Raw genomic sequence first — 55,009 nt, 5'->3', positions numbered from 1 at the left:
GGCGTTGAGAAACACAGGCTTCTCCCAATTGAGAACATTAAGTTTAATTTTTTCTTCTTATATTACTACATTCAATTTCAGTCTTCCTTTGCAGCACATGCTCCAGATGCTCTTGGCATGACATACGTGCTCAATGCTCATTGCCACTGGCTGAGCAACTTGTATTTGCCTTGCAGAGCTTTTAGTCTAGTGTGGGCAGGCATTTAGGAAGTGATTTCCTTGTCTGTCCTGGTAGTAGCATTATTTTTGTTGGGCGCATCCCGTGTCCATTCAAAGTCCACCTACAGTGCTGAGTGGTCTGTGTTTTTTGTCCTTAGCTGATCTTGAATGCTTGGAGCCTACTGGCGCCCACCTCCAGGAGTATCTCTTTGATGACTAATCCTTGCAATCTGCGCTCTGGTGAAGCAAAGTGAGACATTTTGTTTAGCCAGCCTTAGCATATGGAGAGCTCCAACAGTTGGCGCTTTTAGATAGGGCATCACAAGTTGCCTACTGATGAGACTCTCCTCCCTGGTACCTACAAGCTCCTGGAGTCCGCACGTCAGTGATGTCGTTGTGACTGTCACCCTGTGACAGGCATCTTTGGGCAGGCCACAGATTCTCATATCCTCCTCCATACCGATACCAGTTAACTCACACATTGGCAGATCGTAAGTACTTAAGGGTTTGGTCTCTTGTTGAGTGTCAGGCTGAAATGCAGATTGGCATGACACCAGATCTTACATAATGAGCAAAGTGATTCTGGTAGTGCCGGATCCAGGGTGGAAGAAGACCCAGTTGCAACTGCAACAACAGACCTATATTGATTGGGTGTTGACCTCTCTATCTCAACAGGAGGCTGACTACCTATTGGGTAATGGGGACCTTGATGGCCTGATTTTCGCAGCTACATCCAAGCAGTCGTGTGGCAAAGAGGTTCCTAAAGGACACAAGATGGTGTATATCAATGAAGTGGTAAGTCAGCGGCAATGGTATCTATGACAGGCATCACGACCCTCACTCCAATTATGATGTGTAGTTATTGATGTGGCACACAATTGATATGTCGCCTAAGAACTGCCTGCAGGCGTGCTACATGAATTTCAAAACATTCACTGAAGTCATTCACATGCACCTGGATAAGCTCGAGCTGGTCATGAAAAAATTTGCCGCTGTATGAGGAGGTTTGGATTTGACCAAAAATTACAGGTGAATCCATCACTTAAAATGGAGTTGGACAGGCTGATCCCAGACCTTGGTGTAAGACAGAGAGGCTCCAGTTTTGTTTCGCCTTTCCAGTTCCTCAAGGGATCGGGGGGATTCAACTTTATGCTGCACATGTGAGAAATACATGTGGGCATTGCGCAGGTTGGAAGGTGTGCTTCCGTTGTGGCCAGGCATATTGGAGTGCTGGGCTGCATCCCATGATCACAATGCCATTAGCTTGTTGGATTCCATCGCCTGGGACGGCACCCAAACTCATCACCCCACGACACAGCTAATCGTTCCAGAGACAAAGTTTGATCCACATGTTACTGAACTTGTGGTTGTGAAGCGTGAAGCCAGCGCCTCAAGACTGTTCATCAAATATCCTGGGAAGCAACGGATGCTCAATGAAGCGGAGAAGCATGGGGAGTATCAATTGTTCAAGCAACCGTATGTCCCAGAGTGGGACAAGGTAGGCCAGTGGCATCGCCTCATAGTTAACCAGGCCCTTTTCTGTATCTTCATTCACCCCGGATCTTCCACGCTAGCCAACTGCAATTCCCATGTCTTGGACCACAGCCTGCAGGAGGATGGATGGAGTTTGGAGGAACTTGGCCTGTAGGGAGTTTGTGCCCCCATCTTTGTCTATCGCATTGACTCCGTCATTCAGGCTCAGCAAATCCAATCCGGATCAATGCAATTTCATGATTCATGAGGGCAGAACACAGGCAGAAATTTCCAAGGCTCAGGCAGAAAATCTGGGAGTTCTTGCTGACCACGCTTGCAGTCTACATCCAAGGAGAAGAAGAAATGTTGGGCCGTTGAGGCCTTGAGAACAGGTTGCAGCCATCATCCTTGAGGGTTTCGGCACGGGTAGATCTCTCCATCATCACCGATCCTGAAAGCCAGAAGCTCCATTACTTCGTAACCGGCATCTCGCAAGGCCCAGGTATGGTGTTGTATGGCTCAGTCGATGCCAACACCATCCGAAGATATGCCTTAGAGTTTGCATGCCCTTTTGAATGCTGGATTGGTCCACGCAATCCACATCTCCAGATCACGTTATCGATATGATTGCAGATAGTGTGCATTGTCTAGTTTATTCTATTTTACTTGTCCACACCTCTCTGGAGCACATCACAATGCCCTGACTTCCAGGCATATGTATTTAATGACTGTTGGCCTTGATATTTTATTTTATTTGTGGCAAGGCTGTTGAAAGTATCAAATGCCCTGCCACAACAATATCCCTGACACTCACCCCCTGCCAACCCTTTCAAGTACCATATTTATCCTACTACTGTGGACCCGCCTATGGTTGACTGTCCTGCATAATCCTTCTGACAACTCCGGCAGTTTGACTCCTCAGGTGGTGGCTTGCACAGAATTTTGCACTGTGTATTGTGGTTTTAGTCAAGGCAGAATTGCCAGATACCTTACTCCTGTCTACACGATTACCCGACAACTCATTGTATTGAGGCTGTCTTCACCTGGCGATTTGTGTTCCTTACTTGCATCACTTCCTGGAGAATGCAGTTCAGAAAAGGTGACTAACGATCAGGCCTAGGCCTTGTTCTTGGGGGATAACAATAGAAAAGTGCTCTGGAGATCCCACATATATCTGCTTTATTTCAAAGTAAAAACTGTCTAGTCAAATGTATAATGAGGGCGACATGACGTGTGCAAGATTATCTAAAGCTTGGAAATATGTCATAATGGCACTCTACATGAACGTTGACCATGTGGTATGTTGAGGCACAGACGGACATAATCCTCCTCCTCTGCAGTAAGCGAAAAGTGGTGAACAGAGAAACAATCCAGGGCGAGAACTGAAAAAGCCAGCTGGGTTTGGGTTTGTAACCGTCAGAACTCCAGTCGCAGTGGTTGCACCGGAACTTCAAGAAGTTGGCGGCTTGGCAATTGGAGTGTTTGGCTAGGATGTCCCCAGGCTAAGGGTTGTATAGGGGATTGCCACATCAGGGGGGGAGGCCCCACACATTGCCAGAGATAGTGGGGCTAATCAGATGCTTGTCTTTATTCCAACAAATCAACACCACAGGGGTATGGGACAGCAGACTCCAGTGAGCGATCTCCTGCTCAAGGGCCTGCTCAACAGGCAAATGGTGAATGTAGACCTGTATGATCACCCATAGGATGAAGGGCATGACCACAGAAGGTTGAACTGAGTGAGCAGTGAATCCAGTGATGAACTGCAGGCGCTTGCTGGATCCACAAATGTCATTAAAAAAGACTCCGGGGATGGGGGGTATCATACCTGGAGACCAGTGACTTGATTTTTCAAAATGCAAAGGCTTTGTGAATGTTGAACCACAAGCCAGTAGTATCATCCCTTTGGTGCCTGCCATGTCCAGGGACCGCTTCCACAATTCCGGGCCCAAGTGATGACATAACACCTGAGATCCAGGTCAAGGAAAGAAATCAAGAAGAGTCGGCCACGGCTCACCTCTGAGGCATCCTGAGTCCAGGCATTTCCATGTTTGTCAACACTGTGGACCAGCTCGCCATTATCATAATCACTGTGCGTGTCCATCAGGACCAGAAAATCAGCTTCTGGTTTGGCCTTCACAAAGGCCAGTGCATCGCGGACACATGCGCAGACATGGGGCAGGCAAGCAGCTCCGGTGAACAGTTCAATGCTGGTGCGACACAACTGCCACATACTTGACATTAATCCCACACCATGTTTTTCCAAGGCACAAATTCTTCCTCCAACTGAGTTTGTAACAAACATTCAGCGTATGCGTCATGTTTTAAGGCAATGGTGTGAAACGCCAGCAGGCAGCGGGTGAAATTTTGGCCAGTAAGGTAGGTGCCTTCTGCAACCACCGAGTACTATCAACATATCAGAGTCGCAGACAAGTCCAGGATTAGGCTATGACTGGCTTACAGGTAATGGAGTGGATTGGCTGCGTCCCCAACATGGAGGACACCAAAATTCACCCAGGCCTACATTGCTGATACAGGTATGCATATTTGACTTCTGGAAGCACAGTGCGAAAGGACAACCTGGTCGAGCACATTTCTTCAACTGGCCAACATTGGAGCAACCGCTGCATTTAGTCATGGCGCCATCACCTTGCACCAGTGAAAACGCCTCCAGGGCCAATGCCTCAGATCTGGAATCGGCTGACCATGTGCTGGGGGTCAGAATGTGGCTGGCCAGATCATGTCAGGTAAACTGGACACCCACCAGGTAATCCTTCTATCCATAGTTGAGTTAGCATACAGGGGAACAACCAGAATATGACCGACATCAAGACCTACCTCTGGTTTTAATGACCTGGCTTTGACCACGAACAACACGTGGATCTCCAGGAGGTACAACAACATTGCTGTCAACATCTGATAAGAGAGACATCGGTCACAGGTGCAGTCTGATGACATCATTCTATACAGCCTACCCATTGCGTCATCGGCATCTGAGAGAAATGAGTTGAGGAGTTTTCCCAGAATTCACTACATGCCGGACTGACCATGTAATATTGGGTGTGACCTGCCCCTCAATGCCAGGCCCTGGGACATAGGTAGCTGTTCTGGGCTCCCCCCCCCTAGCAAGTCCTCTCCCACCACTCCTACCTCTTGCACCTCTTGCACCTCTTGCACCTCTCCCGCCTCTTGCACCTCTTGCACCTTGTACAGCAGTGGATGTTGTAGCTGCAGCCCCACCACTGTGCCCTCCTCCTGCTCTCGCACCATTGTTGTTGTTGTTGTTGTTGTTGTTGTTGTTGTTGTTGTTGTTGTTGTTGTTGTTGTCATCATCATCATCATCATCATCATCATCATCATTATTTTGTTGTTCATTACCATTGTCATCTTCACCGTCGCCATCACCATCACTATCGCTATCTTCTTCTTCTTCCTGCTACTGCTGGTCTTGGGCTGAGCAGTTGTTATTGGCACTGGGACCCATGTTGTTATTAGGAGTATGAGCCCCAAGTTGTGCGCCCACATCGATCATATGTCCATCACCAGCATTGGTGCCAGGTGCGCCCTGCCATTGCATCAGATCTGCCATTGTTCTGAGATCTGGGTCAGTACTCAACTGCACTGAATGATGTATAGAGTACTTATACCACCGTAAAACCCGTTGTCAGTAAATTGTAATGTCACGTGATAAACGCACAGTAGCGGCCACGAGCCACCAATCCCCAACTCCTAGGACCAGTCAATTGCTTTATTTGATTCCTTCCGCCAAAGGCTTGTACACAAATGTTTCATGGCATGTGCAATACATTTCTCTACGCGTTTCTGCAGGGATATGGCCAGCTCCTTCCTAAATTTGTGTTCAAATCTCAATCTGAGCATTACCAATTGTTTGTCCGGCGAAGAGGAGCACCTCATGTCTAAGCCATCTCAATTATCCGACTCATTTGCCTGCTTAGATAGGATACCATTGTTCCGAGTCAGTGGTCACATTTATATGAGCTAATGTGAGCACGAAGTACGATCAGATTGTGAGTGTGACATCTTTCCTGACTGGAAAAACATCCCAAACGCACTGATGTAGCACATTTGCAACACCATTACACGACTTTCGGCGAGAATGTGTGTCCACCAAAGCACGTACAGAGACTGGCAGCTGATGAATGCAAGATGAGATGTCAGTGTTATCCAGGGCACAGAGCCCACTGCAGAGTTCATCCAAGGTACATCCAATGCACAGGGCAGTGTCAAAGGAGAACCGCCAATCGACAACAGGTGATAAGTGGAGGGATGCGTAAGGTGTAGGTAATATCTTCACAATACAAGTCACAGAAATGAGCAGAAATAATGGAGCAGCGTGTTCTGGGACTGCCATAGGGCAAAGTTATCTGCAAAGATAACTCAGCACATCTCGACGAGAAGTGAGAGAGTATCGCGGAGATTGCGGCTCCCTTGGTACAAACACCTGTGATCTTGCGAACATCCTTGTGTGCAGTAGTAGTCAGAACTGAAGCTGACAGACCGTGCAAATTTTCTTCATAGAATTCATGAGCATGATGGAACCATGGAGGATCGTCGTGTGAGTGCAAAACCACACAAGAGGCTGTATTGGGGGGCTTTGGGAGGAGGAATACAAAATACTCGAGAGACAGTGCAGTGAGATTCAAAATGTCGACATCCAAAAATCCTGTGCTTGCCCTCAATTTCAACACAAAATGAGACATTGTCCAATGTAACAGACACATCAGAGCGGAACCGAGGGCAAGTGTGACAAAGGGTAGGGTGAGAACTCAGGGCACTCTGTAACCACGAGCAGAATAAGCATGAGGAGGCATAAACAGACAGCTGTAATTCAGGAAAGTATAATGCATCATAGTAGAGTAGGTAGTTTTCAACAGCATGAAAAACATCATGAAGTGGACAATTATGCTGTTCTAAGACACGTCCAGTAACACAAGGTTGTTTGGATGGAAAGGCGCACATGGACCTCTGGAAGCGCAGGCATGGAAGTCAGCAGAGAAAAACTCACTTTCGAGAACAGCGGAATCGGTAGATAAAGAAGAAGCCGAAGTTCTCAATTTGAACACAAAGGACAATGTTATGAATTCGAAGTCAGTCCACAGGGTCAGTCCAAAGTTCACACAAGAAAGTTCACACAAGTCAGTCCAAAGGGTCAGTCCAAAGTTGGCACAAGTCAGTCTCTTTATGTCTCTAATCAAGGTCAATCCCAAGTTCACATGAGTCAATCTGACATCTATATGTCGTCAATTTTATCACAGTTATCCGTGGGTGGATCGATTGGTCAAATTCAAATGTAGCCCAAGCCAGAGTCAGAAAAATATATACATTCATCAGTATCCTTGATGTTACATAAAATTAAGGTCACAACTAGAATCCTGTAAACGGTGTAGAGACTCGATCCTGGGTAGCCTCACAATGGCACATATTGCAACATAGGTCGAGTCTACAGTATCATGCATGTAACACGACACTTGCGCGATAAACGCGACGTTCGCGCGACGTGCGCAACTTAGGCGACACTTCCGCGACATAGGCGACACTTCCGCAACTTGCGCGCGCTTTAGGCGAACTTTCCCGCGCCTAAGCGCTATAGGGCGCCTGACTTCCCACTGTGTTTTCCCATGTCCAACCAAGTTCCCAGGTATGCATTTCTCCATTTATCATTTATTTCAACATCGTACCATGTTTATTTTCACTTGGTACACATTTTTCATTACACATTTTTTACTGGAGACAACACACATTACCACGGACCACCATCATCATAGACAGTCACCATCTCCGAGTTTTTATTATGTTTTGAATAAATCATCGCAAGCCCTAGTAGCAGTTAGCTCTAGTGGCCATATCCGCATCAGTTGTCTTATCAGCATCTCAGTACACGTCTTAACATCTCACTATCGCTCGCATACCGCTTTCACCCAGTTCCGCTTTTCGACGCGCGACTTTCCCGCGCTTCGCGCGCCTATAGCGCCTTTGTTCCCGCGCTTTGCGGATTCCCCCTAGAGTTGACCAGTGGATATTTGCTTTCTCCGCTTCCCCTAAGGGACGAACATATCGCACTCATATTTTCCTCCCTTCAACAATTATATCAGCTGCACCCTCAGCTGAGTTGAAGATCCTTCAACGGTTTTCAAGCAAATCGCCAGCTCTTTTCTGTCAATAAGCTCTCCCAGGTGCATTAGACTCTGAGAGCTGCGGCGTTTATCAGAGCCAAACCGATAGACTGAATTTGCTGTCTCCAAGTCCTTCCAGAAATATTTCATGATCACCCTGGAAATCGCAAGTGCCAGTTTGGTGGTGCTCCTTAGCGTTTTTTTCTTGTTGGCACCAACAGCCACATATTTATGAGAATCTATGACCATAGTGCATAGAGCGATGAGAGGCCTTGTGAATAATCCTTGTGATAATGATAAGAGGATTGACACAGGAAATATCATGGTGCATCACTTACTGGTGCGGCAAGACGCCCATGGAAGATAAATGACCATTCGCTCCAGTGTTTCCAGGGAGTGTTTGTGAACTTGATTGGTGAGGAAATGTCCCTTCTTCGCGTCAACAAACCGGGATAGCTCACTGCGATGCAAGAATTCTAGGTTTAAACAGTGGGCTCCCTTGGCAAACGACTCAGTGGGTGTATAGGCTGCATGGTATTGTCCGGGTGGTTGTATACTGGTAGGGGTGGGCCATTAATGCTGATAGGATAGATGTATGGTTTGATCAAACTCACAATAAATCCCCCTCCTGAAGAGTGACCACCTCCATGTACCAGTTGGCCTCAATCTCTGCATGGTTGGTGAGAAGGTTTGTCATTAGTAAGGAAAGCTCAGTGAATTTAGTGCGCGAAATGTTTGGATTTCTGAGGAAGGCCGGAATCCATTTCTTTTTTGCCCAGTACTGACTGTACAAAGGTGACTCCTCCATCCGAGTTGTTGTCATATACCATATATCCAGTTACAGATCCGATGATCTGGATCTCAGATCCGATCCAGATCCGATGAACATATCCGTCGTCCGGTCCACAGATCCGCTTTGATTCTTATTTCATTTCCTGTTCATATAACTCTAACTATCGTTCATCTCCTTTCGGTATTCCTGTACACCGGTATACCGGTTATCCTTTACTTCCGCTATGCTTACTGATCCGCTATGCTTACTGATCCGCTACACTTACGAATCCGCTTTTACTTGTACTTCATTCCCGGTTCATGATTCGTGATCCATCCAACTTACCAATACACTCCACTTAGACTTTGCTTATTGATCATTCCGTTAGCTATCCGTAGTATATAAACCTTTGTATATGCGCTGTAGTAGATCAGTTCGAATATCATCTTAGATTGCACTCATTCCGTCTGGACTCTGAGTCCCTCCGTTATCCATCCGGACTTGAGTACGCTACTCTTGTCTACTCCGAGACTTAGGATAGATTCCTATAAGTCTACATATCCGCCTCTGTCTTCGGACAGTCCTCACCCGTTAGTTTCTAGTCCGGATCTGATCCGGATTGGCCGTTACTCTATACGTTCGATATCCGGAAGTCTTAACGGATCCATTGCAATACTTATCCGTTTCACTAGACGCGATACTTTAGCTCTCTGAAATAAGGGGCAAGACTCGGGAAAGGGGCACAGCGCACGAGCTGAGGCCGAAGCCCTTCGGATCCGATACTACTTGAGTACGGTCTTAACAGTTGTGGTGGAAATTTGTCAGGACTCCGGTGTGAAAAACACAACCTGACTAGGCACTTGTCAAGGTACTAAGCCAGTATATGTCTAAGCTCTGCCTATGCTGCTATACTTGCAAACAATAAAGCAAGAACGTTCAACCCGAGGGAAAAGCTGCTAAGGACAACTCAAGATCGAAAGACCCGAAAGAGCGCGGGAATAGCGCGTCACAAGATAGAGCGCTAATGCGTGGGAAAGAGCGGAAGTCAAGAAAGCGGACACTGAGTCAAAGGAAGGTAATGGATAGCGAGTGAGATCAAGGGTATTGATTGCAAGGGTAAGGAAAGTCAAATAGGGGCCATAGAGCGCAACTAAAGGGGTGACTACTTCTAAGTAAAACCTAAGGGAAGGAAATACAGTCGAAGGGAAGTAATGTCGAAGTAGTCACCATAGGCTTCTTATACTAGTAAACTATACCATCTTGGACTCGGAAGGGATAGGATATACATGTAATAAGACTGTAGCACTTTTTACAAACTCGAGGCAGGGCAAATTACATACCAATGAGGTAGGATGGACCATGGATAGATTCCGACATTTTGAGTGATTCCTAGAGCATGAGAACAGTGCGCTGGACTAGCGCTAGGCGCGGGAACAAGTGCTAGGTAGAGCGGACATGCACTAATGCTCCTATAGACACATTGCTGGTAGTTCTGATAGTGCTATAAGCGCGGGAATAGCGTCGGATAAGTCGCGGGAGCATGAATAGCGCTGCGGGAATGTGCGCGCATAGTGCGGGAAAGTGCGGAATAGCGTCGGACAAGGGTTATGGCTGAGACAAGTGAAGACTGCTGATAGGGGAGTAGTGAATAATGCGAGGGATAACTTTGGTCCACCTATTGAAGGCTTATGCAGGTATACATGCCTAGCGCCAATATGATTGTCACACCGGGTTGATGGAGCAAGGACCACCCATTAAGGAGGAAATTGTCAGGATGGACCTTGTCCTGGATAGGGTAATCGGTTGTGGTCTGATTCCATCTATGCGCTATCCCATGATCAAGTTGCCTGAAGGAAACAGAGGTTTAGAGAGTTTATGAAGAGAAAAAACAATTACCCACCGCAAATGATCTGGGATGCCTCACCCTGTATATGGAAGGTCCAGGATGAACTGTATGCAGTTTGGGTCACATAAGTTGCACAGGAAGTTTTCGATCGTTCCTTCAAGTTGTGGATGCGTATAATCCCTAGTACGCTCTTCTACGTCTATCACCATAGATAAGTTCAAATGTGAAGCTATGAAACAATGAAAAAGACCGACCATGTATAGATACACGCATAAACTGCGAGAAACCTCAATCTTCCAGGTAGTCTAAATCCAGACGTGCTGCCTGAGGTTTTTCCAATGCTCGAAGGATGATGCATTTGCCCTCACGAAGCGTCTGTGAGATGAGATGAGATCGTGCAATTCCACCGGTTTGGATATCCAATCAGAGTGATGTATGTGAACCACATGTGACGACGACTCTGGATTGGATTCTGGAAGCTTAGAAAGATATCGAACAGTATCAGCATTGTCTTGGCATATATTTACCCCATCCTTCCATATGCATGGCAGTACAGTGGTGAATCCACTGGACCATTTCACAGTCTCCAAATGTGCAGACACTTTTACTCCAATGATATTGGTTGCAAGGTCCTTGGCATCAACCAGTGGGATCAAAGAGGTTGAGGGGACTGTGGGGTCGTTTTCAGAGTGGGGTGGGTCAGCATAGGGAAGCTCTGTCATGACCTCCACATCACGGGTTATGGGGGAAGGTTCAGTGGCCACAGAGATGTGACTGAAAAGACGGGATGGCACCGAAGGATTAACCAGGGTGGCTGCGTGATCGGGGATAAGGTCGGATGGACCTGCAACAGTTTGATCATCAGGAATGTCAGAGGGACCATTGGTGTCAGGCATGACATTAGTGGATGAAGACCCTGGCGCCAGGTGTGATGGGCCCATGTTGCATATTGTGGCCTGGTGTCACTTGGCAGGAGGTTCTTCACTGCCAGCGGTATTTCCAGACAAAGACCCTGGTGCAGAGTGTGAAGTGTCTGCATCAGGTGTTACAGCCCGGCAGCGCTTGGCAGAGGGCTGTTGGAGCCCCTGTTGTGCAAGCTTCTGCCTTGCACGCGATATTTGTTTGTGCTCGTTCTGCTGTAACCTCAGTTGCTCAGCTTCAGTAGGGTCTTGTTTCTTGGCATGGCACCAAGTTCTTTTGGCTTTTGCAACCTTGGTTTGGGACGGTTCAGAGGGTTGGTTCGGCATTAAGTATGGGATGCAGGTTGACTAGTTTGTTCAGATGATGGATGGAGTATGATGGTTCCGGAGTTGAAGCAAAGCTGACTGTTGGTGGTGAATTGAAGTGTGGACAACCACAAGTTATATAACCACAAATCGGCAGGAGTGGGCTCTGATTCAATGATTGTGTGGTTGGATCCACATCTTTTATTAATCTCCACACAGCCAGTTGCTACATAAGTTGTATACTATAGGGACATTCAATTCTAAGATGTCGCTGTTAATGTCGACTTGACCTTATGGCTGCCCTCTCGTAAATTACACATTTCTGCATGATCATCACCCACTGACACAGGTGCTCCACAATTGACAAAAGTCTGGTAGGTTGCTGATGCGCCTGGATGTCAGATATGGTTGAAAACACGTGCCAGGCAGTCAAGTCTGCGGTTGAACTACTGAGTTGGACAATGTTGATCACAGTGTTTGAAGCAAGCCTGATGATATCAACAAGTGCACCTACAACTGTTGTCACCTGTCCGGTTAAAAACAACAGCAGGAAATGGCCATAATTTGGAATATTCAAACCCGCAATACACATGAAAAAATCAGTTGGTGACTGTGCAACCTCACAAATGGGTACTGCATAGAATCATTGGTGTATAGACATGGAAGGAGATCGGCCCAACTGCACTTGGTTAAAGGGGTTAGACATAAATACATGAAACAAAAAAGTAGATCCACTTGTCAACAAAGGGACTACAAAACACTGGTGCGATATTGTATGCACCAGCCATGGTACTTGGATTTCAGCCTCCAAGGTGCCAAACTTGCAACAATCACAAAGCTGTCTTCTGGTGCCCTGTGGCCCAACATATTTTAGACCACTCAGGACCAAAAGATCCAGACACGAAAGTTAGAATGAAAGACATCAGAGTCAACACACCTTGTCAGGGTTTGGAGATGCTAAAACATCATTGGGGAAAGAACCCTTCTGGAGTGGTGGAAGTCAGCCAGGACTGGTGTCCATGACAGTGATGCAAACATTTGTGCGGGGCCAGACATTGTCAGCCCCATGGAATGTATTTGCACACCCAAAAAAATCACATACCCGACACCCACAGTCAACCCTGAAGGGAGAAGAGAAAGCAAAAACAATGGAGGCGTCTAAAATCTGCCAGGTGTCTAGCTTTGGTGACAGTCCTAAAGACCACCCCATATCAGAAATATCAGATACTCCGGGCTACCCCACTGAAGATTTACACAATCACCAACCTGTGGGGGCTGTGCAACCTGGCAGCGTTATCGCCCAAGGGAGTGTCTGACGATAGGCCTGTGGTTGGATAGACCATCCCACATCAGAAACATCGGATACTCTGGGCTACCCCACTGGAGATTCACAAAATCGCCAACCTGTGGGGACCGTGTAGCTCGACAGTGTTATCACCCAAGGGAGTGTCCATCTGTGTGTGTATGGTTGAAATTGGAACTTAGAGAACCTCCTGCCCATGTTGAGACTCCGCCTGAAATTTTGAGTTGATGTTCAATCAGGCACGTCATGTAAGCTGAGCGCTCCGTAATATTTGTGATGACCACATGGCCTGCACAGGGGAGAGGCAGTGGCGAGTTTCTCTCGTCTGAAATGGCAGAATGGGGATTTTTTGGCCGCATAGTCAAGGGACTTGTGTGAACTTCAGACTGACCTTTGGACTGACTTGTGTGAACTTCAGACTGACCTTTGGACTGACTTCATCAGGAAAACCTTCCCATGCTAACTTAGAGCTATTTAGACAGATTTTAGAAAGCTGTCAAAATTAATGCTAGTTAGCTCTAGGAACTATAGTCTAGCACAAGTTAATGACAATTGTCCACAACTAACACAATGTTACAAAGTTATGTCTATGTAAGTACAGATTACAAAGAATATTTGATACTAGTCATTGGGGTGCACTATAGGTACATATGAGCAAGCGAGAGCAGACAAGAATGAGAACAAGTAAGCAAGAACACCAGTTATCGGAACACGGCTATGGCACCATCAGCATCAGGTAAGCAACTCAAAAAAACAAGATCATGCACTGGCTGAGAGTGGGACGCAGCCATGGCACCATCAGCGTAAATAAGTGGGCCAAAAACGGGGTCACACACTGGCTGAGAGCATAACACAGCTGCGGCACTGTCAGTATCAGGTAAGCAGTTCCAAAGACAAGATCACGCACAGGCTGAGAGCAAGACATGGTTGCGGCACCATCAGCTTCAGGTAAGCAGGCCAAAAGACGAGATCACACACTATCTGAGAGCGGGACAATGGCACAGCAGCATCCGGCCCAATGAGGACGCAGTGACATGGACAAAGGAAAGAGAGGAAGTAGTCAAAACCCTCAGGAAAGGCCCCTGAGAGGTGCTCCCCCAAGGCTAGTCCCACCGGCCCAATGAGGGCGCAGTGACATGGACAAAAGAAAGAAAGGAAGATTTCAAAACCCTCAGGAGAGGCCTCTGAGAGGTGCTCCCCCTAAACTTACATTGTGACATAGCTTGTGCATGGTAAATAATGTTATGGATATGGTCGATAGCAGATGATTGTGTACAAGTTGACAATTATTATAAATGTTGTTCAAACTCAGATTCAATCTGGTTACTTTTGAAGTTCTGGTCGTGGTGATCGACTTTACATAAGCAGTTAAACTTTAATGCGCCTTCACTTGAAATTTCAATCCATAATTCTGAGCTTCTCAACATCGCCGTCAGATCACCATATAAATTTGTGTGTTGAATACAGAACAGGTGGTATCTTTGCTACTTTAGAACATGTCTAGGTAGTCATCCTGATACAAGGTGCCCGTGGAAGGGCGCCACCCATGAAATGAAATGTTCTAAGTCAACATGCGACTATATGATCCATACGAGTGATTATCAATAGTGACTCACAGGATGCATCTACAATACCAGCTATCACTTGCAGAATGCAAGGATTCTTCCATCCCGCTACCTGTACAGCCATTCAATATTAATGCCCATCACCTCATCACAGCTGAGCAGATACAAGTACAAGACCATTCATGCTGGTAGTACTTTGCAGGAAGCATTTTTACCACAAATATTTTCCACAAGGTTTGCATATTGCTAGAGACCAGTTTCGGTAGTACCGACCAAACCACAGCCTTGCGGAGCAATTTTTATTAATGAACATAATGATCATCAGATGCGTGACATGATGGTATAAGCATGCAAGCCCAAAGCTCTTCAGCTCCATAGATACAGTCCTTATTAATTGGGAGAATGGCAGCACGGTTGTTACAAGACTGATGGATGGTGACAGCTTGACCGTGGCTTACAGTTTGTGAAGGATTGTGATAGGCTGGATATAGATGTATCTGTAAGAGGTTGCCTCCAGATGGGAAGCAATTAATCAAGCATGCTAGCTTGGTAGTGAATGAGTTTGATATCACATAAACTTGGGATACTGTCTTACATGGGAAGCCAGGATGAGGCTCCAGCCGCGGATGGAGGTGGGGCTGAGGCTCCCAACTGGCCACGGGCCCATGAAACCACACGGCCAACATCCACGAAGTCTACTTCCTGACGAACTTGCCGAATTTCATGCAAAATAGTTGAACCAACCCTGTGCCACCGGTCAGAAGAATTCCTACACGACAATGGTATCAAGTGGGACTTGAGATCACCTGGATCAAAGTTTCTAATGATCCCATATAGGTCCACAGGCGTAGGACCTCAACTCCTCATCCTGAGGCTCCCCATATTCAGCAGCAGCATCACGAAACTCCCTTGCAATTCCTTCCATCAAGAACACCACAGCATCCTGGGTCTGCCTCAAATATGTAGATGAAAGGGCAATTTCCTGGAACCGAAGACTTTGTCTGACAGATCAGACATGTATCAAAGCCTCGGTACAAGGCTGATTGCAGCAAGCAATATGCACAGACTGCATGCCCCTCTGGGCAGTAAGTCACCGGAGCCACACTAAGCTAGGATTAGCTGGCTGCAATGATTATATCAGGACCTTGACGCTGACAGGACTTCCCAACATCTGACTGTAACATGAATAGGTCAATCCCTTGAGATCCGTTAAATTGCTCACATGGGGCACATGAAGTGTGCTCAGATCGATCAAAGAAAGCTTTCAGTGAGTGCATTGGGTTCCATGTCCCATTTCATCGCTGGGGCAGATTCAGTCTGTACTTCTTGTTGAGCCTGAAATTCTGGCTGGGTGTCTAGTATGGGCAACTGGAACTCACGCAAGACCCTGGCTCCTGCAATCCAGGTGTGTTAGCAGTATTGTCAGAGGTTCCCAGCCAAACCTACCATGATACAGCACAGGGGTAGAAACCATGGCTAGTTGATACGATCCAGATGATGTGTGGTGGGTAGTGTTTTAAAGTCCAGTTGCAGGACCGCAAAAAGACCGGCAACCGGACTGGACCGCAACTGGTCCTAAGCAGGACCGGTTGCAGTCTTTTCCAGTTGCAAGATCAGTCCGGTCCAGTTGCCCAAAGTTTGTAAAAAATCAAAGGACCGGTCTTTTGGGAAACCGGTTGCTATGTACATGTAGCACTCAGTCAGCGCAATTTTAATGGTGGTTTGATCATGTAAAACGGTTAAGATTTGATAAAGTTATGAGACTTACAAGAAAAAGCTGCAAATTAATGGGATGATTTATATCTTAGCTTTTAACTAGATCAAATCATAATCAATTGACAAGGCAAGACCAGCTATATACTCGTCTATACTAGGGCTACAGTTAGCATCGAGACACCTAAGCCTTCTAACAACTTTTATTTTTTGACATTTCATATTTGACTCACTTGTGGGGCGGAGTTTGGTAATTTTTTTTAAAATGCTCATATCTCGTTCAAATCTTAACCGTTTAATACAAATAAAGCACCGTTGGAATTGCAGGAGTAAGTGGTACACTGCCACCGGACCGGTTGTAGGACCAATAAAGACCAAAAATATCGGTCTTTATCAGTCCAGTCCAGTTTTTTTGATATCATGGGAATAAAAAGACCGGTCTGGTCCGGTTGCCTCCCAAATATGGTAAAACGACCAGACCGGACCGGACTTTAAATCACTAGTGGTGGGTGTTAGAAGCACACCCTGAATTGATGGATCTTCCATCTCTCACAGAGTCTGCTGGATTTATGTGACGAGCAGTCTCTGTATATTTTTGGGTGATAGTAAGAATATCCACCATCTCAGAAAAATACTTGCATCCCGTGGGGTACAAATTGAAATCATATCAGCGGCAGACACCAGTTCCTTACTCCTTCTGCCCCCAAAATTCCTTGACATGATTTCTGCTTCATTCCGGTGCTGAGGCTCAAGATATCTGGCAGGTGACAGAATGTTTTGAGAACTCTATTAGTGTGTGATATGGTGAAACATTGCTTACTGACTTATCACACTAATAACCACTGGCATGAAATATATTCTGTACAAAATAACAACATCCAGGTGCCACTAATAGCTGAGGATTGAGGGCGAGCGGAAGACCTCCCAGGTTGCCTGAAAACCTGGGTGCTGAGACCGTTGCCAAATCCATTTCAATGCCCACAACTGGGCACCTAAGTGTACATTCCCGAAGACTTATCCAGGACAGGCCCTAGGCCAACCACAAACTGCCGTCATGAGGTACATGAAGTTGGTCCCGGCAGCCTCAAAACGAAATTCAGGTGTCTGCGCATCCTGGCCACCATGACTCCCTAAATCCTACCTGAACAACAATGCCTTTCATACATTGTTCAGAATCTGCGGCTGCCGGATCATTTGCTTTGTATCGGGCTGGACCCTGGCACCCAGTGTCTTCGTGCGGTAATGGGGGGATCATCAGGCCCCATGAGGGGTGCACTGGTGATGGTGCTGACACAGGGGTAGCGGGTTTAGCAGTCCTCGTCTGTTGGGTTGCTGTGTCATAAAATTGGCTGGCAGGAGGGGCGTGATCAAACTTCCATCTCTCCTGGATACAAACATCTGTGACCAGATGTTCTTGTGTTGGTGAGACGTGTGGTCTAAATCTATGAAAGATGCAACGATATGATTGAGTCTGACCATCATCCACCAGATGTTCCTTGAAGTAAAATAACTGGAAGCAATGTCGGCCTGCTTTCCTGGTGATGGATCTGGGTCTCCACCCCTGGAAATCCACAACCTGACGTATCAAGGGAGGTGGTTTTTGGGCTGTCAAGGCTAAACCCCTCTTACCAGGCAGCAGTGGCTGTAAAAAGAAATCGACATCTGGGGTGGGTTTGAGAATGTTTCACAATCATCATCCCGTGATAACAAGTGGGAGGGAGATAGGTGGTACAATGTGCTGTCGGCAGCCACAGAAAAGGTCCAAGGGTAATAGACTGGAATGTTGTGCCGCAGGTACAACCCGATGTTCATTTCTCTTTGGTCCCGCATCAGGTCCAAAATGACACCTGCACCTCCTGGCTGATACAGCCCCCAGGCCAGCATGCTCTCAGCATCCCGGGATGTCAGATGTTTCTTCAGGTATCTATCCACATCATGTGGGCGGTGAGCTTTCAGCCAGTGGATGTAGCCACTGGTGGAAGCATGAATCTACAGGCATGGTCTTCGTGATAAGGCAGGCCAAAATTCAGATCATGGATGAGATACACATTATCAGGTCTTGGGCCCTCCAGTTGGATATGCCTATATATGACACCCAGAATTTTGGCCATGGCTGAAAGTTCTTGTTTGACTCTGACGTCATCGTTCAAGGATCGAAATGTGCGGTCCTGGGAGGGTTGGTGCTACCACAATCCATCCGGGTTGCGTGGTACCCATGGGTGCCAATGTTTCTCCCTGGCATACCAGTCAGGATACTGTAGGCTGTCAAAGGGCATGACTGATTTTTCAGCCCTAGGACCAATCCAGTGTTCCAGTGCATTCAAGTCCAACAGGTCCAATGAGGCATTGGGTGACACCCATGTCAAGCCAGCTATCACATGAAAACATGGTTGAGGAGGTGTGACATTCAACTGAGCATGCATCAGAATACTGTCTGGGTAGTTAGTGTGGAGCAATCCACAGCAACGGGCAGGGTTACCGTGAGGCAAATCAAATCAAATCCAAATAGAAAATTCTGGGAAATCAACATGGTTTGGACTAACAAGTGAACACGAAATGTACCTCGTTTGCCTGGCGATATGGAAATGTGTTTGGGAGTGATACGGACTGGCAGTCCAGCCAATGAGAAGCCAGGGATTCTGCATGATGGCAATGTCGATTTTTTGCGAGTGACTAGTACACAACCAGCAGATATACTAAGAATAATCAAGTTTCCTGGAGCAAGAAGAAACAAAATCCTTCAGCACTCTATACATGCCAGTCAATGTAGATTAGTCAATATGATCATGAGTCAGACAGTGCGTACCCTGGCATAAGCATACCTAGCGATTTTAAGTTCAAAAGGCTTGAAGACAGCGAGTGTGGAGTCATCAAATCAAGAACTTCAGGTTTGCCCAAGTATTACTTAATGTCAGTCTTATGTCAGTCCAAAGTTCACACGAGTCAGGCTGGCATCTATAGTTTGGCAGTCTGAAGTTCATACGAGTCAGTCCGTCGGAAGGTCAGTCAAATTTCATCATAGTTATCCAAAGGTGGATCAATTGATCAAATTTAGTTCTTACAGGTGCTTAAAAACAGTTCTTGCAGAGATCCGGGCTTTGTCGGCAGGAAATGTCAGGCAGCTCACCCCATGTAAATGAGATCCGTAACTGACATGTCATGCACAGTCAGCCCACGCACATCATACAGGGGATCATTCATGTACTCTCAAAGTCTTCCATCGAGAACCTCAGGCACGGCCTCCCTCCCGGTTTGCTGTATGTATAGAACATCTAATACTGAGTCTGCGCATTTGATGCCAGCACGCATTTACAACAGTCTCAAAAATAATAAACAGTGAGCACAAGTGTCCGAGTTTCCATAGTCAGCAGATTCTCACAAAATGAACAGTCCGAGTTTCCGTAGTCAAGAGGGTTCAGCCACTCAGGAGTCACTGGATGATCTGTACAGTTGGGTGCACAGAAATGTAGAGGGACATTTGTGTTCAAAAAGCTCTGCTCCCACTAACCGTGGAAGTCAGGGACGCACATCATTTTCTTTGTCTGTATGGAGCCACGCAACAAGTTTGTGCTGTTCCATATAGACAAGGAAACCAATGTGATACACACGTGGATGGATATTGGAGTGAGTGGAGCAGGTCACTCATATGGAAGGCATGCTTGGTGTGATCGCAATAACAAAAGGTTCACGGCGCACAAAGAGAGGTGACACTTTTCTATTCTCTTTTGTTGTCTACCACGAAACTGATTTTTTTGACAAAACAACGGCTCGATTTCTCGACTCACATCCCCCAGGTGCACCCCTTCCACCACCTGCACTCATTCCTGCTGCCAGCGAAACAGTGCCGTCAGCCCCCAAGCTGCAGCCCATCCCATCTTTGACATGCATGTTAGTATATCTGTAGGTACTCATACGATACACACTTTGAAGCAAACTCATTGAAGGCAATAGAAATGGCATGAAGGGTCATGTGCTTATTTCCCTTTGAGTTATGTCAGTCTGAGGTCAGTCTGAAGTTCACATGAGCCAGACTGACATTAGACCTATATAACATATTCAGACAACTGTCTGTCCGCATGATGGATGATGTTAAGACCATACTCAAGTAGTGTCGGATCCGAAGGGCTTCGGCCTCAGCTCGTGCGCTGTGCCCCTTTCCCGAGTCTTGCCCCTTATTTCAGAGTGCTAGAGTATCGCGTATATTGAGACGGATAAGTCTCATAACGGATATGTTAAGGCTTCCAGATATCGAACGTATATAGTAACGGCTAATCCGGATCGGATCCGAACTAGAAACTAACGGGCGAGGACTGTCCGAAGACAGAGATGGATATATAGACTATAGGAATCAATCCTAAGTCTCGGAGTAGACAAGAGTATTGTACTCAAGTCCAGACGGATAACAGAGGGACTTAGAGTCCAGACAGAATGAGTGCAATCTAAGATGATATTCGAACTGATCTACTACAGCGCATGTACAAGGGTTTATATACTACGGATAACTAACAGAATGATCAATAAGCAAGGACACGAGGCTATGTACGAAGTATAAGCAAAGTATGTGTACAGCATATCGGTAAGTCGGATGGATAACGAATCATAACCGGGAATGAAGTCTAAGCTAAAGTGGATCAGTAAGTGTAGCGGATCAGTAAGCATAACGGAAGTAAAGGATAACCGGTATACCGGTGTACAGGAATGCCGAAAGGAGATGAACGATAGTTAGAGTTATATGAACAGGACATGAAACAAGGATTAGATCGGATCTGTGGACCGGACGACGGATATGTACATCGGATCTGGATCGGATCTGAGATCCGGATCTTCGGATCTGTACCCGGGAATATGGTATATGACAGATGAGAAGTATCTGCTGCCTTCTCATACCCAAAAGGATGGTGGTGAATTTGGTACACTCACCATAGAAGTTTTACTCCTCAATCTGCAAATTGGCATGTCTGTGCACCACCACACACCAGGACTTAGAATTTTAGGATAATTTACTGCAGTGCAGTAACATATCACGATCAAGGAAAGCTCTTCGGTCCTCGTGGCATGTTATGAGAGCTTGACATCAAACACTAAGTTCCCTTCTCCTGATGAACACCTCAAATTTCTGGACTCCAAATTTCCAGATGGGCCAGGTTTCCATACCCGTATTCTTTCACTTGCATCGAGACATCATTGACGTGTCATTTCACGTACTGCGATCAAATGTATCCTACCAAACTACTCTTTTCCATCAAGACGACTGATGACAAGATGCTCTGCATTAAGTTTGTCCGTCACTACTCTAAGGAAGTACATCAATGATGTGCTTCCAGCGGCTTTGCTCCAGCACTCCTCGGCTTTGAACAGCTGCCAGGCAGATGGTACATGATTGTGATGGAGATGATCACAGATGATTACTGTTGTCTCGGGGAATCTCCCGTTCCTTACCCTCATCACGATGCACTTGCTACGGGACTCCGATCTCTTCATCAAGAAAGTTATGTTCATGGAGACATTCGGAACACAAATGTTATGGTCAAAAAGGACCACAGCCCTGGATTCAAGTTGGTTGATTTTGACTGGTCCGGGATAATAGGCGAAACCCGATACCCAATGAACGTATATTGAGGAAATCATCTTTGGAGACCTGATGGATCGGAAGATGGACAGTGTGAAGCTGTATGCTACAGCACTTGAAGTCATACCTGAACACTTGCTGAGAACACGCTGGGAGGTGCCGAGGGTAACGAGATTCTTAGTTGGTTGTGGGCCAAGCACAAACAGAAGGGCGGCAAAACCTGGGGTGTCGATATTGAGGTGAAGTTCACCAGTTCTATATAATCACTCTTTGATTTATCATATGCCAGGCTGAACAAGATGTGCCACACTGCTGCTAGCTACCAACCTCAAGATTCTCAACTCATTAGCCACAAAACAGTGGGCAATCAAGCTTGCAACAGAAGCCATCGTATCCGTACTCAGCATCGACAACACCATCATGAGTGAACCCGCAGGAGGACCCAAAGTCTCTTAACAAGCAAGTAACTGGCATGAAGATTAGGATGGCGCTACTGGGAATGTGGAGACTGCTTTACAGACATTTTGCGCAAACTGGAAAAGTCAAGTAATGGGAATAATAAAAATTGATGAAGCCAAAAAGAACGTCAGAATGAGCAGTGAGAATACTGTGGGGAGTGGTACTGTACAATGTCCATGATAGATACCCACAAACAGTCATAGGTGACCCATAGAACGGAATGCAAAAGGATTATGACGACAAGGAGTCCATTGTAGATGGTGGGGATTTAGGTGTGACTGTATACAGGAACGTCCATGGTCTATGACTCATCGCACGCAGCTGGAGTCTATCTTATCTTCTTCGTCCTCCTCGAGGATAGGCTCCTCCTTCTATGTCGTAGTCTGCTGCAAGCTCGTCATCAAAGATTACCTGGAACTGCAGTGAAGGAATGATGAATGGTGTCACACTACATACATGAGTGATTAGGGCTTTCATGAGTTTGTGGGTATACGTCCCATATTCGGCAAGATTAGAGCAAAGGCACTTTGTGGTGTACGAAGGAAGTTGGGGTTGAAAACAATTGCCAGGACTTCAGCTGTCATTCGGTTGTGTTCCTTATAGTCAGTTACTCTGGAGTAGTAGTGTCGATATAATTCAGCTGACGAAAGAAACAAGCACAAAAACTCACCTATGGATATTTTCAAAAGGTCAAAGTTGGCCTGAGGAAGCCCATGCACAACTCTGGATACAGGTAAGCTGCGAGTTAAGATTCTTGAGCTCTCCAAGAACATGAGCATTGGAAAAAAGACCATCAATGGAATGGATTTTACTCATTGCCTCGATAGCATTGAAATAGGGCGATGATGGGAAGACAGGCTTGGGAGCAACCTGAACCATGACTTTACCAAGCCACACACGGCATGATGGATATCATTATCGGGGGTGATAGGCCACTCTGAGACTTAAGTCGCCTAGGGAATCAGCAGTTAATTGTGTGCACCCTATTCCAGATAGAAATTATACCTCTGTTAAAACTCTAAACTTCAGATGTAAAGTAGCTTGTGGTCAAGTCGAATGTTACCTTGAGGTCCAATAAAATGAACGCCAGGATGGAAATATGGACTTGGGGATGTTCTGAACAAACAAGGACAAACAAATCAAATGACTTGACGCTCCCAGTGCATCTAAAGAGCTCTGAAGCCAACAAATTACAATATCGTACTCAGACAACAACGATGCTTACAAATTAAGCAGCTGGAATGCCCTGTTTTCACTCTGGATGAGAAAGCTGGATCCATCTTGCTGTAAATGACAGGGTCGATTTCGATCCAACTGGGCGATGCGAATGGATGCACAGCGTACAATTAAATTGTCTGGTGTAGGCTCAGCTTGCATTACCTACTCTCCAACGAGTGGCAGCCCCAATGGTGATATCCATGCCGTGTGCGACTTGGTCAAGTCATGGTTCTGAGCCACCAACTTAAGATCCGGCTTCTCGGCCACAAGACTGTACTACCCATTCAGATGCCGGTAGGAGACCCATGAGGTCTGCGCGTAGGTCAGCGAGCACTTCAGCTCATCATCATCTTCTCAGCCATCTGATTTCTTTGACAGTCCTTCAGGGAACTCGGGCGAAGCTGTCTGAGGTCGCTGTCAAGGGTGCTCAATATAACCCCCATGAACGTCAGCCCAACTAAAATGTCTGCAATGAACCCAGGTGATTCTCCTCAAATAAATCCATGGGACCTTCTTTTCTAGCACAAGTGCATGAAATGTTGTACAGCTGGATAGGCTTGTCTACCGGCTTGCCAACCCTTTCCCAAGCATCTGGAAGGATATGCTCCACAATTGCTGTTATCTTGAACCAAGTGGAGGTGGACATTTTCAACTCTTAGACAATCTTATCTTTGTGGGACTCTCCACATTTTTGAGACTTATGCGCTGTGTCCCTTGATGTTGGTTTAGCTGTTTCCCTCATAACTGGGCGACCATCTTGATATTCTCAAGACTCATTTGGTGTGATCGGGCCAATCTTTCTGGTGCAAGTCTGAAAATTGTATTGTTCCTGCGTACAATGATGACTGCTCAGCTGTTTCTCCACTGTTATCAGGCAAGTTTTGTATTGATCTGAACATTCTTACATGCTAGAATATCACAACCCTTCCGATTTTAAATAGATGGCGCATAGTCTTTTTTCAAACAGTGTCGGTGCGCGAAAGAGAGAAGGAGAACAACTTGTTGTAAGTTTTTGTTACATGTTCTGTACGTATGCCACTTTCCAACAGACTGAAGCACCAGCGTGACATTTTTGAGGTCGTTATAAACACTCAGCTTCTAATTGCTGTCAAGACGAACATTTCAAGTGATATGTCATCGTCTATGAATCGTGGACTTGACCACCTGAGCAGCTGTGCTCAGTCGTCTTGGCACAAAGTATGAGGGGGATGCGTTTATGTCGCCAAGATTGCGAAGTTTATGAGATGTAGGGTGAGTCTGTTTTGATTTACCTGATGTGAGACTTTTCAATAACTATTTACAGGCCTGATCTCAGAGCTCAGCTTCAATATTCATTCTGGAGGAATTATTTGCATAGAAGACGTGCTTATGGGTTTTGTAGAACATTGACAGTCACTCCACCCTACTAATTGGCATGGTTTATACCCAACATTATGTAGAACTGCCTTTGTATCAAGCTATCTCTGTATCTGTATTCATGAAGTTATGCAGAATGTAGTTACGTTCTGGCAGCTTGGTGCCTGCATTATGTTCCATACCTGTATACTTATCATTATGACGTCTAGAACTCATGATTTATGTCATAGACACTTAATATATTGACCTGCTTCTGTATCTCATATCTCGATGAAATATGATGGCTGAAGACCAGAAGAAGAAATCTCCTAGGATGGTGACGGCGATCGTGCATGGAATTGTCGTCATTAACGAATGACTTGGGGTTGCGAATATTCCTGTGAGAAAGCCTAGAGTAGATAAAGCCATGCTGTTGGCTTACGATCAACGTCATCTATATGCCTTGTGACGAGTTGATTACCTGGTGGTCCGTAAGAAAGAGGGAGCACTGTAAATGACCGCAACTCTGGTACGATTGTCATTGAGATGCTGAGACTACATGTAGCATCAAATCAGCATAGAGAGAAAATCCTAGTAGGATTACACATACTGCAAATTCCAGAGACTTCATCTTTTCACCGAAGTGTTGAGCAGCGACACCTGCAAGTATGCAGTGGACACTGAAAATGAGTGAAAGAGAACATAGTGTCCTTGTTATCACTTGATATCTGATATCCGGAATAGCAAGTATGCTAGCATCCACCGCCATGATAACACCCGCCTCGATAATGGAAGATGTAAATTTGCACAGCTTTCTGATTTCAATATAGGGAAATGCGCGTACCAAAGTGCTGTGTTTCACATTATCGTCGTTGAAACGGTCAACGAACTGCCTGATATCCAACAAGTTGACAATATCGTCGACATGGATATTTTCTATATGTTCTAAAACAAGTGTGGGCACTCTGAACATTGCAGCAGTCTCCAGTAAAGGGGGAGAGATTGCTTTCGCTTGAAGCCTTCTACGGAGTGAGACCACATCAAACGAGCTTCCGGTAAACCGTAGTAGTTTAAAAATTGATGATGACCTTATCCAGAATCCTATAAGTTAATGCCAAACTTCAGCTGTGTCAGTTGCGAAATTCCTACGTAATATGCTCCATATCCTTCCTATAATTATTAGGGGTAGGTTCCATTTATGTCGCTGTATAAATGGGCAAAGCAAACATACCGCAAAATGCTACTCCTTGCTCTGTCATTAAATTGTTGGACGAAAGATGAGACTCTGCGCGATTCCATCCGAAAATAAAGCGCTATCATATTCGAGTGACGTACCGAATCTAATGATACAAGATATTATTTTCTCCATTTGCTCATTATTCTGAAACAATGAAGCTGCTGTCGATTGTTCTAAGGTCAGTCCTTCTATAATGTGTATTTAATTCAGTTCTGTGACATATGCACCTGGATGTCTTACCTGCTAAAAACCATTCCAAGTGAGCTTGTAGCTCATTTGCATCAGAAGGCCTCATTTTGTAATGACGTGGAAAGAAATCGACATGCTTCCTGATTTATATGTCCAAGCGGTGTTATTTATAAACCAATGTTTCTTACCAAAATTGTGCTTCGAGCTCAAGACCTATGTATTTGAGTTGGACGGCATGATGTATGTTGGCAGGATATTGTAACTTACGTTTATGATTCCACTCACGTGCAAGCCCACACTCCTGAAAAAGCAGACTTGCATCAAACACATCAAACCAAGCAATGACGTGCTGCTTTGTGTCTGCACAATAATATTCATAGTGATCCCTGTCCTGCTTTGCAACAGGTTCAATGACCAGGAACCACGTATCTTCTTGCAGTCTTCTGTGTGCTGCGTGTATCCAATTATTCAGGTTATGCAGTCGATTGCGCAAGCACCTCTTTATGTCGGTTCCTGTATATGTCTTCTGTACAATCGTAAGAAACACTGAGTTGAATATGGATGATCATGTGTTGCTTACCGTTGTGGTGTTCAAGCTCGGGCTAGCCTCGCAGAACCCCATTTCGCTATAGGAGTCAAGCAGCCTAGATATCCACATCGCATCCATACACCACTTCCTTGCAAAGTCTCAACTCACTCAACTCACCTATGTCGTGCCGGTCTATGTCCGACTCGGCCAATATGGATCCATGGTCTCGGTCTCTTGCAGAAGAGCCAGGGTTGTCTAAAACCGTCCCCTGCTCGTCGGATCGGCCATTGCGCACCTTGGCCGACCATTCCGTCCCATCAGTACCGAATCCTCCCATGTCCTGCCCATGTCCACCTATCTCCATTGGTGCGTTTTAAGCTTATTTTACCGTTACTGAATGAACAGCAGGCATTATTACATGTATTCCCATGGCCGCAGCACTCGCAAGCCTCATTACATATAGACCTGAGTACCTCGTGTTTTGCTACTACTCTCGCCTGTGCGATTCCAGACGTTCACGCAGTTAGATAAATAGGACTCGAGTTCATATTATCCCTTACTTCCCTTCCTCGGACATTCCTGGTACCATTGTAGGAGTCACCTTAGTTAGTCTTTGATTGTGCAATTGATCCCCCTTGCTTTTATCATTGGACGTGCCTTGACCGCTCTAAGTGCACTCTAGCCAAGGTTTCTTTACCTAGGCCTTGTGAGATTCGGACCACTACCGGTAGTCTTACGTCGGCAACCCATACCTAGTCTTACCTCGTCATACCTAGTTATACCTGGACTCTCCTTACCTCGGCCTAGACTTACCTGCCGCTCATCGGCATCGGACCCCTCACCTCACATCGGTATCTTGCATTGGTGTCTTTCATCGGTATCTCACGTCGGTGTCCTTCAATGGTATCTCACGTCGGGTGTACCATCGGTATCCCATATCGCGTCGGACATTCTCGGACTTGGACCTTCGGTCGGTCGGATATCTCAGGTCTTAGATCTTAGTTTCTTCCTTTCTCTTCCCTCGCACTATTAGAAGGAAGTGCTTCAATAGCAGTCCCCTTGGGTTGAAGTACTGCACTCGCACCCATTAGGATTTAGTAAGTTAGTTGGTATATCTAGCTGACTACTATTTCTTTCACCACCGTCTTCCAGGAAAAATAGTACATGATGCCTGATGGGTGCACGATCCCCTCCCAATTACCGTACACTTTATCCCTGTTTGATCACCAGCTTCAGTCGGTTTCGATTGAGCTACATAATACAATCCCATACCGGAATGTGTCGACTTGTTTGGACTGAATAGTATAATCAGCACCCAACAAAGGATCACTAGGAAGGAGGTTAGGTTGGGGAATGCGCTTAAGAAATAGTAAATAAGCTAACTGTATTACTGCTTTCGAGTACTGTTGCAACTCTGATGGCCATGAAGGTATGCTACGACTTAGTAGATATTGATCAGCGTCTGTCTGAACCATTTCTCAGTTCCAGCAACATAAACAAGACACATCTTCAGTCAATCTTCAGTCGGTAATAATTTGATTTCCGATATATTCTCCGCATCACTGGAGTTTCTATGTTACACTAACCCTCACGGCTGAGTCGTCACCCCCAGTAAGAACTGGTTGTGACTGGAGAGGACTGTATGTGTTGGAATGTATTGATGAAAGTGGTCAGAAAAAAGATACCAGCAGGGCACATTCTATCTTTTGGTTCCACAGGCACGCCCCTGTAAGTGTCATCCCATCACCCCATCCTACTCCACGACTTTCTCACTGCGTACCACACTGGATGCTAACATCTTCACTCACACACCCACGATCATCTACTACCTCCTGTGTGTCCTTTGGGCAAATACCAAAGACAGACATTGACTCCATAAATTCTGATGATTCCTCAGGCATATGTTCCCCCACTGGCAGCCCCTCCTCCATCTTCTCACAAAATCCACCACGTCCATCATGCAATCCATGCTGCACGTCCTTTTTCTCCCAATGCCTTTCAGCAGCAACGCTAATGGTACATATCCTGCGCTTAGATATGTCTATCCTGACTCTGTTAGGGCAGGATAAATCACATTGGCCGACTTTTTCGTAGCATCCGATGCCGCTACCACAAAGTCGATCACCCAACAGCCAAGCTCCTTGTCATTGTGTCACAAGTTCAAGAGTCTGAGGTATGTCCTTCTCCACCTTATTTCTTGTCTACTTTATAACTTAAATCCAGATGGGTGACTCTACCAACATGATCATCATTCTTGCAACTTGAAGAGAACTCAAGAAATCAGAGAACCTTCTCATGATGGGCTTCCCCCCTAGCAAAGTCTTTGACATTATTTGTGGACATTCATCTAACCGGATCCATGTGTAGCGATGAGGCAATAGATGATACTGTAACACGGTGTCTTAATAACCAAGGGTCTTATATGAATACGTGTAAGAATGTAATGACACCACAATTACACTGGATAAGACTTTTTGCCAGTCCTCAATTAACATGGTCTATGGCTTTTCTTCTTTTGTGGTAGATAACGTGTGAGTTCTTGGGAGGCTCACTAAACCAATCAGTTAGATTAACTTAGCCAGAGCTTTATTATCTCTGATTGAAACTATGGGATTGTCTAGGATATACCGTCTAGACACTTGAACTGGTTTCCTGAATATACAATTAACTGTTGAGAAGTGGGTCTCAAATGTGACTACAATGACCAAAGCTCGTGTTGGCCAGTATACAATACCTGGTGAGAACACTGGTCTCACAAATAACAACAATGACAAATAGAAAACAATCACCAAAGCTCATGTTGGTCAATATACAAATACCTGGTGAGAACGCTGGTCTCACAAATGACAACGATGACCAAAGCTCATGTTGGTCAGTAAACACTATGTGGTGAGAATGCTGGTCTCACAAAACTGGGTTTCTATCGCGAGAAACTTACGTAATCTCAAGGGATACACTTTCCCTGCACTTGTCTGGACAGTACTTACAAAGGAAATGTGCTTTGTAAGCAGCAATCTGTTCAGGCTGAAGCTTCTTAGGTGAGAGTTCAATTGGCTCAAGTGGGAGATTCTTGAATGCAACAAGTGGGAGATCTATTTTTTTGAGGGAGAATGGGCTCTCCTTATATACATTTTGTGTGGGAATATTATGTAAGTAAAAAGGTGATGTAATGACTTCAGAATGTGAGAAGAATATTCCAAAAACTGGAGCAGAATGTTCTAGCAGGTGCAAAAGAACATTCCAGAATATTCATGGTGGGATAATGACATCATTATGAGTCATTGGAATGTTCTAGCAAATTCCATGGAACATTCTGGAATTGATGACATCATTATGACATCACTATGATATCATATCTTTCAACAGAATACCTGCAGGAGTGTGTGTGAAGTCCTATGACATCATTATGACATCATACCCTGTATGTACAATTTTATGAAGCATCTGATTAGTCAGAGCATCCTAATAGAAAAGTAAAGTAAAAAAACACTAGAGAAAACTACTCAGAAATAATGGAACAAATAATAGTACACAATACGCAGGCTTTTTAGATAGGTTTTTGTTAGGCTTTGAACTTTTCTCTATGGGTTTCTCTAGCCAAAGTGAATAAGCCAAAGGAAAGGCAATACCTTAACCTTCAATTTGCTTCTCATATCAACTAGGTCATTATGTGATTCCCATCTCACATATGACTTTTCTTCAAAACAAGGTGGATTCATGAATCACTGAGGGAAAACTGAAACTATTGGACCAAGGTTTGATACCAAGGTATGGGTTGACTAGTCTGAGGACTAAGCTAACAGACTTTGTCTTTTAGGGGAATACCTCGTAGTCATGTCCATGCATGATTCCCAAATCATGCAGGACAACAGTATCGAGCAGTAGAGTTCGTGACAGGTGTAGGGGATTTTCATCATTGTTATCTACAGTGGCTCAAAAAAACCGTCCGTATGTTTTGGCATTTTTCACTATCTATAATATTGTGTGAGAACAAACAAATGCCTCAAAAACATGCTTATACCACATTGTAGTATGGCTTCAGGGCTTTCATTTGAGCCCTACACCGTGGGAATCGGTGGAGATATGGTGGAGATACAAGGCTCACAAAATGGTGACTCATGCGGACAGTTTTTTGACTCAAGTATTTTACAGTAATAACCAGGTATTCTAGTATTTTGTATGACCTCCCTTGGCTTTAATTACTGCCTCTATCCTTCTAGGCATACTCTCAATTAATTTCTGGCAATCCTCAGCTGTGATCTTCCCCCATTCCACTGCTACTCTCTCCCAAAGCTCCCATACTCCTTTAGGGGGGTTTTCATAGGCTTGAAGCTTTTTCTTGAGTGTTCCCCAGAGATGTTCAATGACATTGACATCAGGAGACTGTGCTGGCCAGTCAAGAACATTGATGTTATGTTCTTCAAACCATTCCCTAGCTCTTCTGGATGTGTGCTTGGGATCATTATCCTGTTGGAAAATGATATCTTCTTCATCAATCCCTGATTCTGCCAAGCTAGGCAGCAAGTGGTCATTTAAAATGTCCACATACTGCTCAGCATTCATCTTCCCCTCAACCTCAGGAAGCATTCCCACACCATTCCATCCCATACAGCCCCATACCATTAAAGAACCTCCTCCAAACTTGACAGTCCCATTAACCTCTCTGTCTGTTAGGCCATCTCCCTTCTTTTTCCATACATACACCTTCCCATCTGACCCAATCCTATTGATTTTGGTCTCATCTGACCATATAACATGCTTCCAGTCCTCTACAGTCCAGTGTTGATGAGCTAAGGCAAAGGCTAGTCTTCTCTGCCTATGTTTGATGGAGAGAAGAGGCTTTTTCTTCTTTGTTACTGCCTTGAGATGAGCTGCCTTGAGAACATTCCTCACAGTTTGTGAAGAGACAGGGGTAGTGATGGTGGAATTGATATAATGGGTGGCTTGGACAGCATTATCAGCCTTTCCTGTAGTGATATGTTGGATAATAGCCCTTTTGTCAGTAGAGGTAAGCTTGGATGGACGTCCTCCACAAGAGTTTTCCTTGTCTGGGTGGCTTTCTTTGATGAACTTGGCCACAGTGGACTTGCATATTCCAGTTCTAGAGGAAATTTGGCGAGCAGAGAGGCCAGCATAAGACAGAGAGAGGATATTATCTCTTTGAGCAGAGGAGATGGCTTTCATGGTGATTATGACTATGATACATGAGATATTCTGGTTTATATAGTTAGATATAGTCATAAAATAACATAATGACACCACTTTATAATTTATATAATAGTGGCATGATTTTTATGGTGTCATAAATAATGATTTATATAGTTTTAATATACACTCAAAAACTGTCCACATGAGTCATCATTTTATAAGCCTTATATCTCCACCATATCTCCGCCGATTCCCACGGTGTAGGGCTCAAATAAAAGCCCTGAAGCCATACTACAATGTGGTATAAGTATGTCCTTGAGGAATTTGTTCATTCTCACACAATATCATAGATAGTGAAAAATGCCAAAACATACGGACGGTTTTTTTGAGCCACTGTAAGTCACCTATTTTGCACTTTCAGGCAGGCTCTTCGACATTCAAAAGTCAAGCTCACTTGGATGTGTTCACAGCCGTTGAGGACTCTGTACACCTCTAAAGAGATTGATGCAATCGACAACCTGCAGGTTCCATAGTATAGTGTGGCTGTCCGGCTTTTTGTTCTGCAGTTACAGTGTCATATCGTGATGGTGCTGGCGCCAGCCCCTGACTCGCTTATTCCTGGCATGTTTTGTATCCATTGAATTAAATGTAAACCAGTCTTTTTTATTTCATTTCTGGTAAATGACTGCTAATCCCATGTGATTGTACTGTCAATGCATGATGTTTTGTGACTTGTAACCGAATGAGTCTATCTTGACCAGTCTTGCTAAGCAGCCAGACAGGACAAACAGTCTTTTCCTTTTACCATGCCCTGATTCCTGAATATTCACTCATGGATGAATTTTTCAAGGCCCAATTCAATTCCACCAGCTAAGTAGTGCTCTCTTGCTGAGATATCTAATACAACAGCCTGCTGGGCATCCCAGGACCCTCCCTTGTTTTTTTTTGCAGTTTTCTTTTTTTGCAGTGTTTCTTATGTGACTATGAGGGGCACCAGCGATCACGTGGAAGATTGGGATGGTCAGAGATGCCAGAGTCGCTTGATATAGTACTTGCAGAAGGACACAAATGTATGGAGTTTGCCGAAGGGGAGTTGGTGAGCTGCCGGTGGGTTGTGCATACAGGTGCAGTGACCGGGAACTGGGGCTCACGGGCATGTAGATGCAACCGAGAGATCCTTTGGATTGAGCGAGGGGTCTTCAAGTGATGAATGACTCCTGAGTGCTCCAGTGGTCTGTGATGTCTCCTGGAGTATGTAAAATATATCAGGGAACCTCAGGCTCTTTGGTCTCAGATAGTGACTCCTCAACTTTGAGCGTGAGCATATCGGAAGACTCAAAGATTCCTAAACCTGCCGGTGAACCTGGGCATCTGTGGCATGGGGGATACACACTTTGTGAAGCTTTAGATTGGAATCTAAAGGCATATGCAAAATTAAAGGTTCGCACATTGTCATTGTACCCTTAGTATTGCAAATTAACTAACAAATTCCTAAGAAATCTATGCATAGTCTCATTGAGGACCACCTTGACACAACAAAATGCGCTTCTGCCCAAAATCCCGCACTATTGGAAGTCGTGTGTGGCAAGGTGAACAGTTTCTCTGAGTCTTGATATTGTCAATGAACTTATGATATCATCTCAGGCGCTCAACAACTTCCCAGATCTTGACAATTATAATAAATTGTGGCCAGTTAGTGATATGATCATGACACACCTGAAATACACATCTGGTCATGTGAGATGAAAGGAGGGAGAAATGGCTGTAGGCAAGAGCAAGAGCAAGGTCAGGAAGTGATACCCCACTGCATTAGATGTCTCTGTCATTACCCGCTGTATGCATTCTGTATTAAGTTGGCATTCCAAAATCAAGCATATTCATTTACAGTATCAGACCCAAACAATAGACATTTCATGCGCCCTTGGCTTGAAAATTCTAATAATAATAGGTGTAGGAAAGACTAGTAACCATGAGTTTCAAAATTACATTATGCAAGTTGTCTGCGAAGCTACCCAGAACCTGTCAGTATCAGTTCAAGCCGGCACTTTCGAATGTTTAGTCAAGATCATGACACTGTACTACAACAAGATGGCATTCTATATGGAATATATGGAACAGATCTTGTTTGGCATATATCTGCAGTCCAGCTGAGAAATTCGGTATATAACAATGCTTTCATAGTCTAGGAAATTATACTATTATACTACTCCACATTTCGCAGCTGACCAACAATTGCTACAAGTGCTCAAGGGTTTCACAAGAGTAAGATTGCATGGGAGCCTAGCTCTTGGACAACTACTTATGCTTTGCGCAAAGCTGAAAAGATAGTTATGATAGGCTCAAATAGATCATTGAGTTTACTCACTGGTGAATTATAAAGTCAGCAAGCACATTATCTCTAGCTCGCATGTTCACAACTGAGGGATGGTTGACTCCAACCCTCATAACAACTGCGTCGCCTTGGAACTCATGATCACCACTGCTAAGAAGCACGTTGGCTCTGAGACAAAGGTGTCACTTGAAGAAGATGCAGAATCGATAAATGTGTCTCCCTTTGCACACATTCATGAAACAGTTATGAACATAAAGCTGCATGGTAGCCTCCTGGAGAAGAGGTATAAGTGATAACTTACAGAACATGTTGGAAGAATATATGTGCGAGTGTTTACCATCTGATTATAATTCGATCAAGGCAATAATCTAAGAGGTGGGCAAAGAATGCAGGCAATGAAAGTGGGCGATGGAAGCAGGCTATAGTAGCAGCCCGGCTTTTAAAAATTTCACATGCTGAGTCAAAGACAATAATCATAATTGTTCGGGAGATGCAGTTGACGAAAAAAACAGCGGGGAGCCAAACCGAAGAATGACAATCCTGCAGCGCTTGTTGTCAAGGGTAATTGTATGAGGAAATATATTCCTGTTAATACACTGGTCGCCAAGGGTAATTATACAACATAATTGTAAGAGCAAATAGAGCAAATAGAGCAAAAGATAATTGAAAGTGATGGAGATGAACCTGGACCTGTTGTTCTGTTGTTCATACAACAAGACATCTAAAAGAATCAAGACAAAAATGCATGCACACAACTTGAAAAGACCCAGGAATGATGTTTGCAAACTGATGATGGATTCTTGCCCCATTATGAATGTCGATAACACTGACATCAACATGCAGCATCTCGAATTTCAGCCAGAAGACGTACAAACATCTCATGATGCAGATTTATTTAGTGATGATGAAGACAATGATAAGGATGCTGGTGACTCCATGGATGCTCTCAGTCAGCCTCCCACCAGTGTTCTGTGACTTGAAAAGAGGGCTAGAGATGAAGTGGTATGTAGATAGCATGAATCAGCTTCTATGACTCATAATGCCCATCCAGATATCTGGGAAGTGTCGCTTTCATGAAGTTGACTATTTGGAGACACTTTGCCAGACTGTGTATGAACAACAAGAATGTATTAACAATATTATGGAGGAAGCTGAAGTGGTACGCATGAGAAACTCATTGAAAATATACTGCTGATCATACCAGTAGATATGCTGAGAAGCTCAAGACCACATTGAGGAGCAACAATGTCTTGCAGAAGAAGAGTGTGAGCCTCACATGCGTGATTTCAATGAGAAAACTCAGCAATGGGAAGCAACTCCGAGAGAGCAAGAGCGGGAAAAGCAAGTAAGTGCAACAGATACATTCAGTTATATGCATGCTTACAACTTAATAGGACATTCACACATGGCAAGAGCAGCAGCAAGCACTACTGAGGAAGAATGTTGCTGAAGAACTAGCACGGCACGAAGCAATGATAAGTGCAAGAAAAGACCAAGAGGTGAGAAAGAACAACTGACCAAGGAATTTCTAATGATGGCAAGTAGTTGACTGAAGAACTGGCACGACACAATGCAGATTTAAATACAAGAAAAAATCTGGAGGTGGGGAAGAACGACCGAACACGGGAATCACTAATGATGTCAAGCAGTTAGAAGAACATGAGAAAGCCGTTTTTGCCGATGTAGAGACTCGCGTTTCTCCAGGCTCATATGGGCCAAATTCACGCTTTTTCACGACACCCTCAATATCCATGCAACGCGCCTTCTAAATCCGAAACGCGCCTCAAACGCGACAAACACGCTTTCGCGCTAGCGCATTTCTACCCATACACACTTTCGCATATCGAGTATCCACATTCCTGCAGTCGCGCATCTGTAATAACACGCTGTGTCGTGTTTCGTCTTCATCGCGTATTCACGTTTCGTCGTGTTTCGTCTTATTCACGTTTCGTCGTGTTTCGTTTTCATCGTGTTTCGCGTTTCGTCGCGTTTCATCTTATTCACGTTTCGTCGTGTTTCGTTTTTGTTGCGTTTTGTGTTTCATCGTGTTTCGTCTTATTCGCGTTTCGTTTTCGTCGCATTTCGCGTTTCATTGCGTTTCGTTTTCGTCACGTTTCGCGTTTCGTCGCGCTTCGCTCTGTCGCGTTTCGCCTTTGTCGCATTTCACGCTGTCGCTTTTTTCGCGTTGCGCCTCGCCTTCTCTCATCCTTGCATTGACGAACCCTCGCTACTGCCTGCTCGCACCTTCCTGGTTACACACATATGCGCCTTGGCGCGTTCAAGTGCGTTCGAGCACGTTACGGTGCACTTTGTCGCATTTCCCTAGGATCCGTCGCCTGTCCTCCGCATGTCCCGTCCCAGTCCTCCAAGGTCCATTGGTGCATTTTCCCTTCTTCAGAACTCATACTCCGTCATGCAGGCACCAGTACTTATCATCATATCTCGTTATGGACCCTGACTTACCTCACCATTTACCTTAGTACTTCCTATTTGGCTCCGAGCCGTGGGAACTCGCTTAGCATACCTACACATCACCATGTTTGTTTTCCGGTCACTTACTTCCGCTCCACTACCATCGAAGTGTATAGCTCGAGTTTCTATCTGAATACACCGGTTTTCCTTCCTTTTGGCGCTTTGACACCTTTAAGTGTCTATTTCTACATCTATCAAAGTCCTGATTCCCCATTTGATTGTCATCTCTACTCAAAGCACTCCATTGTGATCGCACGAAGTGCGCTTTTCCGCACTTTCCGCCTTATTAGCACGTTTAGGCGCCTTTAGCTAGCGCACTTCGCTTTTGGGTGCATTATTTGCCTCAGTGTCCCATTCAGACTTCGAGACTGAATCGCTGCTTATAGATCCCCCTCACCATTCACTAGAGGAATCTTTCTCAGTAGCAATCCCCTTGGGACGACTTTCCACTCGTATCCAGAGGAGCACTTGAGAGCCCACTTCCCACTCTTCCCCCTAGCACGCAGCTATCATTCCTCGCCCTCACCGAAATGGAGCGAAGGCTACAACTAGAAATAGAAAAAATGAAGGTAGACAAAGAGAATGAGCTTGCTAACATGGAGCAGCGCTTCGCAAGACACGGTAGGCAACAGCATGTGGCCATGGAAATGGGGACAGACCCCACCCGAAAGAACACTCAACACCCACCCAAAATGCCCCAGAAACCACAGTTCAAGACTCCATGCCTCGAGACGATTAAAAAGATCAGGAAGGCACATGGAACAACACACAAGATGCGTCTGGTATCTGTAGTAGAGGTAAGTACTAAGCGGTCAGAACTCGTTTTAAACTCATGTCATAGCAGGACGCTGACGACCCTATGGAAAGGCATCAAGAACGATCACCGATGATTGAGCAAGAGCCACAGCAATTTCAGCCTGACGACATCTACCCTATGTCTGTGATGGAAAATGTGATCTCCAAAGGAATAGAGGCGGCACTCAGATGCATCTTCATCAATAAGGATATCCTGATGTCCACGAAGTGTAGTCCTTGAAGGAAAAAGAAGCAGGATGATGAAATTAGGATAGAAAGGGCCACAGAATTGAGCCACAAAAGAGACTTCCTCCTTGCGAGAGTTAAATTTTTGATGTATATGCTGATGCTGAGTATGAAGTAGGGTGAAATCCAACGTCTCCTCAAAGATACCTTCAGTATATCTCAAGATGCGGATCATGAAGATGTGTACTCATATGAGTATGAAGATTGCCCAGGCCCCAATACCCAGAATCCGGCCTTTGATCTCAAACACAGATCTAACACCCCCTGGAATGCCAAAATTCTTGATATTCTCCTTGAAGAATTGAAAAAGAGGACCATAGAAGAGGAGTGGCTGTTTCGGAGGTTGGATGGATATTATAAGGTGATACTTGAAGATCGCTACAAGTGGTTGTGGACAGTCTGGAGAGCAGCACAACCAAAGGTTACAGCAAAGGGTGGCTTGGAGACTGCGGCAGAAGTGGAGGAGAGGTTAATTGCAAAAAGAGACGAAAATCTGAAGTCGGTTTGCCAAACAACTTGTCGGCAAAATGTATGTCCACAGCATGATCTCAAGGCTCTTCAGGTACTAATGCATTTATAGAAATATCTCCGCAGAGCGAAAGTTCTGGAGCAAGTTATCGAACTGAAGAAAGATGGTGAGGACAAGGACCTACCAGCTTGGCAGTGGCTTCAAAAACTAATCAAGATGCTGGGAGATGGGCATATGAGTTCAGAAGAAAGTGACGTAGAAAACAATGTCAAATGTGTACAATATAGCATGGCCTCGCAGGATAGAGCGAGAACTGAATATCATCAATAGCCAGAGAGTGTTGGATGATGAAATTTTCGTGCCCCAGGGTTCCACACCAATGAAAAGAATACGCGCATCAGGAAATTCAACGACTGTACGGAGCCTGGTCACTGGATTACCCAAGGCCCTATACAACACCGGATGGTTTGATGGCCTTACTGGAGGCCAGGTGGAAAGGTTGAATGTGTCAGGTGAGATGTTCCTATGGATGAAAGTTGTGGTAGCATAGCATGTTGAATAGATGGTGTATGGAGGATAAGTCAATTCCCCCTCCGCTGTATGTATGGTGAAGGGGATGACAGATGTTAATGGCTAAATTGTTTGCCAACATGATCCAAGGGGTCGCGATAAGTGAAAGCGAATTAGCCATTGCCCACTCCACTGTATGTACGGTGGAGGGGATGACAGGTGTTTACGGCTGGACTTGTTGGTTGATTAATGGTTGGATCTGTCAAAAATTGGAGCTTACCTGACTCAGAGGATGTATGGAGGAATGAGCCAGCGTGATCTCAAGGATCGCTGTCAGTGAAGGCGGGTGAGCCATTGCCCACTCTACTGTATGTACAGTAGAGGGGATGACAGGTGTTGACAGCTGGATTGTTAAGCGGAGGAGTTGACAAGAGTTCAGCGAAAAGGGATGGAGTTGGTGAGGTGGATGGTAATGGCATTTATTGAAATGCAGGAGACATGACAGTACATACCATTGTGCCCTGAAGATAGGAATGATGAACTCGATGAGCACGACAGTACATACTGTTGTGCTTTGAGGATGGGGATGATGAGCCCAATGAGCTTGACAGTACAAACCATCGAGCTCGTAGTTGTGATAAATGTTAGGGCCAAAGCTTGAAAGGCTTGAGCAGTCAATATTATGTAACAATTTCCTAATGTAGTTGTTTGTGACTGTTGGGCGATTTCATCGCCAAAGTTCCAAGTCCCTAATCCTGATTACTATTACTAGTACTTGTCTTTTTACAACCTTCTCCTAGGTTTGACGGTTTGTGCTGTTGAGCCTACCATTCTCCTTGTCAACAATGACCTTCCTCTCACCTTCTTCCAGGGCATGACTGTACATACAGTCATGCCCTGCATTCTCCTCTTGGGCTGGACTTCTTGTCGACAACAATCCTTTCAGGACCTTCTCCAGGGCATGACTGTATGTATGGTCATGCCCGGTGTTCGCTTCTTGTATCATCATCAGGCCTCTTGTTGACAACGACCTTCTGCAACTTTCTGCAGGGCATGACTGTATGTATGGTTGTGCCCAGCATTCTCTGCTTTCATCACCCCTGCCAATGTCCCAACTCCAAGTCAACATCCATCGCTTCCTGGTGATATTGATCATGGGCTTAACATCCTTACCCTGCTCTTTCATTGGACTGCCTATCGCAGAAACAACTTGGGCAGAAACTGCAGATCTATGAAGTGAGTCATCATGACATTATTCTCCTCTTATTGATCATGGGTTTAACATCCTTTCCCTGGTCTTCCTTAGGGCCCTTTGTCCCATATTGATCATGGGCTTAACATCCTTACTCTGCTCTTTCATTGGACTGCCTATCACAGAAACAACTTGGGCAGAAACTCATCGACAATGACCTTCTTCAGGGCATGACTGTATGTATGGTCCTGCCCAGCATTCATTCTCCAGGCTCCTCAATTGACATCAACCTTCCACATAACGCCTGGTTATTGATCATGGGTTTAGCATGCTTTCCCTGGTCTTTCAAGGACCCTCCATCACATATTGATCATGGGTTTGACATCCTTGCCCTGAACTCTCATAGGACTGCCTATCATAGACATGACTTGGGCAGAAACCTGCATCGACAAATCAGTGAGTCATTTTAATGTTTTTCTGCATCATATATTGATCATGGGTTTAGCATTCTTTCTCTGGTCTGTTATGGGACCCCTCATTGCATGTTGATCATGGTTTAGTTCTCACCAGGCATCTTCATGCATGATCGCTAGCAACCGTCATAGTTGTCCTCTGCCCTAACTAACTGAACCTTGACCCTATGAACGTCAACTCTAACTCTAACACAAAAGCCCAGACGACCATAGTATAGTACTACTGACCCTTCACCTTACAATGTTGACAATCTGTGGCCACACACACAATAAAATTTCAATACATGCCTGTGGCAAATTGCATATTTTTTATCCACAATCATCCTCATTTGGTGGTTCTTACTTCACATCTGAAACCACACTTGTTTTGTTTTCTCCACAAGCCACAATAGCCATACCTGTGATCTCCAGGCATTGTTGCCACCAATATGGTAATCACTTCTTGAAACTCTACCATTACTATATAGATGCACTGAGCCCTTTCCTTCTTCCTTATCTAACATATCAGTACATACTATTGCAGGAGATTTTGATCCAAACTTAGCGTGATGGTTCATACTGTTGCAGTAATCTTGTCTTGACTATATATTCTCCGCGTCTCCACCCATGAATAACGATCTCCATGTCTTTGCCCGTGATGGGCAGGTCTATACATCTGTCACCGCACATTCACTTCCCAATGTCATTCCTTATGAGCCTCACTGGGATCCTCGCAAAGACCACGATGCTTCTTCTGATTATAGTGATACACTACTTAACACTTGCTGGGTGTATGGAGCTCGTCCGTGGTTTCCCCTCATACCTTTGAATCCCAGCTTCAATGGACCGATCTTTGGATGCCTTAACCACTCCAGGTTTTCGCTCCTGACAGAGGTAGACAATCAGGGGAAACACATTCTCCATCACGACATTCCAGAAAAATGGGTTGAATTAGAGCAGAAATTACTCTTGTGCCAGGAATGTTTGGGTGCAGGGTTGCTCATTCCGTGGGGGACTGAACTTCCATGCCCTCCAACTACCTATGGGTACCAATAGTCGCATGCAGATGCTAACCTTGCTAAAAAGGTCATGATAAGGTTGCATAACGTATTTCTATGTAAGTCAATCATATATTTATTTCATTGTGATTGCCTGACATATTTCCAGTAATTGCCACCACTTGCTCATGGCACATCATGAGTTGTTGCTACCACGGCTCCAATTGCACCTGGATGGTCATCTTAACTGATGATCCCCGTTATCCTATACCCGCTGAATGGGTTCTTGAGTTGACATGCTCATTTGTTGGAGATCTGACAACAAATGTGCCACATATGGGAGCCCTCATTTCTTCCATTCACTGTCCTTGGCAAGCTCAATTGCCCATATTTGAGAAATTCTTGATCCCGATTTGGGTCCACATTCCTCAGAATACTTCTGCCACTATCAATCCCAGTCTGTGTCATTATATCCCACCTGCGGCAGCTGTCACTCGCGCAACCGAGCCAACGCAGTGGGGCCAAGACAACGCTTGGGGTCAACTGGACTCCAGTATGTGGGGTCAACCAGAGGAGAGTCAGAATACCTTCAAATGGGATGATAGTGCCCTTGGATGAGGTCAGAACAGTGGAGCACAGCCCATGTCTAATGTTCCTGAAGCACCTGCAGACTCTTTGTTCCCAATCCCCGAACCCCACTCTGGACAGAAGTGAGGAGAAGATTGGAAGACATTCTTTGTGCGGCGCCATGAGGAGAACAACAGGAAGGAGCAGACAGAGATGCCAGCCCAGTGGCAGTCACATCAGAGCCATGAGCGGTGACACGCACGAAACCTGTTTCATACATGGTCATGGCAAATTTATGATACATGCAATTCCTTACTATAGTCTATGCACTTCCCCTGAATTTTATATACCTTACTTCAATTTACTTTGGACATTTCTGAGCATGTATCACCAAGATATGACTTAGCAGTTCAAATTAAATATTTGACGTACCCTTTATCCTTTCTATAATTCTGTATTTTATTTACCCCTATGCCAAACATATGTCATGCCACTTCATTTGTATTTGTGTACTTAAGGCTGTGGTATCAAACAAGTTGACAATACCAATAAACAACTTTGGATTGGTAACCAAACAGATGAGTCATAATGAGTCATGTTTGCTATGACTCATACTGAGTCATCTCTCTTACTAACTCATTCTATGACATTCCATGACATTCTATAGTTCTTTCTCAATAATTCTGATACATTCTGGAATATTCTATAGTACATTAGTAATCAGTAGCACAGCCACTAGTCTAGTAGTATATAAGGGGCTCATTTCCCCTCTTGTGAAGTAATCAATTTGATTCCCAAGTATTAACAGAGTGAAGCACAGTTTAGGGGAACATAGGGGAACATTCTTTCACCCCTTAGATTCTTAGTCCCCATTATTTGAGTGAACATTCAAGTGACTATTAGGAGAAATATTAGCTTATTAGCTCCATTGCTTTGACATTATACTTCACATTCTTCAGAAGTATCTGGCCACATTCTCGAGCCACATTTGATTACATAATCTTCAATCCACATTATTCTTAAAGCACATTCTTCAGAAGTATTTGGCCACATTCTTGAGCCATCTTTGATTATATTGTCTTCAATCATTCTAGTTCTCTTTTAGACACAGGAAAAGTTCTGTGGGGAGAATTTCACATATTATTCATCAATTAGGGTAGACACAAATAAGACCTACAATCTATCAACAAATATTAAGAGCTTGGCCACTTAAGACTACATCAAGAAGGTGTACTCTATTCTGGACTGCGTCATTACTCATTGTGAGATCCTGAGCAGCAGAGAGTTGGTTTCGAGGCCACGTATTGGGATGATCCCACTAGTGAATTTGTTCTCCATTGCTGAAGTATAAGTAAGGAATATCCAAGAGGGATATAGTATAGTTTTAGTTCATTGCATACAGTTGCAACACATTATTCTGAAGGTTATAGCACTACCTTGTGCTACTATTGGTTTCTATCATTTCTTTGCCCCTTTTACATCACTAGCATTCGCTTGAAAAGTTCAACACACCTCGTCCCCCACGAATGACCACATTATCAACCGTTGGTAATTGTCTGAACCATTGACCATGGAGGATTGTGAAATTTGGAGAGTTTTCTTGCCTTTCACATCCTAGTAAGACAGTGGGCAGCCATGAGCCACAGCATTCCTGGCAAATACAGCACAGTCATAGTATTTGAATGGTAACCCAATGATGAGTTTGGCGGCTTTTGTCAACATGTCCATCTCACAAAGGCCAAGATACTGATGACTTGGATGTCGTATAGCACGTCTACCAGGGTATATGACTCGTTCTGTAACCAGTAGGACTTGTGCAATGTGTTAGACCTTTCCAGCATTCCCGATGGCGATTGGGAAGAGGATCAGTTTCCTATTCCTTCTGAACCTACCCCTGCTCCCCCTCCCCCCCCCCCCCCCCCCCCCCACCCCCACTGTCCAGTTTCTTGAGGGACATCAAAACCTACTTTGGTCATTATGAGGTTGCACCCTCAGCGCAATACACTCATAATGTTGAGCAATTCATGTCTATTTTGCATTTTCATCTTGGTTATTGCCTTGTGGCATCTACCTCTACACCCAGAGGCAGATCGACCGCATTTGATGATTGGACTCACAAGACACAGTGGGCTCACTTATGCAAACTTGTGGGCAACGACCCTGCATATATCACATCAATTCCAGATGTACAGAAGCATATCATCACCTGTTTTATAGGTTACCTCGTCACCCTCCCTCTATCTCAGTTGTCAGACATCCTGCCCAATCTCTGGGATCTAGGACCTGACTCATCCCTGTCAGTCTCGAACGCAAATATTCGAGTTTCCTATGTACAACAACCCAAGCAGCGGCTTTACATCATCAAGCTGCTGTTGTCAACTCTGGTTCCCTGAAAACTGGTGGTTCCTGACGCTATTACGGCTGTGATGTGCCTCCAGCATGACTGGGGTTTGGATATCACCAACATCACCTGTAACCTCCTTGAAAAAGGAATTGCTATAAAGACGTTGCAGCCAATCTCAGTTGCACCTCACACTCGGCGCCCACTTATGGAACTCCGTACATACTCGCTTGGACACGTCCTCTCCCCAAAGGATCGCAGGCTTCCCCATTTCAGGCCTGTTTATGCTGACTATATTATGTACGAACAACACTGTCACGAGTTCATGAACCAGCCTCACGCAAGAGCAGCACTTCTTCACAGTGGGCTCATATGGTGGCTGGCTTTACAGTCTTGGTTTTGATATCCTCCCCTCCACTCTTGACGGCATTTCACGAGAAGCAGTGCCATTTGGCCTCACGCTGGACATCAATGGCCAGGCTTATTTTGACGATGAGCTGTCAGAAGGAGGTGGATTTTATCTGTGGGACGCATCATGTGCATACCAGTAAGTTTTTCTTGCTCTCATTCGACAGGCGCTTATGTTTGAATATTTAGATGACGGTGTGCGGATCACAACCTGGCTAGGCACTAAGAAATAAAGGGTGCTCAACCAGTATAAGTGAGTCTAAGCTCTGCCTAGCTGCTATACTTGCAGAATGCAAGAACATTTGACCCTAAAGGGGAAGCAAGGAAAGCAAGGATCCACGGAATGATGCTGATCAACCCTGATCAAAGGCGACAAAAGGGCGATGTAAGCGTGAGAAACGCGCTGAAGGTGCGTGCGGGAAAGTGAAACGCGAAAATGCGCAAAGCGCAGGAAGGCAAAAAGGCAAAAATGCGAAAATGCGCGGAGAACAGGGATGGTAGTGCGAGCAGTGGACAAGTGTAGAGAGATGATAATATGGTGAAAAGTGCAGATATAGATGGATACTGATACTACCACTAGCTTTAGACTGATGCTAGAGCCTTAAGACAACGACGGACACATGCATTGCATGGAACTAACTGCCAAGTAACATGGTGGTCCCCAGATCTGAGTGGTAGGAAGCTAAGGTGTAAAACGAACATGAAAGTATGTAAGTTCTACCTAAGCGCTCTCCCAGGGCTCGGAGCTGAATAGGGAGCGCTCTTAGTATGTAAGTGAGGTAAAATGATGTAAAGTAAGGGTGCATAACAAAATACAAAGTGTAATAGTGTTAAGACCATACTCAAGTAGTATCGGATCTGAAGGGCTTTGGCCTCAGCTCGTGCGCTGTGCCCCTTTCCCGAGTCTTGCCCCTTATTTCAGAGAGCTAAAGTATCGCGTCTAGTGAGACGGATAAGTATTGTAACGGATAAGTCTTGTATCGCAACGGATCCGTTAAGACTTCCGGATATCGAATGTATAGAGTAACGGCTAATCTGGATCGGATCCGGACTAGAAACTAACGGGTGAGGACTGTCCAAATGACAGAGGCGGATATGTAGACTATAGGAATCTATCCTAAGTCTCGGAGTAGACAAGAGTAGCGTACTCAAGTCCGGACGGATAACAGGGGGACTTAGAGTCCAGACGGAATGAGTGCAATCTAAGATGATATTCAAACTGATCTACTACAGCGCATATACAAAGGTTTATATACTACGGATAGCTAACGGAATGATCAATAAGCAAAGGTGCGAGGCTATGAACGAAAGTATAAGCAAAGTCTAAGTGGAGCGTATTGGTAAGTCGGATGAATCACGAATCATGAACCGGGAATGAAGTACAAGTAAAAGCGGATTCGTAAGTGTAGCGGATCAGTAAGCAAAGCGGAAGTAAAGGATAACCGGTATACCGGTGTACAGGAATACCGAAAGGAGATGAACGATAGTTAGAGTTATATGAACAGGAAATGAAATAAGAATCAAAGCGGATCTGTGGACCGGACGACGGATATGTTCATCGGATCTGGATCGGATCTGAGATCCGGGTCATCGGATCTGTAACCGGATACATGGTATATGACAGTATCCCCCCCTTAGGGCCGATCCCTAGAGGCACAAGAATCAGCGATCCGGAACGGATGGTATGAGTGCGAGACAATGGAGAAGCTGATGGGAGAAGTTGCTGAGTTCGGATTCTGACAGATATACGGATACCAAAGCGTCGCAGGGTGTTCCTTCCTTTCCCTACTTTTTCACTACCACTAGCTTAACTCAACCATGACTGATAACGGATCCGGCTCTAAGAAGACCGCTAAGCAGACTCTGGCGGATATCCAGGCCACGCTGGCTGCTGCTGAGGCCGAGGTTCGGAAGGAGGAAGAGGCTGAAAAGCTGAAGCAACAAGCGGAAGAGGCGGAACGGAAGCGCTTGGCAGGGATTAAGAAGATTGAACGGGCTGAGGTCCGAAGGGAAGCGGAGGAGGCTAGGCGCAGGGCTATAGTAGCGGAAATGGTGAGTTATGACTTGTTCTATCGGATCCGTCCCTTATCGGATCCGTAGTCTTGCGCTATCTCAGCGGATAAGGATGGGGCTTGTACCCGCTGCGCTAAGAAGGGTCGGGCCTGTCTGTGGTCCGATGTGGATAGCAATTGCTTGGTAAGTCGTCCTTGAATCTTCGGATCCGTGACTCTTAACGCTCGGATAGATCAAGGCTTGTAACACATGCCGGAAGGACAAGGCTCCTTGTCCCGGACTACCTGGAACCGTTACGGATTCCAAGTCTAAGAAGAGGCAGCGCGCTGCTGAGAACCCATCTCCGAGAGGCAAGGGTAAGAAGCGCCAGCAGAGTCCGACTCCGGATCCGGATATGAAGACGGTAGTAGCGGATGAGGTGGAAGTGGAGTATGATGATCAGGCCTGGGTCGCGGCCGCTAATAGCATTGTAGCGGAACTGGCTCGGACCAACAGATTGCTCCAGCAGAGCATCGGAGCGGCGGAAGGGAGTAGGACTGCTATAGAGCGGATGAATACTAACTTGGAGGCGTTTTTGGAGCAGCAGAGGGAGTTCCAGACCATCCTTCTTGAGGGGATCCGGAATGGAATCCGGATTACAGAGGCGGCTCGTTCTGAGGCCACTGACAAGGACGCTGATGAATCCGGATCCGGATCGGGTGGGGACATGGAGATGGATGGCTGAGGATTTTTGGATCTGCCTTCTCTGCTACTAATGTACTTGTATATCCGCTTTGTGTATTCATTGTATAGCAATAGGACCGGGTTTGTCTGGATATGCAGTGTGGAAATCCGAGACTAGATCGGACGCGTTTCCGAGTTCCGTGGCTAGTAGCCATGAAGTCTCTTCGTCTGTTCTTTCGTATCCGGACCATCGGACGAGGTATAAGAGTTGGCATTGTCTTCTACGACGGTCCAGCTTAGAGTCTAGGATTTCGGATATCTCATATTCTGGTTCTCCGTCGACTTCGACCGGAGGTGGAGGAGGCTGGATCCAATTGGGAATTGTGTTCGGAACAGATGGTTCTAGCTGTGAGACATGGAAGACAGGGTGGACAGATTTCATGGATTCGGGAAGTCGGATGGTAGAGGAATGGGTACCCGGATGGGATATGACTTCAAACGGACCTAGATTCTTTTCCGAGAGTTTCTTAGACGGACGAGTGGACCGGAAGTACTTAGCCTTGACAAAGACTTGGTCTCCGATATTGATATCTGGAGCAGGTTTCCGTTTAGCGTCCGCAGGTCCTTGATATCTTTCTTGGGCGTGAGCCATCTCTTCTCTAAGGAATTGGTGAAGGTCGTCGAGGTCTATAGCATAGTCGCGAGCGCGGATGGAGGATAGATCGTGTTCCGGATGGACGGATATGTTCGGATCATAACCCTTATTAGCAAAGAAAGGTGATACTCCGGTAGTAGCACTTGGAGTGTTATTGTAGGCAAATTCTGCTAAGGGAAGTAGTTCCGACCAGTTGTCCTGTTGATAATTGCAATATATCCGAAGGTATTGTTCCAGGGTTTGGTTGGCACGCTCGGTTTGTCCATCCCCTTCTGGATGATATCCGGATGTGAAGTGGAGGACCATATCCAATGCTTTTCCTAAGGATCGGAAGAAGTGGGATACAAACTCTGTACTTGCGATCCGAGGTGACATGGGACGGAACTCCGTGCTTGGAAAACACATGAAGTAGGAATAGACGAGCGAGATCCGGAGAGGTAATGGTATCGTGAGTCGGAACAAATATTGCTTGTTTGGATAAACGATCTATGATAACGAGGATGGCTGTAAAGCCAGATGAGTCCAGAAGTTGCTCTATGAAATCCATGGATATGGAATTCCAAGGCTTTTCCGGTATGGGTAGTTGCTTGAGCAATCCGTAGGGTTTATGTCTCGGAACCTTGGCTCGGGCGCAGGTAGTGCAGGACCAGACGTAGTCTTTAACATAGGTGCGTATACCCGGCCATGTATACTCGCGTCGGATGAGGTCTAGGGTTCGGTTTTGACCAAAATGTCCGGATAAGGGGTGATCATGAGTATTACGGAGGACGCGAAGTCGAAGGTTATCGGATTCTGGGACATATATACGGTTGTCGCAACGGAGGAAACCCCTATCGTCCACTGTCCATCTCGGATCTGAAGGTACGGGAAGATGGTTGGTTGCAATAGGGTCATTAGGAAGTGCGGTCAGGATGTCTTTCCGAAGGTCATCAATATCCATTAGAACAGCTGCTCTAAGAACCGGAGTTGCTAAGGTTGAGGCTCATAGGGACGAAGCTAACTGTTCGGACGTGAATACCGGACGGAAGTTATGAGGGTTAACTCGAGCGTAGTCCTTATCCCCCTCTTTGGGATAGACGTCCCAGCGTCTAGTAAGGGAATCCGGTTTAACTCCGAGTTTTCCGGGACGGAAGCGGATGACAAGATTGAACTGATGGAGGAATTCCGACCAGCGGGCCTGACGGCGAGAGAGGAGTTTGGTAGTGGCGAAGTACTCAAGGTTCTTGTGGTCCGTGACAACATCTACAGGCTTGGCCGAGCCTTCTAGATAATGTCGCCAGGTCCGGAAAGCTTTGTATATAGCTAGGAGTTCCTTATCGTGGGTGTCATAATTAAGTTCCGGAGCGGTTAGCATCCGAGAGTAGAACACTACCGGACGAAGCTCTGAGTCCGGACATACTATGGATAGTATTCCAGCTATAGCGTAGTCAGAGGCATTGGTTTCCACAACTATAGGAACATCCGGCATCCAGTGCATAAGCACCGGAGCCGTAGTGAAGGCTTTCTTGAGTTCTTCGAAGGATTTCCGACATTCATGTTAAGACCGTACTCAAGTAGTATCGGATCCGAAGGGCTTTGGCCTCAGCTCGTGCGCTGTGCCCCTTTCCTGAGTCTTGCCCCTTATTTCAGAGAGCTAAAGTATCGCGTCTAGTGAAACGGATAAGTATTGCAATGGATCCGTTAAGACTTCCGGATATCGAACGTATAGAGTAACGGCCAATCCGGATCGGATCTGGACTAGAAACTAACGGGTGAGGACTGTCCGAAGACAGAGGCGGATATGTAGACTATAGGAATCTATCCTAAGTCTCGGAGTAGACAAGAGTAGCGTACTCAAGTCCGGATGGATAACGGAGGGACTCAGAGTCCAGACGGAATGAGTGCAATCTAAGATGATATTCAAACTGATCTACTACAGCGCATATACAAAGGTTTATATACTACGGATAGCTAACGGAATGATCAATAAGCAAAGGTGCGAGGCTATGTACGAAAGTATAAGCAAAGTCTAAGTGGAGCGTATTGGTAAGTTGGATGGATCACGAATCATGAACCGGGAATGAAGTACAAGTAAAAGCGGATTCGTAAGTGTAGCGGATCAGTAAGCATAGCGGATCAGTAAGCATAGCGGATCAGTAAGCAAAGCGGAAGTAGTAAAGGATAACCGGTATACCGGTGTACAGGAATACCGAAAGGAGATGAACGATAGTTAGAGTTATATGAACAGGAAATGAAATAAGAATCAAAGCGGATCTGTGGACCGGACGATGGATATGTTCATCGGATCTGGATCGGATCTGAGATCCAGATCATCGGATCTGTAACCGGATATATGGTATATGACAATTCATCAGAAAAGTTCCACGGAGCATCCTTGCGTGTAAGCCGTGTTAACGGAACCACGATATCCGAGTAGTTGAATATAAACCGTCTATAGAAATTTGCGAATCCGAGGAAGGATTGGATATCCTTGACTTTCCGAGGTTCCGGCCAGTCAGTAATAGCTTGGATCTTATCGGACGACATAGTTAAGCCATCCGGAGATAGGAGATATCCGAGATATTCAACGGAAGTGGAATGGAATTCGCATTTTTCGGGTTTGGCATAGAGACGATGTTTACGGAGTCGACGGAGTGCTTCTCGGACGTGTTGCTTGTGGGACGCAAGGTCATGGGAATAGATGAGGATGTCGTCCAGATATACGATAACGCATACATCCAGCATATCAGCAAACACGCTATTGACAAAGCGCTGGATGCTGCTGGAGCGTTAGTGAGACCTTCCGGCATCACCAACCATTCATAGGAGCCATAGCGCATTCGGAAGGCAGTCTTCCATTCGTCCCCTTCCGCTATCAGACGAGATGATAAGCGGATCGGAGGTTGATTTTGGTATAAACTTTAGCGCAGCTCGGAGAGTCTAATAGGTCGGCAATGAGGGGTAACGGATATCGGTCTTTCTTAGTGATCTGGTTGAGTCCACGGAAATCCACACAAAGGCGGAGGGATCCGTCCTTTTTCTTGACAAATAGGACCGGAGCTCCGTGAGGAGAGGATGAGGAGCGAAGGAGTCCAGAGGCAATATTTTCATCAAGGAAACTTCCGGAGGGCTGCAAGCTCAACCGGGGATAGAGAATAGATAGTTCCGATGGGGAGGACTAGTTCCTTCTTCCAGATCTATGTTCAGATTCATAAGGACGATGTGGAGAAGCTGACAGCCTTTCCCTTGTCGAAGACATCCACAAACTCATGATAGTCCAAAGGAATTTGGGATAGATCCGGAGGATCGGACGATAGAGAAGCGGATCGGAGATCAACACCGGATGGTCGAAGGTATATACTGAACTGGACCGATCCTTCTAACTTGCAGGGCCCAGCAAAAGGCAACTGCATTGATTAGGGATATATTAGGAAACAGTTTTATCAGCGGAGGGTACGGATTGTAGTCGGAGGAGGTTATGGTTTCCATCGGAGGAGGGATATCCGAGGACGGAAGTGACGTCGGAGGGGTCGATGGCATTCCATGAGATGTCGTCCAGAATTCAATGCTGCCCAAACCCAGTCAATCCACGGATTGTGTCGGGTGAGACCAGCTATATCCAAGAACGATAAAACAAGATGAATCCAAAGGGGTAACGTAGAACGTATCAGAGGTGACTACACCGACGGAAAGCGGACGGACAAATCTATAGCTTCGGAAATAGTATTATTACAAGTACCATCAAACAAGCGGAGCGGAATCGTAGGTATCGGATATGTAGGGATTTTATGTTTTCGGACGAACGCAGTATCTATGAAACAATGAGAAGAACCACCAATCTACAAGAGCTGGAAAATTCGGATACGGATGGAAGTAACGGAAGTGAAACATATGGACAGAGGGAAGTCGGATCCGAGAGCGCGACAGCGTTGAGTCTTAACTCCTTTGTGCAGGCAGAGTCAACGCGACCCTCTTCCTGCACGGAGCTAGGAGAGTCGCGGGACTATTTTTTTTTTGTCTCAGTAGAGACATCCGGTTTGACTTCCGGAGCGACTACTGCAGCGCGGCCTTTGGCAGCACGCGAAGTAGACTTGGTGCATTCCCGAGCTGTATGGCCGGGTCCCGCCACAGAATAAGCAGAGTTTCTTGTCCATCCTTCTCTGCCGCTCTTCGGACGTTAACTTTCCGTCCTTACCCAGCTTGGAAGTAAGATCCGGAACCTTAGGAGCGGACGAGTTCGAGGACGCGGATGGCTTTGTAGACCTTCTGATCATTGGAGTTTCCGGATTTGTGATTTCCGGATCCGGACGTATTGGAGTTCGTCCGGTCAGAAGCGGATTGCTTAGGGGTAGTGGATGAAGTGGGTTTAGCTTCTCGAGAGGATCTCTCCCCTTCCAGTTCCCAGTATCGGGCAGCGATAGTCTGAGCGAGGACTTTGTATTCGGAAGAGTAGAGGGTTTACCCATGCGACTGATTTCATCCTTGAAACGGGCCGGGCGTCCATTGTAGAATTGGCGTCGTAAGGCTCCGTCGCCCCCAGCCACGGAACCTGTGAAGCAAGACGCTGGAAATTCCACAACGTACTTGTTGATGCGCTGTCCAGTCGCGCATGTGGAGCTGTTCGAGCTGCATTTCTGCATCACCTGGATGGGTCATGAGGCCCGAATTTGGCTTGGAGTTCAAGCATGAACAGCGGAATAGTCATCCATCCAATCCGGATGATCGTCCGAATCATCGGACAGGAGATCCGGTTTTCAAACCATTCAAGGGCCATACCCTTAAGGTAGGATTGGGCGAAGTTGACTTTAGCCCTTCCGGTACGGAAAGCCTTAGGCTTGCTCTGGAAGTTAAGCTCACACTGGACAAAGAACGCACGGAGCTTCCGTGGTTCGGATCCGTCGAAGGTATCCGGTTCTCGGACCTTGACTCTAGAATCTTCGGATGCGGGGCGCGCGACAATTATTGCGAGCAAGGTTATCGATGGCTTCTGAGAGTCGAAGCATAACGCGGTCTTGTGGGTTTAGGCCGTCATTTTCATCATCCTCAACATCCGGATCATCATCCGGATCACCACCGTTATCATCGGGTGGATTACCAGGGAAATCATCATCACCATCATCGGGATCATCATCGTCCGGAGGTCCTACGGCAGGAGTGCGGTGTTGGGGTTTCCGGGTGTCGACGATTAAGGAGTTCGGATATGGTTTGAGCGGTTCCGTGGGTGCTAACACGGCGCTGAGAGAAACTGGTGAAGGTGTTGACTATAGGTGTCGGATCACGACGGAGGGAGGTTAGTCCGACCGCGTGCAGAGTTGTTTGTGTCTTGGTAGGAGGCATGATAGATGTTAAGTAACTCGGAAAGGTATGAGTTCGAATATACTGTTAAGACCGTACTCAAGTAGTATCGGATCTGAAGGGCTTCGGCCTCAGCTCGTGCGCTGTGCCCCTTTCCCGAGTCTTGCCCCTTATTTCAGAGAGCTAAAGTATCGCGTCTAGTGAGACGGATAAGTATCGTAACGGATAAGTCTTGTATTGCAACGGATAAGTATTGCAAATGGATCCGTTATAGACTTCGGATATCGAACGTCTAGAGTAACGGCTAATCCGGATCGGATCCGGACTAGAAACTAATGGGTGAGGACTGTCCAAGACAGAGGCGGATATATGTAGACTATAGGAATCTATCCTAGTCTCGGAGTAGACAAGAGTAGCGTACTCAAGTCCGGATGGATAACGGAGGGACTTAGAGTCCAGACGGAATGAGTGCAATCTAAGATGATATTCGAACTGATCTACTACAGCGCATATACAAAGGTTTATAATACTACGGATAGCTCACGGCATTGATCAATAAGCAAAGGTGCGATGCTATGTACGAAGTATAAGCAAAGTCTAAGTGGAGCGTATATGGTAAGTTGGATGGATCACGAATCATGACCGGAACTGAAGTACAAGTAAAGCGGATTCGTAAGTTGTAGTGGATCAGTAAGCATAGCGGATCAGTAAGCAAAGCGGAAGTAAAGGATAACCGGTATACCGGTGTACAGGAATACTGAAAGGAGATGAACGATAGTTATAGTTATAATGAACAGGAAATGAAATAAGAATCAAAGCGGATCTGTTTGGACCGGACGATGGATATGTTCATCGGATCTGGATCGGATCTGAGATCCAGATCATCGGATCTGTAACCGGATTATATGGTATATGACAACAACCTATACTCCGTTCAGCCAGTCTGGAATCTGGAGTCCAATGTGCTGTGGAGAACTGTCATGACCTGCGTGCATGCATTTGCACACTTGTCGAATCTCCAGTATGAAATTTGAGCGACATTGCAGCCTGCAGCACCGAGCGGCCGACATGTTGCTTGTTCTATGACAATTGCAGGTAAAAATAGAACCTAAGGGCAATCATATTACCATCATACTAGTAGTACTGGTACTAGGAACATATTGTACTGTGCCGCAAAGACTGTGCAGCGCCCGAAATCAGATTCTAAATTCCAGAACAAGTACAGCTGAGTGCTGGTGAGAATTACAAGTCCCTTACAAGGAGTCGACATATCGAGTTGGAAGCAAGTCGATCATCCCCTACGTTTGCCCACTAGCATAAGGCTGATGTGGTAGGCGCTAAAACCATGAAAAGATGCTGCTGGCATTGATGGATAGGAGCTGGAGGATAGACGGGGTGTGCTGCTGGGAGATGATCGATGATCGATGAGGTGTAAGACGAGTAGGGGCGTGCGGAAATGTCAAGAGTACTGTGGAGCTGAGTGCAAACATTGTGAAAATAAACGCTGTGAGGATTCCTGCGTGCACGAACTTCATCTACATTGCGAGTAAAAATTTGAAATATGACCGAGGATCAGATTCAGATTCTAGAAATCTGGAACAAATACATACTAGTACTAGTAGTATTATCATATCAAGGACTTTAGCGACCAAGATCCAGGTGTTTGTAATAGTATATTCACACAAATTTGGTTGCACGGTTGACAACCTGAACTGTCATCATTGCCTCATTGCCCCCCTGCAAAATC

The 55,009-nt window shown here is 45.6% G+C and overlaps 10 protein-coding genes across 10 annotated transcripts; 5 read left to right on the top strand and 5 right to left on the bottom strand.

Moving 5' to 3' along the window:
* Nucleotides 1–3,161: 3,161 nt before the first annotated feature.
* On the bottom strand, nt 3,162–4,902 carry DFJ58DRAFT_837776 (uncharacterized protein; the record flags this gene model as incomplete). Its single annotated transcript, XM_041392405.1, has 7 exons — nt 3,162–3,599; nt 3,650–3,856; nt 3,886–4,038; nt 4,094–4,332; nt 4,471–4,548; nt 4,608–4,625; nt 4,680–4,902. The coding sequence occupies 7 exons, from the start codon at nt 4,900–4,902 to the stop codon at nt 3,162–3,164; spliced, it is 1,356 nt and encodes a 451-aa protein (XP_041248394.1).
* Nucleotides 4,903–7,736: 2,834 nt separating this feature from the next.
* DFJ58DRAFT_837775 (uncharacterized protein) lies at nt 7,737–8,463 on the bottom strand (the record flags this gene model as incomplete). Its single annotated transcript, XM_041392404.1, has 3 exons — nt 7,737–8,005; nt 8,105–8,322; nt 8,381–8,463. 3 exons carry the CDS (start codon nt 8,461–8,463, stop codon nt 7,737–7,739), a joined length of 570 nt encoding a protein of 189 aa, XP_041248393.1.
* Nucleotides 8,464–10,672: 2,209 nt separating this feature from the next.
* Nucleotides 10,673–11,631, bottom strand: DFJ58DRAFT_837774 (uncharacterized protein; the record flags this gene model as incomplete). Its single annotated transcript, XM_041392403.1, has 3 exons — nt 10,673–10,759; nt 10,912–11,228; nt 11,370–11,631. The coding sequence occupies 3 exons, from the start codon at nt 11,629–11,631 to the stop codon at nt 10,673–10,675; spliced, it is 666 nt and encodes a 221-aa protein (XP_041248392.1).
* A 4,098-nt stretch (nt 11,632–15,729) lies between these two features.
* DFJ58DRAFT_723344 (uncharacterized protein) lies at nt 15,730–15,952 on the bottom strand (the record flags this gene model as incomplete). The annotated part of the gene is made up of 2 exons (XM_041384991.1): nt 15,730–15,872; nt 15,925–15,952. 2 exons carry the CDS (start codon nt 15,950–15,952, stop codon nt 15,730–15,732), a joined length of 171 nt encoding a protein of 56 aa, XP_041248391.1.
* Nucleotides 15,953–21,555: 5,603 nt separating this feature from the next.
* On the top strand, nt 21,556–21,810 carry DFJ58DRAFT_653645 (uncharacterized protein; the record flags this gene model as incomplete). Its single annotated transcript, XM_041381754.1, has 1 exon — nt 21,556–21,810. A coding segment is annotated over one exon (255 nt), but the record flags the coding sequence as incomplete, so codon positions are not given.
* A 3,589-nt stretch (nt 21,811–25,399) lies between these two features.
* DFJ58DRAFT_837773 (uncharacterized protein) lies at nt 25,400–27,091 on the bottom strand (the record flags this gene model as incomplete). Its single annotated transcript, XM_041392402.1, has 8 exons — nt 25,400–25,432; nt 25,617–25,873; nt 26,004–26,085; nt 26,108–26,112; nt 26,250–26,338; nt 26,387–26,411; nt 26,484–26,648; nt 26,905–27,091. 8 exons carry the CDS (start codon nt 27,089–27,091, stop codon nt 25,400–25,402), a joined length of 843 nt encoding a protein of 280 aa, XP_041248389.1.
* A 7,926-nt stretch (nt 27,092–35,017) lies between these two features.
* DFJ58DRAFT_837771 (uncharacterized protein) lies at nt 35,018–35,976 on the top strand (the record flags this gene model as incomplete). The annotated part of the gene is made up of 5 exons (XM_041392401.1): nt 35,018–35,178; nt 35,415–35,472; nt 35,511–35,552; nt 35,602–35,706; nt 35,797–35,976. 5 exons carry the CDS (start codon nt 35,018–35,020, stop codon nt 35,974–35,976), a joined length of 546 nt encoding a protein of 181 aa, XP_041248388.1.
* Nucleotides 35,977–37,838: 1,862 nt separating this feature from the next.
* On the top strand, nt 37,839–38,411 carry DFJ58DRAFT_623413 (uncharacterized protein; the record flags this gene model as incomplete). The annotated part of the gene is made up of 2 exons (XM_041381068.1): nt 37,839–38,249; nt 38,301–38,411. Coding segments are annotated over 2 exons (522 nt in total), but the record flags the coding sequence as incomplete, so codon positions are not given.
* A 2,559-nt stretch (nt 38,412–40,970) lies between these two features.
* DFJ58DRAFT_723340 (uncharacterized protein) lies at nt 40,971–41,959 on the top strand (the record flags this gene model as incomplete). The annotated part of the gene is made up of 3 exons (XM_041384990.1): nt 40,971–41,389; nt 41,441–41,460; nt 41,511–41,959. The coding sequence occupies 3 exons, from the start codon at nt 40,971–40,973 to the stop codon at nt 41,957–41,959; spliced, it is 888 nt and encodes a 295-aa protein (XP_041248386.1).
* A 1,973-nt stretch (nt 41,960–43,932) lies between these two features.
* On the top strand, nt 43,933–44,800 carry DFJ58DRAFT_723339 (uncharacterized protein; the record flags this gene model as incomplete). The annotated part of the gene is made up of 3 exons (XM_041384989.1): nt 43,933–44,292; nt 44,347–44,549; nt 44,584–44,800. 3 exons carry the CDS (start codon nt 43,933–43,935, stop codon nt 44,798–44,800), a joined length of 780 nt encoding a protein of 259 aa, XP_041248385.1.
* Nucleotides 44,801–55,009: the final 10,209 nt, after the last annotated feature.

This window comes from Suillus subalutaceus (genome assembly GCF_016647625.1).
Source record: "Suillus subalutaceus strain FC151 chromosome Unknown DFJ58scaffold_13, whole genome shotgun sequence".
Lineage (NCBI taxonomy): Eukaryota > Fungi > Basidiomycota > Agaricomycetes > Boletales > Suillaceae > Suillus > Suillus subalutaceus.
The sequence above is the reverse complement of the archived record's forward strand: the minus strand, read 5'-3'. Positions and strand labels throughout refer to the sequence as shown.